The sequence below is a fragment of the Triticum aestivum genome, chromosome 4A, assembly GCF_018294505.1.
Source record: "Triticum aestivum cultivar Chinese Spring chromosome 4A, IWGSC CS RefSeq v2.1, whole genome shotgun sequence".
Lineage (NCBI taxonomy): Eukaryota > Viridiplantae > Streptophyta > Magnoliopsida > Poales > Poaceae > Triticum > Triticum aestivum.
The window spans coordinates 286,693,166-286,765,254 of record NC_057803.1 but is presented as its reverse complement, the minus strand read 5'-3'; positions in this window follow the sequence as shown (position 1 = coordinate 286,765,254).

Genomic DNA, 72,089 nt, shown 5'->3' with positions numbered 1-72,089 from the left:
AGCATAGCCAGACTATATGATTTTGTAGGGATAACTTTCTTTGGCCATGTTATTTTGAGAATACATGATTGCTTAGTTAGTACGCTTGAAGTATTATTATTTATATGTCAATATTAAACTTTTATCTTGAATCTTTGAGATCTGAACATTCATGTCACAATAAAGAAGAATTACATTGATAAATATGTTAGGAAGCTTGATACGTCTCCAACGTATCTATAATTTTTGATTGCTCCATTCTATTGTATTATCTATTTTGGATGTTAATGTGCTTATTTTTACACTTTTATACTATTTTTGGGACTAACCTATTAACCAGAGGCCCAGCCCAAATTGCTGTTTTTTTGCCTATTTTAGAGTTTCGCCAAAAAGGAATATCAAATGGAGTCCAAACGGAACGAAACCTTCGGGAGCGTTATTTTTGGAACGAACATGATCCAGGAGACTTGGAGTGGACGTCAAGCAATCAACGAGGCGTCCACGAGGCAGGGGGCGCGCCCACCCCCCTAGGCGCGCCCTCCACCCTCGTGGGCCCCTTGTTGCTCTACCAACGTACTTCTTCCTCCTATATATATCCACGTACCCCCCAAACATCCAGGAGCACCACGAAACCCTAATTCCACCGCCGCAACCTTCTGTACCAAAGAGATCCCATCTTGGGGCCGGGCATTGATCACGGAGGGCCTCTACATCAACTCCATGGCCCCTCCGACGATGTGTGAGTAGTTTACTTCATACCTTCGGGTCCATAGCTAGTAGCTATATGGCTTCTTCTCTCTCTTTGGATCTCAATACAAAGTTCTCCTCGATTCTTTTGGAGATCTATTCGACGTAATCTTCTTTGGCGGTGTGTTTGTCGAGATCCGATGAATTGGGGGTTTATGATCGAGTCTATCTATGAACAATATTTGAATCTTCTCTGAATTCTTTTATGTATGATTGGTTTATCTTTGCAAGTCTCTTCGAATTATCATTTTGATTTGGCCTACTAGATTGATCTTTCTTGCAATGGGAGAAGTGCTTAGCTTTGGGTTCAATCTTGCGGTGCTTGATCCCAGTGACAGAAAGGGAATCGACACGTATTGTATTGTTGCCATCAAGGATAAAAAGATGGGGTTTATATCATATTCCACGAGTTTATCCCTCTACATCATGTCATCTTGCTTAAGGCGTTACTCTGTTCTTATGAACTTAATACTCTAGATGCATGCTGGATAGCGGTCGATGTGTGGAGTAATAGTAGTAGATGCAGGCAGGAGTTGGTCTACTTGTCACAGACGTGATGCCTATATATATGATCATGCCTAGATATTCTCATAATTATTCGCTTTTTTATCAATTGCTTGACAGTAATTTGTTCACCCATCGTAATACTTATGCTATCTTGAGAGAAGCCACTAGTGAAACCTATGGCCCCCGGGTCTATTTTCTATCATATTAATCTCCCGTCAACAAGCTATTTCTGGCGCTGTTTATTTTGCTTTATTTACTTTCAATCTATATCATAAAAATACCAAAAATATTTATCTTATTATTACCATCTCTATCAGATCTCACTCTTGCAAGTGGTCGTGAAGGGATTGACAACCCCTTTATCGTGTTGGTTACTGTTGACACCAGATTTTTGCACGGCCAAGAACTTAATTAAGATGGCCTCAAATGGAGAAGTGCTCAAAGTGAGAAGGTTCCGTATTGTCAAAAGGAGATACTTTCATATTTGGGCCATAGCCATCTGGTCTCATCTGTAAAGCCGAAGTTGTGTTTGAAGTACTCAGATTTTATATTCAGAACACTATTCAGCTGATTACACCCCAAGATGGACTCATATGAGAAATGTTTCTACACGGATTGCCTTTGTCTCGTCGAAACGATCAATTTTGATATACGGATCGTCTCAATCCAAGGTCATATGCAAAAGTTAGATCCTGCACAGCGGGACCCTCCAGTGAGCAAAAATATGACGCCCGGAACCAGACACATATGTGGGTATGGTCTGATGTGGTGCGTGAATAATTAGCTGTCTTGCACGAGCGATTTGACCCTCAAGATGACCTCTGATGAAAAAACGTTCAACATGAAAGTTGTTCGTCTCGTCGAAACGGTCAAGATTGCTTTTAGGCTCATTTCCATCCGAGGTCGTTTACCACCACAAAAAAGACCCGCAAGGTGCAGCCAGTTTAAACCGAACAGTTTTGGAAAGTTTGGACAAAACCAATCCGAATTTGACTAGGGTTTTGAAAGTGAATCCAAATCTTTTCCTTGCACCGGAAGTCCAGCCGCCTCTTATATACACAAGGGGTGACGGCCGATTGAACAACACACCAATCGAATAAACACATCTACTACTTTTTCGTGTTCATCTACTTTTTATCTCTCCCTTGTATCTCTCTTCTCGTTCTTCGCTAGTTCTTCATGCCGGAGGGCCGCAGAATCACGAGGCTCTAGGGGCGAGCGAGTCGACTTGGAGCAGCCCATAGCCGCCGCGAGCCCTGACGGGGTCCCTCCCGGGTAAGCGGGGCTTCGGGTCTACAAAAGCATCTGCCGGCTGTCATGTGTATCGCGCTGCCGGTCGGACCTCCTTCGACGCGAGTTGCGGTGCATCACCCCCGGCGTCGAGGGTACATGGTGACGTGTTCGTGTGCGAACACATTTTTTGGCGACTCCGTTGGGGACGAAGCTTTGAACGGTCTCCGGCCCATTCTTGCTAGGAAGAGATCGTCATCTAGGGTTTGCAATCTACAAAGGTAACATGAATACCCAATTCGCTACTATAGATGCAAATAATGCATATGTTGTTGCTAGATCGTCTGATGAGCATATTGTATCGGCTAGCCCTAGTTTTATCAATCATGCATCTCATTATGTGCAACAGCCGATTCAGAATAATCTTCATGCTTCAACTTCATATAATTTTAGCAACATGCAACATATGTATCCCAACTCCCATGCATCGACAACCCCACAAATCTATATGCCGATGAACAACATGATGAGTTCGGTTAATCATGTTGAGACACCCCATGTAGGAACTTCCAATAGTATGCAACAAAGTGTTTTAACTTTTTATTCATTGGCAAATAACTTGCAGTATGTTAATCCAAACGTGTCGATGGATAGGGGAATTGGCCATGCTACTACTAGTTATTCGGCCAATTACCCTCAAACTCGTATGTTACAGCTCATGCTACTAATTTTTTGGCACCATATGCAACTATAGGTATTCATAATTCGGCTTCGCACCTTCACGCTAATAGCCGAATAAGTGAAAATTCTATAGGATCACATGTGTCTTCACCTAGTATCGTAGCATACAATGTTTTCCCTGCACAATTACAGAATTTCGGTGACATCTCGTTACCGAAAGAGTCTCAAAGTATTGGGGGGAAATCCGATGAAGATTGGGCTGAAATTGGGCGAAAAAGTCTTAAAGATAGCCTGGCTGCAATGTTTGTTGAATTTAGTCAAGAACAAGCAACCTTGCGAATCAAAGAAAGAAAGAGTGGTGATTCGGATAACAAAGTTAATTCAGTTATTGAAAACACCGAATCAAATATTATGTGTGCCGAATCTGTTCTAGAAAGAGAGAATGACAAGGTGTTGGGGAGCTATTCTAAAGAGGAACAAGATATCGTTCAAGTAAAGCAACTATCATGCACTCCCAATGTATTTGAAGAGGTATGTCTAGCAAGTGATTTACCTATTTTCAGATTTGGTCACAACTTTATTGTTGATGCATTTATTAGAAAAATCCTCATAAGTAATTTCGAAAGACCAATGATGAAGGTAATTTACTTGTTAGCAAAAAAATTGTTACAAAGCATATCGGTCAATACATTGTACCATTCAAAGAGACCGATAACAGTAAAATTGTTAAAAAGCATATCGGTCAATACATTGTACCATTCAAATGGACCGACAATGATTTGTTATTGAAGCCAAAGCTTTTCTCATTACTTTATTTAAGGTTCATATCTAATTGGGTAGCTTTGCTTACTTCATACTTGGCTTACGCATGGTCTCAATTGAGACATATATGTTCTAACTACTTTGATTTGAGAAGTTTAAACCCAAGGTTAAATTCTTTTGAGAAATCCGATGCTAATATTATATCATATCCAAAGACATCAGAGATAGAGTGCAAAACACAATGCATAGCCGAATGGGGAGATTCTAAATCTGAACCATTAGTTTGCTTACCTCCAAAGCCGTTCTTACACCAAGATCGGCTAGAAAACAAAACGTATACCTTCGATTCAAACATGTGTGACCAAATCTTCGATTTTTTGTTGAAAAATAATTACATTAGAATTCTTGATCACCATGTCAAGCCATCTTTCCAAGGACGAATTTATTGTAAGTTGCATGATTCGTTCAAGCATAGTATTGAGGATTGCAACATGTTTCGTCAAATAGTTAAATCGGCCATTGATAAAGGATGATTGAAATTTGTTGAGACACCAAGAGATGACGAGTCTATTCCAATTGGTCCCGATGGTATAAGGTTTTTGCATCGGCTGCTTCAAGCCGATCCATTTGAAGAGAAGGTAAAAATTGCAGGTGATGGGATCAAGCTTTCAAGTAAAGAAATTGTTGAAGAGCATAATGAACATAATCTTGAGGGCGAGAATTCCATCATAGCTACAATGGAGATGCCAAGGACTGCGGGGCAACAAGAAAATCCAAAGATCGGTGCAAGCACAACCAAAGAAAACAAAGGCCGATGTAAGCACAAAGGTAAAAAGCTGAAAGTCACTTTCATGCAACTATTGGGAAAATATCAGAAGATAAGTGAGGAGAACAGTGCTTATCGTCCAACTAGTGCAAAGGCATCAAGATCACCCCCTAGGCGCAAATCCAAGGATCGATATTGGCAAGAAGAGAATATGAATGCAACTTGTTCATATCCTTATTTTGTGTCGCCAATGCCAATGCCATGGATACCTTCCAATGATCATATAAATCCATATCCATTGTGGGACAAGTATGATACAAGGGCGTATTCTTTATCTTATTTTAAACCATCTCACAAACATTATGCAGCTCCAAGAAGACCAACGTTCAATGAGCAGTCATATGTTCAAGACCATTTCAATAAAAAGAATTGGTTCGGAGCACAGGGAAGAATAAGGAGGTGGTCAAGCAAGTCTACCGCGTCAAAAGAGATGGTTGTAAGAGTGCCACTTTGGATATAATCTCAAATGAAAAAGAGCCAATTAAAGTGTCAACATTGGCTACAAAAGGCAATGAGGCAAGTCAATCAAGTGCCAAATCTGAAGGGAAGAAGTTGAGAGTGCATAAGGTAAAACAAGAATTGCCATTACTTCAAACAAAATCGCAGCCGGAGTGCCCACTCAGCTTATCGTATTGGCAAAAGAACAAGTTGCAAAAGCTTAGTGCACAAGAACTTGAAAAGAGAAACATGGCATGTGTTCCCAAAGGTAGTATTCAAAATAAAAATTATGTGCAAGCTTCCTTTATAAGGAGTGCGTCAAATGTGAAGAAGGAAAAGAGTGAAAACTATGAAGGATCAAGCCGAAGGTTTCAACATCTTTGGTCCACACATTATCCATTTTCTTCAACAATGTCGTTGATGCCTATGACATGGAATTTCTCATCAGGTATGATTGGTTACCCTCAATGGGCTTATTTTAATCCATGGATGCAATATAATTTCTTACATCATGAAAGGGTATTACCAAATCATCATATGTTTGATTAGCTTCACTTTTGTTACTAATCTAAATGGCTGATATATACTTATCGTCCTAAGCATATAAAATGGCCGATGGAGTGTTGACATCGTCCTTAGAAAAAGCATGGGGCAAGTTATTTTTCGGCACACAAGTTTGCCGAAAAACAGGGGGCATGTGTTGACACCAGATTTTGGCATGGCCAAGAACTTAATTAAGATGGCCTCAAATGGAGAAGTGCTCAAAGTGATAAGGTTCCGTATCGTAAAAAGGATAAACTTTCATATTTGGGCCATAGCCGTCCGGTCTCATCTCTAAGGCCGAAGTTGTGTTTGAAGTACTCAGATTTTATATTCAGAACACTATTCAGCTGATTACGCCCCCAAGATGGACTCATATGAGAAATGTTTCTAAATGGATTGTCTTCGTCTCATCGAAACGATTGATTTTTATATAAAGATCGTCTCAATCCGAGGTCATATGCAAAAGTTAGAGCCCGACCCTCCAGTGAGCAAAAATATGACGCCCGGAACCAGACACATATGTGGGTATGTCTGATGTGGTGCGTGAATAATTAGCTGTCTTGCACGAGGGATTTGACCCTCGAGATGACCTCTGATGAAAAAAGTTTCAACATGAAAGTTGTTCGTATCATCGAAATGGTCAAGATTGCTTTTGGGCTCATTTCCATCCGAGGTCGTTTACCACCACAAAAAAGACCCGCAAGGTGCAGCCAGTTTAAACCGAACAGTTTTGGAAAGTTCGGACAAAACCAATCCGAAGTTGACTAGGATTTTGGACGTGAATCCAAACATTTTCCTTGCACGGGAAGTCCAGCTGCCTCTTATATACACAAGGGGTGACGGCCAATTGAACAACACACCAATCGAATAAACACATCTACTACTTTTTCGTGTTCATCTACTTTTTATCTCTCCCATGTATCTTTCTTCTTGTTCTTTTCTAGTTCTTCAAGCCGGAGGGCTGCGGAATCACGAGGCTCTAGGAGCGAGCAAGTCGACCTGCAGCAGCCCATAGCTGTCGCGAGCCCTGACGGGGTCCCTCCCGGGTAAGCGGGGCTTCGGGTCTAGAAAAGGGTCTGCCGGTTGTCCTGCGTATCGCGCTGCCGGTCGGACCTCCTTCGACGCGAGCTGCGGTGCATCACCCTCGGCATCGAGGGTACACGGTGACGTGTTCGTGTGCGAACAGTTGCGAGGTCATTACATCAACCAAGGTTTCATGTGTTTCTGATCTTTTTTTAATTTTTTGGAATTTAAATGCCATGGCACTCCGTGCTTAATTGTGTCATAGCCGTTAAACCAATATGTTTGAAAATTCCTTCAAACTTGCTACACATGTAACTAAATCACACACAAGTACACAAATATTATTTTTCAAACCGTTATGGTTACCCGTTGCATGTACAACTAGTTCTAATTTGAATTACGGTCATTAAATGGCTTGAAAATCACTTAAATGTCTTCAAAAGGTCAAATGACCCCTGGAATTTTCCAAAATTTGACATGACATTTGTATTAGTAAACGTTACACGTAGAAAAAACTTCAAGGCCGTAAGAGGAAGCTATCTGCCGTTCGTCATCAAACATGCATTGTTCCCTCTCGGAACCACGAGCCTTCTAGTGAGTTACTCCGGTTTGTGAGGGTGTGTCTCCAAACTTTTGTCAAACGTGCCAAAATTTTTACCACGTCATCTTGGTGGCATGACATTACATCAACCAAGGTTTCATGTGTTTCTGATCTTTTTATAATTTGGAATTTAAATGCCATGACACTCCATGCTTAATTGTGTGATAGCCGTTAGACCAATATGTTTGAAAATTCCTTCCAATTTAATGCACATGGAATTAAATCGCCCACAAGTACACAAAATATTACTTTTCAAACCATTATGGTTAGTTGTTGCATGTACATGTAGTTAAAATTTCAATTATGGTCATTAAATGGCTAGAAAATCACTTAATAAATGTCTTAAAAGGTCAAATGACCCCTGAAATTTTCATGGCGGTTGGATTAGTACTACAAATTTTCTCGTACATTTAAAACACCATCCATTGCCAGTGTACTCCAATTTCGTCTTTCACAGCTAATAAAAAATATCCACAAAATCACACACAATTTGTTTGTAGGAACCGTTTGCGTTGAAAATTTCTGGGTCTATTTAAGTCTTCCTCCTTAAGCTTCGCCGGCTCGTCTGCTCCAGTGCCGGCAATCCCCGAATCCACGAATCCCGATCCCCATTCCAGCAACCCCTTCTTGCAAATATGACATCATGGAAACGCTTCATGAAGGCTCGTACGATGGTCGCGTCCTCCTCGAGCGCCGCCGCCTGCGCCGGGAGCGCGACCACCTACGGCGAGAGTGCCGCCGCATCCGCATTGAGCGCGGCCACATGCGCTGAGAGGGTGTCTGCGGCAGCCGACAGGGTAGCTGCGGCAGCCAAGATGGCTGCAGTTGCTGCTGCGTCAGCAACTGCAAACGCCGAGAGCGCTCGAGCTGCCATCCGTGTTGCCGATGTCGCCCTGGCTCGGGTCGAGGCCAGCCACGCCAAGTTCGAGGACGCACACGCCAAGATATTCCAGGCCACCTCGGAATCCAGCATGCAACCCATGTACAAAAAGGTGGCGACGGCCCTGGAGCACCTGCTTCCTCATGAGATCGCTGAGCAGGAGCTCAAGATGTAGGAGGCGGTGGAGATCGGGAGCGTTGGGACGAGGAGTTGTGCATGGCCGAGGTCGAGGTAGAGAAGAGTCTGTCTGTCGAAGAATCGGCGGTGGAGTACCAACGCGAGCTCTGGCACAACCACTACTACGAGTACTGCAACCTTGAGGACGACGCTGAGGACGAGGATGAGGACGCGGTCAACTTTAGCAGGGGGGCGCGAAGTCCACCAACAGCGACATTTCGCCAGGACAAGTCATCGACATTTCATCTCACACCGACGATGCATAGGCCAGCGCGGCGTCGGATTTTTTAAAATTATGCGTACATAGGCTTTGTTTTTAATGTTGGTCTTTTGTTAGAGCAATGTTTAGGTCAACTGGCTCTGTTTAATTACTAAAATTGCTCAATTCAGTAAGTGTGGTCTGTCTGCTATACGCTCTTTTGTGTTCCCAAATTAGCAAGGGATGTTAACTTATGCAATGACATACCCGGGGAAATTTCCACCAAAATTTGAATTATCAAACTCATCCCATGCGCGTAAAATAGAAGAATTGTTTGCGATGCACACAATCGTTGAAAGTGAATGGTGTCCGACGGCACCGTGCGCAAAGTTCCCTCGACATTTCCAAATTTTTGGCCTACCGCCAAAATATCTACCCCCGCCCCCCGCCCCCCGCCCCCTCCCCCCTTCCCCACCCCTTTTTCTCCACGACCACAAGTCGCATTTCCCTGTTTCCTCATTCCTTCATAATCTATAGCTGCTTCCTCGCTTGCTTCCTCGCTCTCGTCGTCTCGCATCCTACCGCTGGGGGCGCCATGGTCTTCTTCAATGACCTCTCCAGCGGTTCCTCCTCCTCCGACGACTCCTTCACCACTGTAACGCCCTCGATGCGGCTATATCTCCAACGTGTCGAGGCACGACTTAGACGCATAATCGCATTGAAAGCAATGTCGCAAGTTAGGCAATCTTCACAACATCCCATGTAATATAGATAATAAAAGGGGAGATACATAGTTGGCTTACACTCGCCACGTCAAACAAAGTACATAAATAGCATTACAACATTCAAACCCTCATGACCCGACTATGGCGCCAAAATAAAAGATAAACCCAACATGCGACACGGTCCCGATCGCCCCAACTGGGCACCACTACTGATCATCAGGGAAAGACACATAGTAACAGCGTGAGTCCTCGTCGAACTCCCACTTGAGCTCAAGCACGTCATCTGGAACGGAGTCATCAGGCCCTGCATCTGGTTTGGAAGTAATCTGTGAGCCACAGGGACTCACCAATCTCGCACCCTCGCGATCAAGACTATTTAAGCTTATAGGTAAGGCAAGGTAAAATATGTGGAGCTGCAGCAAGCGACTAGCATATATGGTGGCTAACCTGTTCGCAAAAGAGAGCGAGAAGAGGAGGCGAAGCGCGAACAAATAACTAGAGAACAACCTGCGCAAGCATTACTCCAACACCGTGTTCACTTCCCGGACTCCGCCGAGAAGAGACCATCACGGTAACTCACACAGTTGATTCATTTTAATTAAGTTAAGGTTCAAGTTATCTACAACCGGACATTAACAAAATCCCATCTGCCCATAACCGCGGGTACGGCTTTCGAAAGTTCAAAACCCTGCAGGGGAGTCCCAACTTAGCCCATGACAAGCTCTCACGGTCAACGGAGGAATAGACCTTCTCCCGAGACATTCCGATCAGACTCGGTATCCCAGTTCTACAAGACACTTCGACAAGTTAAAACAAATCCAGCAACAACGCTCGAATGTGCCGAAAAATCCTGATAGGAGCTGCACATATCTCGTTCTCAGGGCACAATCGGATAAGCAATCCGTACAACTAAAACCAGCCCTCGAGTTTCCCCGAGGTGGCGCTGCAAGGGGCTCTAGGTTGGACCAACACTCAGAGGAGCACTGGCCCCGAGGGGTTTAAATAAGATGACCCTCGGGCTCCGGAAACCCAAGGGAAAAAGAGGCTAGGTGGAAAATGGTAAAACCAAGGTTGGGCATTGCTGGAAAAGCTTTAATCAAGGCGAACTATCAAGGGGTTCCCATTATCACCCAACCACGTAAGGAAGGCAAAATCCGGGAACATAACACCGATATGACAGAAACTAGGGCGGCAAGAGTGGAACAAAACACTAGGCGAGAGGCCGAGCCTTCCACCCTTTACCAAGTATATAGATGCATTAAGATAACAATATAATATAATGTTATCCCAACAAGTAAATAATGTTCCAACAAGGAACGGTCTCCAATCTTCACCTGCAACTAGCAACGCTAGAGGGGCTGAGCAAAGCGGTAACATAGCGAATCAACGGTTTGCTAGGACATGGTGGGTTAGAGGTTTGACATGGCAATTTGGGGGGCATGATAAGCAAGTGGTAGGCATCGTAGCATAGGCATAGCAAAAGAGCGAGCATCTAGCAAAGCGAAGATAGTAGTGATTTTGAGGGTATGATCATCTTGTCTGCAAAGTTGTTAGAGTTGACTGGATCCTCGAAAGAAAACTCAATGGGCTCCTCGTTAGCGAACTCGTCTCCCGGCTCTACCCAAACAAGACAAAACAAGCAAACGGAACACAATCAACCACCTGCAAACTCAAACAACATAATGCAAACATGGTATGCTATGCGGGATGCGATATGCGATGCATATGCAAGATTTGATAAGGAATGCATGAACCTGGCCTCAACTTGGAAATCCAAGTCTGCCACTGGAAAGGTGAGATGAAATCGCTTGAAAACGATATAAAGAACGTCGGAATCGGAGTCACGGTTTGGAAATGGCAAGCAATTCGAATATGGCACCGGTCTGCGATATACAGCAAGTAGCCATCTAAATGCAACAAGATGAACATGCTACAGCACTCAAACATGACAACGAAATACATGGCAGGTATCCATTCATGATGCTTAACAAAAGAGGAACACTGATCTACGGCCAATTCATCCATTAACAGGTTCAAACAAGCATGGCAAAAGAGCATTTGGTAAACAGATTTCAGACTTAGTGAAATTAACACTTGTCTGGAATTCAGATAAGGTAGCACACTTTAGAGCATGAAAACTATATGCTACAACACCTGAACATGGCAAAGTAAAGCATAGCATGGAGCTACTCAAAGAGCTTAACAAAAGTCCCTGAGTGACCTTGAGCCAAAAGGGATCAGAAAATACAATTGCAAGCATGTGAACATGGCAAAAACATAATTAGATCACAGACTTAGTGAAAAACTAGAGCATGCAAATCAGATATGAACTAGGCATGTTTACGAGCTCGATGCACTCACTATAGAGCATGTCATGACAATCTAAGCATACATCCATCAAGAATACACATTATACAAGCTAGACATGGCAAGAACAATAACATAGCATGCACGGATCAACTACAACATCCTCAGCAAAATCGCTAACAAGTAGACAATCTGCCCAGATTCACGAAATGACAAAAGTAGAGCTCGATTGACTCAAGCTAGGGTGCTCCATAATTGCAAACAAAGACATGGATGGATAGAGCACTACAAGATTAACAAAACATCCTTACTGATCATCCTCAAAAGAGGCACGGATCACTAGAAAACAACGTGAACATATGGCATATTGAAATAGACAGATCAAGGACTTAGTGGAAAAGCTAAATCCCTGGAATCAGCATTAACGATTGCACCACTTTGCAAGCTTGTGCTAGTCACCACACACATCACAAAAATACATGGTTGCCACCTTTGGATAGATGGCAAAACATATAATAAAACACATGTAGAGCTCAGGGGCATATCATGCACACAATAATCATGGCAAAAATGACAAATATCTAATTGGAGCAGCAGATCTGACAATTATCTCAAATGGCATTCTTCCAACAGCATTTCGGGCATCAAGATTAACTCAAATGAAAATAATGCAATGAGATGAAATGATGTACTCTCTGAGACAAACATTTTGATATGCTATATGCCCAAAATGGAGCTACAGATGCAAAGTTACGATGCGATGAACAAGGGCAAAATATTAGGGTTTCGGGGATAAAAAGTCAATCGATCCGAGATCCTGATCCAGATCTGGCCACATGGATAACGAGGTTCGCCGGGGACTTGAAGCTCGCCGGAGATGAAGTCGGCCGCCGGAGGAGAAGGTCGGCGCGGGGGCGGAGACGGAGATGGCCGGAGCTTCTCGGGCGTGCGGCGGCAAGGAGCGCGGGCGGGGCGGCGCGCCGGAGCGGGGCGGCTCGCCGGCGCGGCGACCGGTGACCGGGTGAGGCGGCGATGGGACTTGCCGGCGTCGGAGAAGGAGAAGGGCGCGGGCGGCGCCGGATCTGGCCCGCGGGAGGCGGAGGCTCGGGCCGGGGGGCCCCGCCTGGGCCCGGGCCTGCCGGCAAAGTGGGCGCGGTCGCTGGCCACTCCCAGAGCGACACGTGGCAGTGGTGGGACGAAGCGGACGCGTCCGGCCGGACAGAAAAATGTCCGCCGGCGCGTGGAGATGAAGGGGACTAGGGTTTCGAGGGGAGGAGAAGGGGAATTTCGGACGGGGTTCTTTATATAGGCATAGGAGGAGCTAGGAGAGTCCAAATGAGGTGCGGTTTTTGGCCACACGATCGTGACCGTACACTCTAGATGATGGAGAGGGTTTTGGTGGGTTTTGGGCCAAAATGGAGGGGTGTTGGGCTGCAACACACATGATGCCTTCTCGGTCCCTCGGTTAACCGTTGGAGCGTCAAACGAAGTCCTAATGGTACGAAACTTGCCAGGCGGTCTACCGGTAGTAAACCAAGGCCGCTTGGCATGTCTCGGTCCAATCCGGAAATGTTTAAACCCCACACATGAAAGAAAGGTAGAAATGACCACCGGAGGAGAACGGAGCGCCGAAATGCAAAACGGACAACGGGGAAAATGCTCGGATGCATGAGATGAACACGTATGCAAATGCAATGCACATGATGACATGATATGAGATGCATGACAACGACAACAACACACGGAGACAAAACCCGAACCCGAGAAAATAAAATAACTTAATGCCGGAAATGGCAAGAGTTCGAGTACATATTGGGTAAATCATATCCGAGGTGTTACAACACTCCACCACTATGAAAGGATCTCGTCCTGAGATCTAGGACTGAAAGAACACCGGGTATTCAGAACAGAGGTGATCCTCGCATTCCCAGGTAGCTTCACGGTCGGAATGGTGTGACCACTTGACTTTGAGGAATTTGATTGACTTGTTGCGAGTCTTGCGTTCAGTCCCTTCAAGAATAGCAACGGGGTGCTCACGATAAGAGAGATCTTCTTGGAGCTTAATGTCCTCGAAGTTGACGGTGCGGTCAGGAGTCTTGAAGCACTTTCTAAGCTGAGAGACATTGAACACATCATGAACATTTGCAAAGTTTGAAGGAAGCTCGAGTTGATAGGCGAGATCGCCTCTCTTGCTGACGATCTTGAAAGGTCTCACGTATCTGGGGGCAAGCTTCCCTTTGATACCGAAGCGACGAGTACCTTTCATTGGAGAGACGCGGAGGTAAACATGATCCCCAATCTCGAAAGCCAAATCACGGTGCTTACTATCATAGTAGCTCTTCTGGCGGGATTGGGCTGCTTTGAGGTTATCTCGAATGACTTTGCACATTTCCTCTGCCTCTGTGATTAAGTCATTTCCCAGAAGTTGACGTTCACCGGTTTCAGACCAGTTGAGAGGGGTACGGCACTTCCTGCCATACAGAATTTCAAATGGGGCCTTGCCCGAACTTGCTTGAAAACTGTTGTTGTAGGAGAATTCAGCATAAGGAAGACAATCCTCCCACTTCATGCCGAAAGAGATCACACAAGCCCTAAGCATATCTTCAAGAATCTGATTGACATGCTCGACTTGACCGCTAGTTTGAGGATGGAAAGCTGTGCTGAAGCGGATGTTGGTGCCCATGGCCTTCTGAAAAGAATCCCAAAACTTGGAGGTAAAGATGCTGCCACGGTCTGAAGAGATCACTTGTGGAATACCATGCAGAGAGACAATTCGAGAGGTATAGAGCTCCGCCAATTGAGCTGCAGTGATTGACTCTTTGATAGGCAGAAAGTGAGCCACTTTAGTGAGTTTGTCGATGACAACGAATATAGCATCATTGCCACGTTTGGACTTTGGAAACCCAGTCACGAAGTCCATCTCAATGTGGTCAAACTTCCATTCTGGAATGGCAAGAGGTTGGAGGAGACCAGCTGGCCTTTGGTGTTCCGCCTTCACTCTTCTGCAGACATCACATTCATTCACGAACTGAGCAATCTCGCGCTTCATTCGAGTCCACCAATAAGCCTGCTTGAGGTCCTGATACATCTTCGTGCTCCCAGGGTGGATGGAGAGGAGAGAATTGTGAGCCTCATTCATGATCACTTTTCGTAGGTCACCTTTGGGCACAACAATACGATCCTCGAAGAAGAGAGTATCCTTGTCATCAAGGCGGTAGCACTTGTACTTGGGTTGACTCTTGGCAATCCCAATCTTCACCTTTTTCACCATAGCATCAAGAAGCTGGGCTTGGCGAATCTGGTCTTCCAAGGTAGGAGAGACTTGAAGGTTGGCGAGGAAACCTTGAGGAACAACTTGCAGATTAAGTTTGCGGAAAGCTTCACAAAGCTCGGGTTGATAAGGCTTGAGAATCAGACTGTTGCAATAAGCCTTCCTGCTCAATGCGTCAGCAATCACATTGGCCTTGCCTGGAGTATACTCGATACTCGGATTATACTCTTGAATCATTTCGACCCATCGAGTTTGCCTGAGGTTGAGATTAGGCTGAGTGAAAATGTACTTGAGACTCTTGTGGTCAGTGAAAATGTCCACTTTTCTTCCCAATAAGAGATGTCTCCAAGTCAAAAGAGCATGCACAACTGCCGCCAACTCGAGGTCATGAGTGGGGTAGTTCTTCTCGTTGGGCTTCAACTGGCGAGAGGTATAAGCCACAACTTTCTTCTCTTGCATCAACACTGCACCGAGACCTTGGAGAGAGGCATCACAAAAGACCTCGTACGGTTTGGATTCATCAGGAGGAGTCAGAACTGGAGCAGTGACCAATTTCTCTTTGAAAGTGTTGAAAGCAATGTCACACTCCGGAAACCAAACGTACTTGACGTGCTTTTGGAGAAGATTTGAGAGAGGCTTCGCGATCTTAGAAAAGTTTTCAACGAATCTTCGATAGTAGCTTGCGAGACCGAGGAAGCTACAGAGTTGCTTCACGTTCTGAGGTGGTTCCCAATTCACAATTGCAGACACCTTCTCAGGATTCACCGCAATGCCCTTGGCAGAGATGATATGACCAAGATAAAGAACCTCATCGAGCCAAAATTCGCACTTGGAGAACTTGGCGTAGAACTTGTGTTCCCTGAGCTTATCGAGTACCAAACGCAAGTGCTTCGCATGATCTTCCTTGTTTTTCGAAAAGACCAGAATGTCGTCGAGATAGACCAAAACAAAGTCATTGGTGTAGGCATTGAAAATGAAGTTCATCATGCGAGAGAAAGTCGGAGGAGCGTTGACGAGGCCAAAAGACATGACAGTGTATTCATATGAACCAAAGCTTGTCCTGAAAGCCGTCTTGGGAATATCTTGCTCACGGATTCGAATATGATGATAACCCATACGGAGATCAAGCTTGGAGAATACTTGGGCACCTTTGAGTTGTTCGAACAGCTCGTTGATGTTGGGAAGTGGGTATTTGTTCTTGATAGTTTTCTTGTTCAATGGACGGTAATCGACACAAAGTCGGTCCGTTCCATCCTTCTTCTTCACAAAAAGAACACCACAACCCCACGGAGAAGAACTAGGTCGGGTGAGACCCATTCTCTCTTGAATATTGAGTTGCTTCTTCAGCTCCTTCAACTCTTCAGGTCCGAGCTTGTAAGGACGCTTGCACACAGGTTCCGTGCCAGGCTCGAGATCTATGACGAATTCAATAGGCCGGTGCAGAGGCATTCCTGGAAGCTCTTCTGGAAAGACGTCTTGATATTCGCAAATGACTAGAATTTGCGAGATGGCATCCAGTTCACCCTTCTCATTGAGAGAAAACAGACGGATGGTATCATCACGAGCGACAAAGACAATTACATCCTCAGACGAATGAGTCAATTGAATCTGCCTTGCAGCACAATCAAGATGCGCCTTGTGCTTAGAAAGCCAATCCACATCGAGAATAAGATCAATGTTCGAGTCACCAAGAACATTTGGAGAGGACAAGAACTTATAGTCACCCAAAGTGATTGTAACATCCGGAACGCATACTCGAGATGTCATTTGACGGGCCGGAGAGACAATAGCCAACGGTTTCGAAAACACTTGAGTAACAAAATCATGCTTAGATGCAAAAGGTCTCGACATGAAACAATGCGATGCACCAGTGTCAAAAAGAACTCTTGCAGGAATATCGTTAACAGGAAGGTTACCCATGATGACATCTGATGAGTCCTCTGCCTGAGCTGCATTCAGCATGTTGACCTTGGCGTGCTTGGGGTTATGCTTGACGACAGCTGTACTTGCCGATCTCACAGGAGGAGGAGGAGGGAGACGCCTCTGGTTGAAGCACTTGTTGGCATAGTGACCCTTCTGTTGGCACTTGTTGCACGTGACCTCTGAAAGCGGACGGTGATACGGAGCACTCGATCTTGGAGCTTGAGACGAAGTCTTGTTCTAAAAGCCAGGGTTGGGTGGGTGGGAAGATCCACTGCCACCTTTGCTCTTCTGTTGATACGGCTGACGGAACGGAGGAGGAGGAAGCCAATACTTCTGCTGCTTGGCCACTTGAGTAGAGGAAGAAGGAGTAGCATCTCTGACTCGCTTCTTGGAAGCATCACACCTCAGTTGAGCGGCCTCTTGCTTCAATGCCATGTTGTAGAACTCATCGTACCTCAAGGGCTCAAAGAGAACAAGAGCTAGCTGAATTTCTTCTCTGAGACCACCCCTGAACTGGTATATCATGCTCTTCTCGTCAGGGACATCCTGCTTAGCAAAGCGGGCGAGCTTCTGAAACAACTTGTTGTAGTCATAGACAGACAAAGAGCCTTACTTCAGGTTGCGGAATTCCTCACGCTTGCTTTTAACCACGCTTTGAGGAATATGATGAGCTTTGAAGTCTTGACGGAATTCATCCCAGGTAATCACACGGCCACCTCTGGAATCCTTGTACTGCTGGAACCATTCTGCAGCTTGGTCTTTGAGTTGGAAGGAAGCGAACTTGACGAAGTCCTCAGGCCTGATGTTACTGCACTCGAAATGCTTGCACAGATCCACGAGCCAATCATCAGCATCAGTTGCCTCAACACAATTGCTGAAAGTCTTTGGCCCGTTAGCAAGGAACTGGTTGAGTGTAGCAAAGTGATTCTGATTGTTTCCTTGGGTGCCTTGGTTCGCTTGATTGCGCTCTTGAAGAATTTGCATGATCAACTGTGTGTTTGCATTGGTTGCGGCCATCAAAGCTTGCCATGCCTCCGGAGGAGGTGGAGGTGGTGGCAGATCCTGATTCTGATTTTGATTTTGATTACTGCTCTTAGCGGGAGCCATCCTGAAGAGGGTGACAACCGTTAGCATATCGACAGATAAAATGAAGCTGAATCAAACGGGTTGAAATTGCAACATATAGTCTTCACATCCATACAAAATGAACGAATGCATTCCACTTGAGATGGTCACATATCCATAAATTGAGAAGCCACATAGAATTTAGGTAGAGGAATAAATCAACAAGGTACGGATCAAGAACGAATACTCGGTAAGAAATCCCAATCTCAAACCAAATATCCGTGGAAGAAGAACTAGAGCTACAAGAATTCCCACCTATGAAACTCCCGAACCTTTCCGGTTATGCAATCAGGTGTTGGGGATACAGGGGAAGCATAATATCTCACCCAAATCTAGCAAATCCTACATCCAGCTGTATCCATCCTTTAACACATAACCGAGAAAAATTTCGGAAACCATCTACCTCAACATTCGAAAAGCATCCGTTATACAAGTTATGGCAATACTCCCGAACTCCCGCCCCAGTACTGGGTGGCGTCGAGGTTATCTCACCAACAAACTTCATAAAAGAGATTCTCGATGTCGGTGTACTAAACTCAGGTATTCCAGTACTGCAACGATAAAATTGTGACGACAACACCTCAGAGCTCAACTCCCCGGGACACTGCCACAACCCCTAAAGACATGAGGCACCAAGAACAATGTTCTCGTCACAAAACCATCGGAACGATTCCAAGATACTCGCATGATCCTAATTTTTTTTAGTGAAATTTGAGAAGAGAATAGTCAAAACTCTACGTCAGGATGCCTTACCAGAGCGATGAGGAGACAGGGAGTAAAAAGAATTCCTAAACTCTCCAATATACAATTCCTAAATGACTCAAAAACATTTTTCTAGACACAACTCGGCCGCTAAAAACGATCAAGCAATGGGGGCTCCTAAGGTCAGAGAAAGCTCTGATTACCAACTTGTAACGCCCTCGATGCGGCTATATCTCCGACGTGTCGAGGCACGACTTAGAGGCATAACCACATTGAAAGCAATGTCGCAAGTTAGGCAATCTTCACAACATCCCACGTAATATAGATAATAAAAGGGGAGATACATAGTTGGCTTACACTCACCACGTCAAACAAAGTACATAAATAGAATCACAACATTCAAACACTCATGGCTCGACTACGGCACCAAAATAAAAGATAAACCCAACATGCGACACGGTCCCGATCGCCCCAACTGGGCACCACTACTGATCATCAGGGAAAGACACATAGTAACGGTGTGAGTCCTCGTCGAACTCCCACTTGAGCTCAAGCACGTCATCTGGAACGGAGTCATCAGGCCTTGCATCTGGTTTAGAAGTAATCTATGAGCCACAGGGACTCAGCAATCTCGCACCCTCGCGATCAAGATTATTTAAGCTTATAGGTAAGGCAAGGTAAAATATGTGGAGCTGCAGCAAGCGACTAGCATATATGGTGGCTAACCTGTTCGCAAAAGAGAGCGAGAAGAGGAGGCGAAGCGCGAACGAATAACTAGAGAACAACCTGCACAAGCATTACTCCAACACCGTGTTCACTTCCCGGACTCCGCCGAGAAGAGAACATCACGGTAACTCACACAGTTGATTCATTTTAATTAAGTTAAGGTTCAAGTTATCTACAACCGGACATTAACAAAATCCCATCTGCCCATAACCGCGGGCACGGCTTTCGAAAGTTCAAAACCCTGCAGGGGAGTCCCAACTTAGCCCATGACAAGCTCTCACGGTCAACGAAGGAATAGACCTTCTCCAGAGACATTCCGATCAGACTCGGTAGCCCGGTTCTATAGGACACTTCGAGAAGTTAAAAAAAATCCAGCAACACCGCCCAAATGTGCCAACAAATCCTGATAGGAGCTGCACATATCTCGTTCTCAGGGCACAATCGGATAAGCAATCCATACAACTAAAACCAGCCCTCGAGTTTCCTCGAGGTGGCGCTGCAAGGGGCTCTAGGTTGGACCAACACTCAGAGGAGCACTGGCCCCGAGGGGTTTAAATAAGATGACCCTCGGGCTCCGGAAACCCAAGGGAAAAAGAGGATAGGTGGCAAATGGTAAAACTAAGGTTGGGCATTGCTGGAAAAGCTTTAATCAAGGCGAACTATCAAGGGGTTCCCATTATCACCCAACCGCGTAAGGAACGCAAAATCCGAGAACATAACACCGATATGACGGAAACTAGGGCGGCAAGAGTGGAGCAAAACACTAGGCGAGAGGCCGAGCCTTCCACCCTTTACCAAGTATATAGATGCATTAAGATAACAAGATAATATAATGATATCCCAACAAGTAAATAATGTTCCAACAAGGAACAGTCTCCAATCTTCACCTGCAACTAGCAACGCTATAAGAGGGGCTGAGCAAAGCGGTAACATAGCGAATCAACAGTTTGCTAGGACATGGTGGGTTAGAGGTTTGACATGGCAATTTGGGGGGCATGATAAGCAAGTGGTAGGCATCGTAGCATAGGCATAGCAAAAGAGCGAGCATCTAGCAAAGAAAAGATAGTAGTGATTTCGAGGGTATGATCATCTTGCCTGCAAAGTTATCAGAGTTGACTGGATCCTCGAAAGCAAACTCAACGGGCTCCTTGTTAGCGAACTCGTCTCCCGGCTCTACCCAAACAAGACAAAACAAGCAAACAGAACACAATCAACCACGTGCAAACTCAAACAACATGATGCAAACATGGTATGCTATGCAGGATGCGATATGTGATGCATATGCAAGATTTGACAAGGAATGCATGAACCTGGCCTCAACTTGTAAATTCAAGTGTTCCACTGGAAAGGTGAGATGAAATCACTTGAAAACGATATAAAGAACGTCGGAATCGGAGTCACGGTTTGGAAATGGCAAGTAATTCGAATATGGCATCGGTCTGCGATATACAACAAGTAGCCATCTAAATGCAACAAGATGAACATGCTACAACACTCAAACATGACAACGAAATACATGGCAGGGATCCATTCATGATGCTTAACAAAAGAGGAACACTGAGCTACGGCCAATTCATCCATTAAGAGGTTCAAACAAGCATGGCAAAAGAGCATTTGGTAAACACATTTCAGACTTAGTGAAATTAACATTGTCTAGAATTCAGATCAGGTAGCACACTTTGGAGCATGAAAACTATATGCTACAGGACCTGAACATGGTAAAGTAAAGCATGGAATGGAGCTACTTAAAGAGCTTAACAAAAGTCCCTGAGTGACCTTGAGCCAAAAGGGATCAGAAAATACAATTGCAAGCATGTGAACATGGCAAAAACATAATCAGATCACAGACTTAGTGAAAAACTGGAGCATGCAAATCAGATATCAAGTAGGCATGTTTACGAGCTCGATGCACTCACCACAGAGCATGTCATGACAATCTAAGCATACACCCATCAAGAATACACATTATACAAGCTAGACATGGCAAGAACGATAACATAGCATGCACGGATCAACTACAACATCCTTGGCAAAATCGCTAACAAGTAGACAATCTGCCCAGACTCACGAAATGACAAAAGTAGAGCTCGATTGACTCAAGCTAGGGTGCTCCATAATTTCAAACAAAGACATGGATGGATAGAGCACTACAAGATTAACAAAACATCCTTACTGATCATCCTCAAAAGAGGCATGGATCACTAGGAAACATCATGAACATATGGCATATTGAAATAGACAGATCAAGGACTTAGTGGAAAAGCTAAGTCCTGAAATCAGCATTAACGATTGCTGCAAGCTTGTGCTAGTCACCACACACATCACAAAAATACATGGGTTGCACCTCTGGATAGATGGCAAAACATATAACAAAACACATGTAGAGCTCAGGGGCATATCATGCACACAATAATCATGGCAAAAATGACAAATATCTAATTGGAGCAGCATATCTGACAATTATCTCAAATGGTATTCTTCCAACAGCATTTCGGGCATCAAGATGAACTCAAATCAAAATGATGCAATGAGATGAAATGATGTACTCTCTGAGGCGAACATTTTGATATGCTATATGCCCAAAACGAAGCTACGGATGCAAAGTTATGATGCGATGAACAAGGGCAAAATATTAGGGTTTCAGGGATAAAAAGTCAACCGATCCGAGATCCGGATCGAGATCTGGCTGCATGGATAACGAGGTTTGCCGGGGACTTGAAGCTCACCGGAGATGAAGTCGGCCGCCAGAGGAGAAGGTCGGCGCGGGGGCGGAGACGGAGATGGCCGGAGCTTCCCGGGCGTGCGGCGACGAGTAGCGCGGGCGGGGCGGCGCGCCGGAGCGGGGCGGCTCGCCGGCGAGGCGGCCGGTGGCCGGGTGAGGCGGTGATGGGATTTGCCGGCGTCGGGGAAGGAGATGGGCGTGGGCGGTGCCGGGACTTGCCGGCGTCGGGGAAGGAGATGGGCGCGGGCGGCGCCGGATCTGGCTTGCGGGAGGCGGCGGCTCGGGCCGGGGGCCCCGCCTGGGCCCGGGCGGGCGGGCGAAGTGGGCGCGGGCGCTGGCCACTCCCGGAGCGACACGTGGCGGTGGTGGGACGAAGCGGACATGTCCGGCCGGACAGAAAAATGTCCGCCGGCGCGTGGAGACGAAGGGGACTAGGGTTTCGGGGGGGGGGGGGAGAGAAAGGGAATTTCAGAGGGAGTTCTTTATATAGGCATAGGAGGAGCTAGGAGAGTCCAAATGAGGTGCGGTTTTCGGCCACGCGATCATGATCGAATGCTCTAGATGATGGAGAGGGTTTTGGTGGGTTTTGGGCCAAAATGAAGGTGTGTTGGGATGCAACACACATGAGGCCTTCTCGGTCCCTCGGTTAACCGTTGGAGCGTCAAACAAAGTCCAAATGGTACGAAACTTGCCAGTCGGTCTACCGGTAGTAAACCAAGGCCGCTTGGAAAGTCTCGGTCCAATCCGGAAATGTTTAAACCCCACACACGAAAGAAAGGTAGAAATGACCACCAGAGGAGAACGGAGCGCCGAAATGCAAAACAGACAACGGGGAAAATGCTCGGATGCATGAGATGAACACGTATGCAAATGTAATGCACATGATGACATGATATGAGATGCATGACAATGACAACAATACATGGAGACAAAAACCCGAACCCGAGAAAATAAAATAACTTAACGTCGGAAATGGCAAGAGTTGGAGTACATATTGGGTAAATCATATCCGGGGTGTTACAACCACCCAGGCATGCCTCTCTTCTCTCTCTCGGGCTATGACTTGGAATGAAGGATTTTAACCCTGCGGTCGATTTGAGTCATTTCTTCCTCTTGTAGCTCCATAGGACCATCAGCTGCAACGAATGGAGCAGGGTGGCTGAAGATCTGTCTTCTCGTTGTCACCATCGATCTCCATGCATGAAGCTTGTTGAGTTTGAATCTGTGGATAGTGGGTGGAAGTTTCTGGCATGTGTAGAGAAGGTTAGATCCTCTTTCATTGTTATAAATAATTTTTTAGATGTGATTCATACACTGTCACGATCCCAACCCATTCATACCACACCTTCAACCAAACGCATCCTAAGACAGTGTCATAGTTTGTACTTAGTATCTAAAAATATTGCCATCTCATGAGCGGTGCCATTAGAAAATTATTTGGCACCGCTTCAGCAGTTTGTGCAGCCAACTTTGGTCCACACATCTGAGCAGCCAAGCAGTAAAATACTAAATCTTTATGGCACAAAGGAACTGGGCATCGGAGCAACTAGGTGCATCGAAGTCCGGGTCCCTGATTTTTTCCGCTGCATCAGCTCGCCAGTGCAGGGCACCGGTGCGAGATGTAGCAATAGTTTTATTTACACCAGTTTTGGCATACATAGTGGACAACCTTAGTTCTATTAGTTCTATATTACTAAATTAGTGCATGTACACACCTGTTAGTATCAATTTGCTGTCATCCAAACATTGTCGCTGTTGTAGTTATATTTACCTTCCTCATAAAATGTTCAATTTGTTATTTATAGTTACATGAGTAAAAACTTGTAGCGTTGTTGTAGTTAATTATATATTATGATGTTTCAGAATTTGGTTGTTATCTCAGTAGGAATTAATTCATTTGCACATTGATTTTTTGAGAAGATTTGTCATAATTAACCTGTTTATTCAGTTTTTCAAAATAATTATTGGTGATTTTCTATGTTGCTATAAATCTGTTTCCCCTACACTTGTTATTGATCTAGTTTTAAATATTATAGGATGAACAGAAGTGTTCTTACTTGGAGTGGGTTGATCAAGAGTGGCCACAGTCTATGAAGATGTGCCTAGCAAAGCTGTGGAGCATGTATGAGGAAGAGAACAGAGGTAGGCTTAGAGAAAGTGTTGTTAACGCTGAAGAATATTTGAAGATGCGGGATAAAAAGAGGAAGGTGGAGAATGAGCTCAGTTTTTTTTAAATCAGACTTTACGAAGATGGTGTTGGCGAAGGAGGAGGCACTTTCCCAGTTGGCCAGTGCAAAACAGGTTCTTACCAAACTGACAGCAGAGGTGGATAAGACGAGCCTGGATGATCTCTATTAGGGAAATGAATATATTGTTCTTATGAAGTTGAACTAGCTATATGTTGTACTGTGCTTTTTTCACGTAGCTATCATACTATGGTGTTAAAATATATTTATGTGCTTTATATGAAATTCGCAAACAGCTGTTCGATGTGAAATGTGAATTTGCGTAATACTGGAATTATTAATTGTAAACTAATAAACCTGCTAAATGTGTCTTGGAACTTTGCAAACGGTTCTAGCAGTAAAAGCGCTTGTGATGGATAGCCCAATGCCACACAGTTTTCTTCATCAAATCGTGTGTGATGTAGTTGATAAAAGAAAACGGTTAACCAAGGCAGAGCGTGTGTGATAGTTACAGCTATCACACACGAGCCTATAAATAAACCTATGTGGGATGTACATGCGAATGGAAACATTTTCCCTAGATTGACTATGTGGGATGTACATACGAATGGAAACGTTTTCCCTGGATTGACTGTGTGGGATGTACATACGAACGAAAACGTTTTCCCTAGATTGACTATGTGGGATATACATAAGAACGGAAACGTATTCCTTGGGTTGGTTGTGTGTCATCTACATACGAATGGAAATGTTTTTCTGGGATTCACCGTGTGGGATGTACATACGAACGGAAATGATTGGGTTTCGATGCCTCGCTCGATCGCACACGAGCTCATTTTGCCCCAGCTTGTGTCCCAGGAGGGCCTATCCCCGACGGTTTCTGGGTTGTGTGGGAAGGACCCCCTATCACCCACACTCACTTGGCGACGGTTCCAAATGCCATCGCGGAAAGGGGTTAAAAACCATTTGTATATCACCAACGCGTACCAGTGATTAGCTTCCTGTCTAGTTGGTGTAAGCATCACGGGAACGAATTTCTCTAATGTGCTATTTTCCAGTTCGAGAGAAGGTACAATTACCTCATGAAGTTCTACTTTCCTCCTACTCACTTCTTTCGAGAGAAACTCCTTCTTTAGAAAGGACCTATTCTTAGCAAAAAAGATCTTTCCTTCGGATCTGTGGTAGAAGGTGTACCCAATTGTTTCCTTAGGGTATCCTATGAAGACGCACTTCTCCGATTTAGGTTTGAGATTATCAGGCTGAAGCCTTTTGACATAAGCGTCCCATCCCCAAACTTTAAGAAATGACAGCTTAGGTTTCTGGCCAAACCACGGTTCATACGGTGTCGTCTCAACGGATTTAGACGGTGCCCTGTTTAAAGTGAATGCAACTGTTTCTAATACATAACCCCCAAACGATAGTGGTAAATTGATAAGAGACATCATAGATCACACCACATCTAATAAAGTAAGGTTACGACGTTTAGACACACAATTACGATGTGATGTTCCAGGTGGCGTGAGTTGTGAAACTATTCCGCATTGTTTTAAATGAAGGCCAAACTCGTAAATCAAATATTCGCCTTCGCGATCAGATCATAGAAACTTTATTTTCTTATTACAATGATTCTCCACTTCACTCTGAAATTATTTGAACTTTTCAAATGTTTCAGACTTGTGTTCCATCAAGTAGATATACCCATATCTGCTCAAATCATCTGTGAAGGTTAGAAAATAACGATACCCACCGCGTGCTTCAACACTCATCGAACCGCATACATAGGTATGTATTATTTCGAGTAAGTCATTAGCTCGCTCCATTGTTCCGGAGAACGGAGTTTTAGTCATGTTGCCCATGAGTCATGGTTTGCAAGTATCAAATGATTCATAATCAGGTGATTCCAAAAGTCCATCCGCATGGAGTTTCCTCATGCGCTTTACACCAATATGATCTAAACGGTAATGCTACAAGTATGTTGCACTATCGTTATCAACTTTGCATCTTTTGGCATCAATATTATGAATATGTGTATCACTACAATCTAGATTCAATAAACCGTTCACATTAGGTGTATGACCATAGAAGGTTTTATTCATGTACATAGAACAACTATTATTCTCGGACATAAACGAGTAACCGTGTTGCAATAAACATGATCAAATCATATTCATGCTCAACGCAAACACCAAATAACATTTATTTAGATTTAATACTAATCCAGAAGGTAGAGGGAGTTTGTGATGGTGATCGTACCAAATACCCAGGGGCTACTACGATACTAGTAAGGTACACATTAATAATGTAACATCCCAAAATTTCAATTTGGAATGTTATACACTAGATCATCAATGCATATCATATTTTATTTGCTTTTGGCCTGATCCGGAAATTCTATGCAACTCAAGGACCCATGGAGAGAGTTGGGGATTTCGTTATTTTCATATTTGGGTTCTCTCAAATTTTGAAAATAGGATCTTTGATTTTATTTATTTTATCTTCAATTATTTCTATAATAAAAATATGAGAGAGGGAATAAAATGAGTTTCCCAAAAGAAAGAAATATTGAAGGTTTAATAAAAAAATCAAGTAAGATTTTATCTCGAATTTTCTCGCTATTTTATTTGAATTTAGGAAAAATTGCACGATTTCAAAACTGCATTTTAGGGCCAGGAAAATGTTCATCCTATTCTAAATATTTTATTTAGACGGTGAAAATTTGTTTTGGCATTTTTAGATTTTTATTTATTTTTCTAGGATTTTCTTAGTTCGGGGGGATTATTTTTTCATTAAAAAAAGCTGCCGCGTGCCCGACTGGGCCGAAGCCCAGCCGAGCCAAGCCGGCCCAGCCGCCGCCGTTTCCCGCATCGGATCGGGACCGGAGTCCCGATCGCCGTCGCCGCCCGAGTCCGGGAGGAGCACGCTTCCCGAGGCGCCCCCTCCCCCAAGCCAGGACGCCCCCCTCCTTTTATAGCTGCCGCCACCCTGCCTCGCCTCACCCCACCCCGCCGCCACGCCTGCCGCACTTGCCTCGCCGACGCCGCCGCTAACCGCCGCCTGCCACACCACTTGCCGCCGCTTGCCGCGCCTGCCCTGCCGACGCTGCCGCACCCCGCCGCAGCCCGAAGCCCCACCGGAGCCGCCGGACTTCGCCGGAGCCCCGACGAGGTAGCCGCCCCGGTTTTCTAAGAGAAACCGATTCAAGTTTTTTTAGAAAACCCTAGGTTTTATTTTTTTTCTAGATCGGTTTTATCGGTTCTTTTATTTAGCAAGCGTTCGCTCGATCGTTCGTTTTGACGAACGCGTTCACCGTTTAGTTTCAGATAATGAACGTTTGTTCGTTAATCTGTTCGTCAGTTTTTTCTTTTTCTCGGGTTTTTCCACGATTATTTCTGATCGTGATTTCTGATCCGATTTTCGTTTTAGTTTTTCTTTTCGCTCGTTTATCGGAATCAGGCGATTCAAGCGCCTGGAGTTTTATCTCGAAACCCTCTTTTCGTTTAACCAACTCAAACAAGTTTTTGCATCTGTAAAATTTGACCTAGATCCAGATTAGTAAATGAAGCTTGTTTCTTTCGCCGTTTGACTTTCGTTGCTTCGTTTGATTTGATTCTTTTTGCAAACCAGAGTTCTTAAGTTGAACTTTCTGGTTAGATTTCTTATTTGAGTTTTACCCGTGCATTAGATGAGTACTTATTGTGTGCTTGTTTGTTTGCGATAGAGTACCCGGAGTGCGCTGCTTGCTACTTTGAATCTCTAGGTTTCACGGATCATCAGCAAGGCAAGTAACACTTTGATCATACCTCTTACTACCCAGTTTTATTGCATTTGATCAATCCTCTTGCATGATTAGGATCTAATTAAATTGTGGGTTTTGGGAAGTTGCTGAGGTAGTACCTATTACCTATTTTATTATCAAATCCTTGGGAGTTACTTCTACATTTGCTTATTATGCCATGCTATGCTAGTAGACGTGGATTGGGTGAGTGTATCCATGACAGATGTGAGATTGTTAATTAATGGTTTATTTAAGGTGGCAACTTTAATACACATCTGGGTGGATTGAGGCACCTGGGTATTCCAGCGATTGCCTGTTTTTCTTTATGGACCGTCACCCAGGCTCAAAGGGATCATGAGATTATTCATGCTAGAAACTTTCGTGTGCAGCCACAAGCTACTATGGGCTCTAGCATAGTTGATTAAGTCGTGCGAACTCTTACAGTGGTAGACTAGCAGTAGGGGAAAGTAGGTGTAACGGTCTACCCGATCGTAAGGTGCTAGCGCTTCTGAAAGACTATGTCTCAGTCATCCATTTATCAAACACCATGTAGTGCGAGAATCGCAACGGAGGAGATCGAGTCTTGTGGGGAAAAGTGCGCAAGCCTCTGCAGAGTGTATAAACTAATCATGATTAGCCGTGTCCCCGGTTATGGACGTTTTGAGTATCTAGTACTTGGATTATCATGTGAATCTCATCATGTTACTTTAATTAATTTTGTTGGGTTTTAATGATGATGTTTAATTGGGATTGAGAGGATGTCTATCTTCTCAATGTTTAACAACCACCATGATAGTTAAATAAAATTTATTCCTTTGCAGTAGGGAAAAACTGGCTTTATGCAAAACTGTAACCATAGAGCTTTCCACCAGCCATATATGCATGTAGTATAGCCTATTCTGTTCACTAGTCTCTATGTGTTACAATGCCAGCATATTCGATGTGCTGACCCGTTTTCGGGCTGCAACGTTCATGTTGCAGACTTTTCAGACGACGAGTAAGGTGCCTTTAGGTCGTGGTTCTATACTCAGTGATGCCGTTGGAGTTGATGGACTCACTTATCTTCCAAGCCTTCCGCTGTTATCGTTATTAGATGGCCTTAAGCCATATTTATTGTAGTAAGTTCTCTTTTGAGACATTCGATGTAATAAGTGTGTGATTGCTACTCTACTATAAACCCTTCAAGTACTGTGCATGTCAGCACTACTGATCCAGGGATGACACTAACGCACAGAGATCGGACTGTTTGAGGTCTGGTCGCTAAAAGATGGTATTAGAGCACACACTGACTGTAGGACATGACCACTAAGCTAAAAGCCCTAGATCACTACTCACTCTTCCCATTTCTGACTCCTCATCTTTTCTACTCTTTTAGGATGGCGGATGCAAGGAACATGTTCACACAACCGGATGAAGATACACCCTTTGGACGTCACTTGAAGGAAGTCACTAGATACCTGAACATCGGAGTACCAAGCTTCACCAGGACCTACAACGCCACTTTACCTGAAGAGGAATGCTGGATGATTCAACTTCAAGTTCCAAGAAGGACGTTCATGCCTGTCACTGAGCCCATAGAGTTTTCCTTTGATGCACCAACCTAGAGTCTAGGAAAGAGCATGGCAGCCCACATCACTATGGGGCGCATTGGAGAAGTTTACCACCAGGATCTCAAGGATACTATCTACCAGATTTGTGGGTGCCGAGATGAGCAATGGGAGATGACCAGCACCAGGAAGGATAGATCAATGGCAACTTTCACCCAGGAGTTAAACCAGCACATTCGACGCCAGGAGAACCAGATGTGCGTAGGCATGAGAGACCTGAAGAAGGTCATGACCAGGATCACGGAGATGGAGGAAGAACTCAAGTCTACATGCGATGGATATGAGGAGGAAATAGCAACACTAGTGGAGAAGAATGATGATCTAAAGAAGAAGCTAAAAGTGTTCATGGGATTTCCCGCAACTGGAGGAGAAGATGATTGCACTTGTCCAGAGAACTACATCATCATCAATGACACCGACTCGGACCCAGACGATAGCGATGATGACTATGTTGATGAAGCTGTAGCAGATATCATGGAGTCTTCATCGGAGCAGTTTTTCTAGTCGACCACCATATCAGTAGTAGTATTCTCCCATGTATCTAGTATAGCCCGAGCACTTTTGTAACGATAGATAGACCATTGTATGCCTTTGTTTGATTGAATGAAGTGATTTGTTTGCATTTGACTCATGTGCATATGGGTAGTGTTTTCTCTCTAGACCTCATTCTATCCTATAGTCTCATCTTTTCTAAACCCATCAGATGCCTCCGAGACGTGACAATGGATTTGCATTTCCACTGGAGCTCACTCAGTTGATCCAGCAGCAGAATACGTTGATGCAGTTGCTAGTCCAGAATCAGAATCAAGGGAACAACAACAACAACCCACCACCGCCTCCACCTGTTGATCACTTAACCCGTTTTCTTAGGCTGAATCCGCCGGTGTTCTCTAGTAGCACCGAGCCTATAGTAGTAGATGATTGGCTCCGCAAGATTGGAAGGGAGTTAACCACTATAGGATGTACTTATGGTGAGAAGGTGCGCTTTGCCGCACATCAGTTGGATGGACCAGCAGCATCATGGTGACAGAATTACACTGTCACCTACCCTATAGCCACAGTGACATGGGACCAATTTCAGCAGGCTTTCCGTACTGCCCATGTTTCAGAAGGAGCTATGGCCATGAAGAAGCATGAGTTTCGCAACTTGCGCCAAGGAGGACGGACCATTGGCCAGTATGTGGATGACTTTAGTAAGCTAGCACGTTATGCCCTAGATGACGTTGCTACAGATGCAGCTAGGCAGGAGAAGTTTCTGGAAGGACTGAATGATGAGCTGAGCATGCAGTTGATGGTAGCAACTTTCAACAACTACCAGGAGTTGGTAGATAGAGCTCTCATAATTGAAGGGAAGCAGCAGCATATTAAGAACCGCGAGAGGAAGTATGGACAAGGGAAGTACAATTCTGGAGCTCAGCAGAAGCCACGTTTTACCCCGAAATCGGGAGGACATTTCCAGCATACCCATGGAGGAGGTAGCTCGCACAATCATAATGGCCCCAAGAATGGTAAATGGGAATGGAGGAAGCAACGGCCAGAACCGTACCAACCCATCAACACCAGCCAAGAGAGACCTGAGCCAAGTCACTTGCTATAAGTGCCAGAAGACTGGACATTACGCCAATGAATGTCCTGAAGCCCAGAATGGAAATGGCAATGGAAGCTCAGGGAAGAAGCCGAACCCTTTCAACAGGGGACAGGTGAATCACGTTAACGTGGAGGAGGTTGAAGCCCAGCCAGATGCAGTAATAGGTAAGTTTTTGGTTAAGTCATTTACTGCAATCGTTCTTTTCGATACTGGTGCATCGCATTCATACATATCAAGGGGATTTGTGGATAAGTATAAACTGCCCACCAAAGTTCTTAGAACACCTATGTTAGTAAGCTCACCAGGAGCGGAGTATATGGCCAGTCGAGGATGTTTTCAAGTGCCATTGAGTATAGGTAGGCATGTTTTCCCCTCGGATTTAATCATTTTGGAATCACAAGGTTTGGATGTAATTCTGGGTATGGATTGGCTATCGATGTATGGAAGAAACATCGATTGCGCTAGTAAGTCGATTTTTCTTACCACCCCAGAAGGAAGAAGGATCAAGTATGTATCGCGGCATGTGCCGAATAGGACTCAAGTAAATTCCCTAACAGGAGTTGTACAGGAGGAAGTACCGGTGGTAGAGGATTTTCCGGATGTATTTCCAGAAGAGTTGCCAGGCATGCCACCGGATAGGGACATTGAGTTTTTGATTGAGCTTTTACCAGGCACAGGACCAATATCTAAGAGACCGTATAGAATGCCCGCAAAGGATTTGGAGGAGATTAAGAAGCAGATTAAGGAGTTACTGGATAAGGGATATATTCGCCCAAGTTCTTCACGTTGGGGATCGCCAGTACTTCTAGTGGAAAAGAAGGATGGATCGTTAAGGATGGTTGTTGATTATCGAGGATTGAATGAAGTGACGATCAAGAATAAGTACCCACTGCCGATGATCAATGATCTGTTTGACCAATTGCAAGGAGCAAAGGTATTTTCCAAGATAGATTTGCGATCAGGATACCACCAGTTGAAGATTCGAGAGCAGGATATACCTAAGACAACTTTTACCACCAGGTACGGGCTGTATGAGTATACCGTTATGTCCTTTGGTCTGACTAACGCACCTGCATATTCCATGAACATGATGAACAAAGTGTTTATGGAGTTTTTGGATAAGTTCATCATAGTGTTCATTGATGATATACTAGTTTACTCGAAGAATGAAGAAGAACATAAAGAACATTTGCGTTTGGTACTTGGTAAGCTCAGAGAACATCAGTTATACGCTAAGTTCAGCAAATGTGAGTTTTGGTTGAAAGAAGTTGGATTCCTCGGACATGTTATATCCAGAGAAGGAATAGCAGTAGATCCCACCAAGGTTGTCACTGTGACAAATTGGGAAGCTCCAACAACAGTTAGAGAGATCCGGAGTTTTCTTGGACTTGCAGGATACTACCGGAGATTCATAGAGAATTTCTCAAAAATTGCAAAACCTATGACGGAGTTGTTGAAGAAGGATACCAAGTTCAAATGGACTGAGGAATGTGAGGCCAGTTTCCAGGAGTTGAAGAAACGTTTGGTTACCTCTCCAGTGTTGATTCTGCCAGATCAGCGCAAGGATTACGAGGTGTATTGTGACGCTTCACGTCGAGGACTTGGAGCAGTGCTTATGCAGGAGGGAAGAGTTGTTTCATATGCTTCACGACAGCTTAATCCCCATGAGTTGAATTATGCTACACATGATTTGGAGTTAGCAGCCGTAGTGCATGCATTGAAGACTTGGAGACATTTTCTCATTGGAAACCATTGTGAGGTGTACATGGATCACAAGAGTTTGAAGTACATTTTCACGCAGAAGGAGCTGAATCTCAGGCAAAGGAGATGGTTGGAGCTCATCAAGGATTATGATATGAGATTGCATTATCACCCCGGAAAGCCTAACGTAGTAGCTGATGCGTTGAGCCGTAAGAGCCATGTCAACACACTAATGACAGGAGATTTACCGAAGGTGTTAGTCGAGGATCTTCGTGAACTATGTTTGGAGATAGTTCCGAGAGGCTACGTTGCAGCATTGGAGATTCAGTCTACTGTGATGGATAAGATCAGAGAAGCTCACAAGACCGACAAGGAGATTGCCTCTATAAAGGAGAAGTTGAGCAAAGGAAGAGCTAAAGGATTTCGTGAGGATGAGCACGATACCTTATGGTTTGAGGACCGCGTTTATGTGCCTAATGATCCGGAGATCAGGAAGTTGATTCTGCAAGAGGCCCATGATTCACCATACTCGATTCACCCAGGAAATACCAAGATGTATTTGGATTTGAAGGATACTTTCTGGTGGTCAGGAATGAAGAAGGATATTGCAGAGTATGTAGCAGTTTGTGATGTATGTCAGAGAGTAAAGGCAGAGCATCAGAAGCCAGAAGGATTGCTACAACCATTGCCGATACCCGAATTGAAGTGGGATAAGCTAGGCATGGATTTTATCATGGTATTACCCAGGACCCGTTCAGGCTATGAATCGATATGGGTTGTAGTCGATCGCTTGACGAAGGTAGCTCATTTCATCCCAGTAAAGGCCACTTACACCAGTGCTAAGTTGGCAAAGATATACATGACCAGGATCGTATGTCTGCATGGAGTTCCGAGGAGCATTGTATCCGATAGAGGAACCCAGTTTACCTCAAAGTTCTGGAATCAGTTGCATGAAACTTTGGGTACCAGGCTAGAGTTCAGTACAGCTTTTCAACCGCAGACAGATGGACAGACCAAGAGAGTCAATCAGATTTTGGAGGATATGCTGAGAGCTTGTGCGCTAGATTATGCATCTAGTTGGGATGACAATTTGCCATATGCAGAGTTCTCTTACAACAACAGTTATCAATCCAGTTTGAAGATGGCCCCTTTCGAAGCCTTGTACGGAAGGAGGTGCAGGACCCCATTGTTGTGGGATGAAGTTGGAGACCGCCAGTTGTTTGGACCGGATTTGATTAAGGAGTCTGAACAAAAAGTGAAATTGATTCACGATAGGCTCAAGGTAGCCCAGTCCAGGCAGATTCTAAACGCAAGGAGACAATTTACGAAGTCGGAGACCGAGTGTATCTTCGAGTATCTCCACTTCGGGGAGTTAAGCGCTTTGGAGTTAAGGGAAAGTTAGCGCCACATTTTGTGGGACCATTCAAAGTTTTGGAACGTATGGGAGAAGTTGCCTACAAGTTGGAGTTGCCCAAAGGATTGTCAAGAGTTCACGATGTGTTCCACATTTCCCAGTTGAAGAAGTGCCACATAGAGATGGCTGATATACCGCTCAGAGATACAGTGCCGCTGGAAGCTATTCTGTTGGATAGTGATTTCACCTGTGAGGAGAAACCAGTCAAGATTCTCGAGTATGCCAGCCGAGTCACCCGCAGCAAGGTTATCAAGTTTTGCAAAGTTCAGTGGAGCCACCACACCGAGGATGAAGCCACCTGGGAGCGAGAGGAAGAACTGTTGAAGGACCACCCTCACCTATTTTCTAGCCAACCTGAATCTCGAGGGCGAGATTCATCTTAAGGGGGGTAGGTTTGTAACATCCCAAATTTTCAATTTGGAATATTATACACTAGATCATCAATGCATATCATATTTTATTTGCTTTTGGCCTAATCCAGAAATTCTATGCAACTCAAGGACCCACAGAGAGAGTTGGGGATTTCGTTATTTTCATATTTGGGTTCTCTCAAATTTTGAAAATATGATCTTTGATTTTATTTATTTTATCTTCAATTATTTCTATAATAAAATATGAGAGAAGGAATAAAATGACTTTCCCAAAATAAAGAAATATTGAAGGTTTAATAAAAAGTCAAGTAAGATTTTATCTCGGATTTTCTCGCTATTTTATTTGAATTTAGGAAAAATTGCACGATTTTAAAACTGCATTTTAGGGCCAAGAAAATGTTCATCCTGTTCTAAATATTTTATTTAGACGGTGAAAATTTGTTTTGGCATTTTAAGATTTTTATTTATTTTTCTAGGATTTTCTTATTTCGGCGGGATTATTTAAACAAAAAAAAAGCTTCTGCGTGCCCGACTGGTCCGAAGCCCAGCCGAGCCAAGCCGGCCCAGCCGCCGCCTTCTCCCGCACCGGATCGGTGCCGGAGTCCCGATCGCCGCCGCTGCCGAGTCCTGGAGGAGCACGCCTCCCGAGGCGCCCCCTCCCCCAAGGGAGGACGCCCCCTCTTTTTATAGCCGCCGCCACCCCGCCTCGCCTCACCCCACCCCGCCGCCTCGCCTGCCGCGCCTGCCTCGTCGACGCCGCGCTCCTCGCCGCACGCCGCCGCCTGCCGCACCTGCCCCGCCGATGCCGCCGCACCCCGCCGCCACCCGATGCCCCGCCGGAGCCGCCGGACTTCGCCGGAGCCCCGACGAGGTAGCCGCCCGCCGCCGCCCCGATTTTCTAAGAGAAACCGATTCAGTTTTTTTCCAGAAAACCCTAGGTTTTATTTTTTTTCTAGATCGGTTTTATCGGTTCTTTTATTTAGCGAGCGTTCGCTCGATCGTTCGTTTTAATGAACGCGTTCACCGTTTAGTTTCAGATAACGAACGTTAGTTCGTTAATCTGTTTGTCAATTTTTTCTTTTTCTCGGGTTTTTCCACGATTATTTCTGATCGCGATTTCTGATCCGATTTTCGTTTTAGATTTTCTTTTCGCTCGTTTATCGGAATCAGGCGATTCAAGCGCCTGGAGTTTTGTTTCGAAACCCTCTTTCCGTTTAACCAACTCACACAAGTTTTTGCATGTGTAAAATTTCACCTAGATCTAGATTAGTAAACGAAGCTTGTTTCTTTTGCCATTTGACTTTCGTTGCTTCGTTTGATTTGATTCTTTTTGCAAACCGGAGTTCTTAAGTTGAACTTTCTGGTTAGATTTCTTATTTGAGTTTTACCCGTGCATTAGATGATTACTTATTGTTTGCTTGTTTGTTTGCGATAGAGTACCCGGAGTGCGCCGCTTGCTACTTTGAATCTCTAGGTTTCGCGGATCATCAGCAAGGCAAGTTACACTTTGATCATACCTCTTACTACCCAATTTTATTGCATTAGATCAATCCTCAAAACATTGCATGATTAGGATCTAATTAAATTGTGGGTTTTGGGAAGTAGATGAGGTTGTACCTATTACCTATGTTATTATCAAACCCTTGGGAGTTACTTCTACGTTTGCTTATTATGCCATGCTATGCTAGTAGACATGGATTGGGTGAGTGTATCCATGACAGATGTGAGATTTTTAATTAATGGTTTATTTAAGGTGACAACTTTAATACACATCTGGGTGGATTGAGGCACCTGGGTATTCCAGCGATTGCCTGTTTTTCTTTATGGACCGCCACCCAGGCTCAAAGGGATCATGAGATTATTCACGCTAGAAACTTCCGTGTGCAGCCACAAGCTACTATCGGCTCTAGCATAGTTGATTAAGTCATGCGAACTCTTAAAGTGGTAGACTAGCAGATGTAGGGGAATATAGGTGTAACAGTCTACCCGATCGTAAGGTGCTAGCGCTTCTGAAAGACTATTTCTCGGTCATCCGTTTCTCAAACACCATGTAGTGCGATAATCCCAACGGAGGAGATCGAGTCTTGTGGGGAAAAGTGTGCAAGTCTCTTCAGAGTGTATAAACTAATCATGATTAGCCATGTCCCGGTTATGGACTTTTTGAGTATCTAGTACTTGGATTATCATGTGAATCGCATCATGTTACTTTAATTAATTTTGTTGGTTTTTAATGATGATGTTTAATTGGGATTGAGAGGATGTCTATCTTATCAATGTTTAACAACCACCATGATAGTTAAATAAAATTTATTCCTTTGCAGTTGGGAAAAACTGGCTTTACGCAAAACTGTAACCATAGAGCTTTCCACCAGCCATATATGCATGTAGTATAGCCTATTCTGTTCACTACTCTCTACGTGTTACATTGCCAGCATATTCCATGTGCTGACCCGTTTTCGGGCTGCAACGTTCATGTTGCAGACTTTTCAGACGACGAGTAAGGTGCCTTTAGGTCGTGGTTCTATACTCAGTGATGCCGTTGGAGTTGATGGACTCACTTATCTTCCAAGCCTTCCACTGTTATCGTTATTAGATGGCCTTAAGCCATATTTATTGTAATAAGTTCTCTTTTGAGACATTCGATGTAATAAGTGTGTGATTGCTACTCTGTTATAAATCCTTCAAGTATTGTGCGTGTCAGCATTACTGATCCAGGGATGACACTAAAGCACAGAGATCGGACTGTTTGAGGTCTGGTAGCTACAAATAACATGTATATCAAATATACGTTTGTTAACTTTGTCATCCTTCTTATCCGCCATGTATTTGGGGCAGTTCTGCTTCTAGTGACCATTCCCTTTGCAGTAGAAGCACTCATTTCGGGCTTAGGTTCAGCTTTGGGCTTCTTCACGGGAGTGGCAACTTGCTTGCCATTCTTCTCGAAGTTCCCTTTCTTTCCCTTGCCCTTTTCTTGAAACTTGTGGTCTTGTTAACCATCAACACTGATGCTCTTTCTTGATTTCTACCTTTGCCGATTCAACATCATGAAGATCTTGGGAATCGTATTTGTCATCCCTTGCATATTATAGTCCATCACAGAGTTCTAGTAGCTTGGTGATAGTGACTAGAGAACTCCGTCAATCACTATCTTCTCTGGAAGATTAACTCCCACTTGATTCAAGTGATTGTAGTACCCAGACATTCTGAGCACATGCTCATTGGCTGGGCTATTATCCTCCATCTTGTAGGCAAAGTACTTGTCAGAGATCTCATACCTCTCGACACGGGCATGAGTCTAAAATACCAATTTTAGCTATTGGAACATCTCATATGCTCCATGGCGTTCAAAACATTTTGAAGTCCCGGTTCTAAGCTGTAAAGAATGGCGCACTAAACTATCAAGTAGTCATCATATAGAGCTTGCAAAACGTTCATAACGTCTGCATCTGCTCCTGCAACAAGTTTGTCACCTTAGCGGTGCATCAAGGACATAATTCTCTTGTGCGGCAATGAGGATAATCCTCAGATCACGGACCCAGTCCATACGATTGCTACTATCATCTTTCAATTTAGTTTTCTCTAGGAACATATCAAAAATATATGAGAGAATTCTTTATTTAACACTAGCTTAAACTTTTATTCCCTATTTAACACTGGAAAAATATTTATTCCCTATCTAACACAGCCTTTAAATTTTGTTCCCAATATAACACTTTCATCTTTTTTTATGCGAACAATGTTAAATGACATGTGAAATGACAATTCTACCCTCATACATCTATTCAGTTCTTTTATTTATTCTGCTGTCCAATTTAAGGGTGGAATCCATGGTTAGTGTAACAGAATGGTGTCATATTCCTGGAGATCACACATATGCTAACTCCCTACTGGATGGATTTTTTAAGCTAGCATGCACACAACACACGCACGTATAAAACAACATGCCCGCGGGGCTTGCTTGATTGACGGCTCGACTAGACGAAACATGCACACGACACACGCGAACAATACGAGGACACACCGAGTTGATTACAAAAGGACTGTGTCGTGCCTTTGGATTTATTTTTATTTTTTTGGACCGTGTCGTGCCTTGGGATTTTTCATTGCTAGTATTTCTGATTGGGGTCACGGTTCAGTGTACCTATATATCAGCTGCCAACACAAGCTAGCCTTTTTAGTGTACCAAACTCTATTTTATACGAAATCAATGCATACACATGTATGCGTACAAGACACGGACACAAACGAGTTGGATTTAATTCCAACATCGGTGTTCTTGTGCAAGCGGATTGTGGGCCGGGTGAAGCCAATGAGAATGACTTTGACCTGACTTAGGTCCTTCTAGTGCCAGGGGTAAACTTGTCATTTAACACCATTAGGTCAAAAAATGTACGGAAGTGTTATATTGGGAACAAAATTTAAAGTTGGTGTTATATAGGGAAGAAATATTTCTTCGATGTTAAATAGGGAAACGAAATTTAAAACAATGTCAAATAAGGAATTCTTTCAAAATATATAGGAGCTATATCGCGGGCTATTGATCTACAACATAGATATGCAAAACTATCAAGACTAAGTTCATGATAATTTAAGTTCAATTAGTCAAATTACGAATGAACTCGCACTTAAATAGACATCCCTCAAGTCATCTGAGTGATACGTGATCCAAATCAACTAACCCATGTCCGATCATCATGTGAGATGGGGTAGTCATCGATGGTGAACATCTCTATGTTGATGATATCTACTATATGACTCATGTTCGACCTTTCGGTCTCCAGTGTTCCGAGACCATGTCTGTACATGCTAGGCTCATCAAGTTTAACCCAAGTATTCTGCATGTGCAAAACTGTCTTACACCCATTGTATGTGAACGTAGATTCTATCACACCCGATCATCACCTGGTGTCTCAAAACGATGAACTGTAGCAATAGTGCATACTCAGGGAGAACACTTTTATCTTGAAATTAAGTGAAGGGATCATCTTATAATGCTACCACCGTTCTAAGCAAAATAATATGCAATCAAAATATGTGCCATGATATGGCCATCATCTTGTGCTTTTGATGTCCATCTCCAAAGCATTGTCATGATCTCCATCATCATCGGCTTGACACCTTGATCTCCATCGTAGCATCATTGCGTCAAGGTTGTCACGCCAACTATTGCTTCTACAACTATCGCTAACTCATAGTGATAAAGTAAAGCAATTACATGGCGCTTGCACTTCATACAATAAAGAGACAACCATAAGGATCCTGCCGGTTGTCAATATTAATATGATCATCTCATACATCAACATATATCACATCATGTCTTGACCATATCACATCACAACATGCCCTGCAAAAACAAGTTAGACGTCCTATACTTTGTTGTTGCAAGTTTTACATGGCTGCTATGGGCTTCTAGCAAGAACTGTTCTTACCTACGCATAAAACCACAACGGTGATTCATCAAGTTTGCTGTTTTAACCTTCTTCAAGGCCTAGTTGTAGTCAAATTCGATTCAACTAAAGTAGGAGAAACAGACACCAGCCAGCCACCTTTATGCAAAATTAGTTCCATGTCAGTCAGTGGAACCAGTCTCATGTGCATGGACATGTAAGGTTGGTCTGGGCCGCTCTCCCAGAATATCACCGAATCAAAATAAAACGTTGGTGGTAAGCAGTATGACTATCACCGCCCACAACTCTTTGTGTTCTACTCGTGCATATCATCTACGCATAGACCTGGCTCTGATGCCACTGTTGGGAATCATTGCATGGAAAACAAAAAATTTCTACGCACACGCAATGATCTATCCATGGAGATGCATAGCAACGAGAGGGGGAGAGTGTGGCCACGTACTCTCATAGACCGTAAGCGGAAGCATCTCACAATGCAGTTGATGTAGTCGAACTTTCATCGCGCTCTAACTGATCTAGTATCGAACACACGACACCTCCGTGTTCTGCACATGTTCGGCTCAGTGATGTCCTCCACCTTCTTGATCCACCAAGATGGCGAGGTAGTAGATGAGTTCTGGCAGCACGGCGATGTGGTGACGGTGATGTGATCTCCGCAGGGCTTCGCCTAAGCACTACGAAAATATGACCGAGGGAGTAAACGGTGGACAGGGGCGCCGCACATGGCTAAGATAATGTTGTGCTCTTGTGTGGCGCGGCTGGACTATTCTGTTACTAGTAACAAAATAATATTCTATTACCCCCCGGCCCTATAAGAGTGCGACGCGCCTACACCATAGAATCCCCCCGACCTAGCCCGAACCCAACCCACCTCCTTCCGCTGGAGGCAGCCATCGTGGGCAAGCGAGCGACGATGTCAGCCGGAGCGAGGGAGCCCACAACACCGTGACTGGCCATCGCCACCATCCCCTTCCTCGCTGGCAAAGGAATGACGGGGCCATGATCCTCGCCTCTTGCCTCCCTCCCTCCCTCACCGGGGCTCCTTCGCCGGGCCCGTGGTCCTCACCTCCCACCTCCCCCGCTCACTGGAGCTCCTTCAACAGGGCCGTGATCCCCGCCTCCCGCCTCCCCCCTCACCGGAGCTCCTTCGACGAGGCTGTGATCCCCGCCACCAGCCTTCCCCTCACCGGAGCTCCTTTGACGGATCCATGATCTCCGCGAACAGCCTCCCCCTCGGCGGAGCTCCTTTGACGGATCTATGATCTCCGCCACCAGCCTCCCCCTTGCCGGACCTCATCGCCGGAGCTCCACCACAAGCAGGAGCGCTGTCCTCTCCCCAAGCTCCTTGCCTGCATCAATGGCGCCACCTTCCAAGATTATGCCAGTACGCCACCCACGAGAGGAAGAAGAAGAAGTCCGATCCAAGAACATGCCACTGGAGGTGATGTCTACTCCCCACACTAATTTTCCTCGAAATTGAATATGCCTGATTGCTACTGAAGCACAAACGATGAGTTGAAAAATTGTTCTCATGTCTGGGTTTGCCTGAAGAACAATACCATGTTTGTGTCAGTTCACCAGTCATGCTATGCAGAAGATTCAATTAAAAAATTGCACACACTATGTTGTGCCTACATGTTACACTATTAGATTCATTAGTACTACATGTGCGCTGCATCAGTGACACATGTTCCTATGATGCAGAGGCTGATAGTACACTGCAAATGCTTGCATCACTTCATTACACCCCTGCCACTTGATGCACAATTTGGATGTCGAGATTGCTGTCAGTACCTCTAATATGCTACCTTCAGTTCAAGTAAAAAAACATAAACTTATGCATCAGTCCAAGTAGCTACTAGGCTTTATATAAGGTTGAGCTACCACCGCAAGTTGTATGTTGTTATTTCTAATAGTACATGTCATGTAGTTGCATCAGTTCGAACGAGTAAAAGAATGTTGTTAAAAAATACACTTGTTACACAGTAAGTTCAATGATACATAAACTAGGAGTACTTCTAGTGTAGTTGCATAAGTTCTAGATGAAAAAAGAGAAGACATGCATCAGTTTTCTATATATGCATATGCATACTGCTATGAAGTTCAATGTTTAGTTTATAAGCAGTCCACCAAAATGTTTATGCATCGGTTGTATGAAAAAAGATAAAAAAAACTTGCCATAATAGATGCATTAGTGCTAAAAATCAGTACATCAGTACCAAACATGTCCATTAATCAGTTCGACTGAAACTAAATCAGATACAAAATAGAGAACAAAGTTTAATAACGCCCAGCAATGCAAGTTCAACTTGTATATTACCTTCAGTGCATGACATGTTACCCATATCATGTATATGAGAAAATGCAGAAAAGTTAATCCCAAAACTGTTGAATGTCGTTGCAGAAACATGCAAGGCGGCACACGCAGCAAGGGTTTGATGAGCCAAGCAGATATGAGGCACCACCTGGTTCGGTAACACCAGAAATAGCACCTGGATACTTCAACAATACAGGCAGATTTCAAGCTACACCAGAATCATCAGAAGCACATACAGGTTCTTCTATGCAGCAAACACCTATATTTGGGAATACAAGCTTTGCCACTGCTGGGTTGCAACAAGGTCAACAATTTCCTTAACAACAAATGTTTTCCTTCCCTAACGCATGCAGAAAGGCAAGGACACACATGCTTCCACTAGTCGCTCCGTCAACATCAATCATCCGTCCTGCAAAAGCGATTGCGACGGGAAGACCAGGCAAAAGAGACAGAAATGTTCGCCACTCTAGCAAGGTGCAAAGTAGAAGATATGAGCCATATAGACAGGAGCAACCTCACAACGAATCTAATGGAAGACGGTCGTACAATGAGAGGAGAGCTTCATCAACATTGCTCCTTGCAAGAGATGCATTGCTGCATGTGCCGAGGGTGACACCACCCGTGCCCATACACCAGGGTGAACAGCAAACACCGGAGGCAGCACATAGCTATACACATGTAAGAATCCATTCAGAAAAAACATACAAGCACAGTCCATACCCTAGTACTGTGACCACCCCATCTAACATTTCATAACTGCATTTTTGTTTGCTCACTGTTGCATGCAACCACCTAACATTGAAGCTTATGTTCTGCCAAGGCTAGAGATGTGCTTTGAAACTTTAATAGAAGCAAAGAACTTCTACAACGTCTATGCAAAGCACGCGGGTTTTTCTTTCAGTGAATGCTCCAAAGTTAACACTAGAATCTTCCTTTATTGCATGTGCTATGGAGTCTATGAATCGAAGGTGTCAGAAGCAAATAGACAGCGGAACAAGATGACTGCCAGGACTAACTGCAGGGCTAAAATGAGGCCGAAGAGGTAAAAGGATGGAACACTTGTCGTAAAAGAGTTAGTCTGGGAACACAACAGCTCTCCCCCAAATGCTTGTCTTCTTGCACTCCCACAAAAACTTTGGCAAAAAAATCTTGGAGTACGTCAAGTACCTGCAGTTCAAAGGCATTGAACACGCGCAAATCATGAGCATACTGGGCGGTGATGACCCCGGTAGCTACTTCCTCGAAATAAATGCCAAAGACATGATTAACATGTAAGTAGAAATTTGTTCTCCTCCCATAAACCCCCTCCTTCTTTTTTCCTCTGTCAGTACAACATATTACACAACACATGACCTGATGCTAGTTCAACATGCATTTTTGAATGACTGTTCACTTTTAATATGAAGCAAAGCAAAGAATTAAAGGATGGATGATGTGGATGATGTCCTAAAGACTGTAAACTTCTTTAGGGAGATGAAAGCGATAAACAGGGAATTGTTCTATGACATACAACTTGATGAGTTCGACAGAGTGGAGAACATATTCTGGGCGAGCGCAAGCTGTCGAGGGGCGTATCAAGACTTTGGGGATTGCGTAACGTTTGACACCACATATAAGACCAACAAGTACCATATGCCACTTGGGGTGTTTGTGGGTACTAACAACCACTTACAGACTACATTCTTTGCTTTCTCCCTAATAAGAGACGAGGATGCAGATTCATTCAGATGGTTGTTCAAAACATTTTTAAGGTGCATGAGAGGGAAAGCTCCTACATGCATCCTCACAAGTACAACCGCCAAACCACCCCCTCCCCCCAAAGGAAAATAACATAGTAAAAAATGTTGTGGCAGTTCTATTTGTATATATGCACTACCATCTGCTGACCACTCCACGTCTCTTTTATCATTACCAGACCAGTTCCCTGCAATGGCTTTGGTGATCCCAAATGCTTTTGGGAACACAATACACAGGCTGTACCATTGGCACATTATGAAGAAGTATAGGGAACACCTCGCATACCTGTACAACCTCCACAAAACCTTTAAGGATGAATTCACAACAATCCTCAACTGGCCCCTCATGCCAACTGAGTTTGAGGCTGCCTGGAAAGCACCCATGGATAAGTACAACCTCCATGATGATGCAACAATGGTGGCAATGTGGAACGAGCACGAGAAATGGATATCAGCTTACTTCAAAGAAATTTTCTATGCCAAAATGACGTCCACACAACAGAGTGAGAGCATGAACTATGTGTTCAGGAAGAACTTCGTAAGTTAGAGACAAAACCTCCACTGGTTTGTCAGCCAGGTAAACTCCTGCGTCAAAACCAGGAGGCAGACAGAGAACCAGGAGACAATGGGTAACCGAGTATAGCTCTATCACCTGTTGTAAGAGAAAATAACATGCTTAGTAAAGTAAAACTTTATTAGTTGGACAAGTTTTTGCTGCGAGAAAACTAATAATTTGGTCATCACTCTTGCTTGTGCAGAAGAAACAAAACACGTTGACCTTCTATGGGTTTGACACTCAGATGGCAAAGCTTTACTCACGAGCTGTGTTCAGCTTGATCAGAAAAAGGCTAAAACTGAGTACACTCTTCACGGCGACAGAGACGGAACATCCCACAAAGTACCTCGTGCGCTACAACAAACCGCAAAAACTATTTGCATGGTCTCAGCACGCGTTCCAGGTGGTTGCAAACCCCGTGGGAGAAATATATGACTGTGAGTGCAAGCTATGGGACCACACAGGTGAGGACTAAAAAAATATGTTACATACTGTACTACTTATTTTTGCAAAGTTTTTGTTCGAATGAAATGACAAAAAACATGCACCTCTTCCAAAAAATATAGGTATTTCTGCATGCAGGTCTGGTGCATGATGTAGAAATTAAGGCTGCCAGCGTTCCAGAGAAATACATCCTCAGGAGATACACCAAACGCCCGAACATCCAGCCAACATTCAACAGAAATGACTTGAGGACAATAGCATCAAACAAGGCCTCCCAATACTGCATTGAAAGCGCACTGCTCTAGCTGAACATGAGGGTGCACAGAAAAAGCTTGAGAAGCCAGGACTAAATGGCAAGGTCACGGGTCATCATGGAAAGACTTGAACAAGAACTCAACACCATGCATTCTGCTGAAAACGGAGGTGTCGCTGACAATGAAGCCATTGAGCAGGATATTGCTACAATCTTATCCGAGATGAACCATCTGGGAGCTATTGACCCATTCGACAATGAGGAAGAGGAGTAATAGCAACCAGAGCTTGCCCATGTGCACACTCAAGAGCAGCAACATGCTCATGTGCAAGATCATGAGCTTGATGGTGCTGTAGGTGAACGACCTGACAACAGGACATCCTACCACCAGCAGCAACAATAGGAAAGGGTAATTAAACCACACATATTCTCAAACACAAAGGGGAGGAAGAGTAAGATGCAAGCAGCAAAAGTAGCAAAAGCAGTAGCCAAAAAAGCCGCCACGCCCCATCAGACGCGTGGAATTCGGCCCGGACGGCAAACCTCTCGGGATAAGGGCATGCGGATTCTGCAACGTGGTGACCAATCATAATTACCGCACATGCCCACTACGCACATATGCCATTGTCAACAAACAAAAGCTGCAGAAGCATATTGGAGCCGCCCAGGTTTCTACCAATGGAGACAACACACGTAACAGCTACACTTGCCGCAAGTGTGGGGGAACTGACGGACATATGCCCGCACATGCAAAGTGGGAAAGGAGGTCAGTGGGGCTGAACAGAAACAGGGCAAGGTCCAGAGTTCGAAAAAATCAAAAGAAGATGATGAAGAAGAAGAGTTTGACGAGAATGGCGACCAATCAGACGGAGACAATGAAGACGACAGTATTGGGGGAGAGGAAACTGAAACTGACGATGAAGTTGCGAAGGATCAACCAGGAAAGGGCACCGGCAAGGGACAACATTCAGGGCTAGTTAGGAGGAGCTCAAGACTGAAGAATCCACAATTGTTATGCTGCTGCGTCAATTCAAAAATAATCTTGTACTCTTGGTTGCCTTGGTACACAATGAGGAATCATATCAGAAAACACTGTCGTTACCAAAACTTATTTAGCTTTATCATCGATTTCTCTATCAGTACTGTAGTTAAGATATAATTTGTGATTTGTGACACTGGACCAGTGACATTATTATGTAAACCTTTTGAATGCAGTCACAAATATATTTGAAAAAACTGATCTAGATTTATGTAACGTCAATAGTACTGTCGACCAATAACTCAGCAAAAATATGTTAAGGAAAATTTAAACTCTTATAGTACATCAGTACTGATAATTCTCACTCATCGGTACAAGGCAGAGTAACCAAACACACCCGTGAACACCTCAAAAAACATCGTTTCAAAAAACAAGCTATGTTTGGTTATGCCAGTCCTAGTTCAGAAAGTCATCAGTAGATAAAAATAATTACCTCAAGCAAACAGAAAATAATGAAAGTGCCAATATAATACACCTATACTGATGACAAACTAATTTATCTGTAAAGATACTTTCAAAGATTATGTTGATATAAACAATCCTTTCAAAAAAACAAAAAATGTTTTAAAAAAGTGCCGCATGACACACATAGTCTGACTGGTATTCGGTAAGTTCAGTTACACACCAATCACCAAACCAGGTACCCACAGTAGAGGAGTACAAACCGCCATCATCACCAACCATGACATGTGCAAGTGGGATAAGCAGTTGATAAGTACAGCTTGACAAGACGGATTAGTGCGACAGTAAAATGCCATCATCACCGACCCTGAGACGAGCAACTGGGATAAGCAACTAATAAGTATAGCTTGACAAGACTAATCAGTACGACCAGATTAATACCCTAGAAAAGAAATTGGCTTGGACAGTTGGTTCTTCCAGGCCACCGCCCACGCCACCCACTGGGCGGTTGCCACGGCGGAGTGTAACTGTGGCCCACGACCACTACACCCACGTCCCTGACGAACCGCCTCCCACACATGCTTGTCCATCTCTGCCTCATTCCATTCCGAGAACCACCATTGTCGCTTCCATCTCCACTTCAAACAACCCAGAAACTTCTCTCTTCCAAGCCCATAGTCATCGAAGGAGGGCAATGTCGGAGGAACCGTCCGCCAAGCATCATCATGGCGAGACGTCCGACAAGAGCAGCAATCTCGACGACATTCACATCCCCGACAAGAAGCGCGAGTACACCAAAACCCTCATAGGGGTTGAGCTCCACGGCAAGGAGACACTGGAGATTGTCTACATAAGCGAACCAAACAAGGCCGACGAGATGATCACCAGGCTCTAGAAGAAGGTTGGTGGCATGTATCCTAGGTTCGTCGGGGTTGATGTGGAGTACACCAGGGAAGGCAAACCTCCCCAGATGGCAGCAGTCCTACAATTTTGCGTGGAGGAACTCTGCCTGGTGTACCACATCGCAGCGGCCACAAAATGGTAACCCATCCTACTCATTTGCCCTATTTGGTTCATCTATTTAATTAGTACTTTATCCTCAAAATTTCTTCAAACTTGTTTCCCAACTAGATGTACTAGTGTAGTTTGTGAAAAGTGGATGCACTACTCCACTTTCTCAAGTAGATGCACTATAAATGTATTTATGAACCTGATGCACATGATTACTATTTGAAAATCTTGTAGAAGATGAATTTCTAAAGTTGATGTACTAGTGTAGTTTCTGATCTTGATCCAATAGCGTAGTTTATGAACTCGATGTATTAAAAATATGTTTCTGAACTTGATGTACTAAAGTAGTTTCTAAACTTGGTCTGCTGTTATTTAATAAGCAAAAAGACTAAGAACTTGGTGAAGCAGTAGTATGTGTTGTTCTATTCAACAAAAGTAAACTAAACTAGTACTAAAGCAACACATACATCATTGACTCAAACTGTATATAATCCAAAAAGAAAAATAACATGGTGTACTTGAATTTAATTTCAGAACAAAACAACTAGTTTCTGAATTACATTCATCCATTAATTATACGATATAATAATCTTCATGGATTCATCGATTGTAAAACAAAACAAAAATGAAGAATTCAAACATCAAAATAATACTAATCTTCAAAATGTCTTTCCCCTTGCAGACCCAAGCCCCTCAACGAGATGCTGAAGCTTCACATTTACCGGTTTCAGCATTGAAGGGGACAAAGAGAAGCTGAAGACGTCTGGTTTGGAGATCAACCTTGACAAGTACATCGACATTCAGTTCAACTGGAGAGTTCCAGGCACTGGAAAAAAGACGACTCCTTCGTTGATTTTGTAGACAGCATCATCCACCCATTCTACAAAGGCATGAAGAAAAAGATCGACAAGAAGGAAGACCACAAACTGTGGGGGACCAGCCCGCTGCGCGAGAAGCTCATAGAGTACGCGGGAATAGATGTGTACGCCATGTACAAGTCATGGAAGATAATCGACAACATCACAACAGGTTGGGAAATCTCAAAAGAGTAGGAGGCTGACCCCTACTACCACTGCCACTATGAGGGATGAAGAGACATCAAAGTATGCCTTCGTGTTGCTTGTTCTCGTGCTTGCCTTTTATCTTGTTGTTTCAAATTTGTAGTTTGCTCTTTTTAGGTTAAACCACTTTGCTTATGTCTCGTGTGTCATGGTTGAACAAGTCTACTTATGTCGTGCTTGTCACAGTTGAACAAGTTTGCTTATCTCGTTATATAAGTTTGGTAGCTTCGTATTTTGTTAATGCATCATTTGAAATTCAAAGTAGCTTGTGAATGGAACTTTGTGGCTGCTCTTCAGCACTAGTTATGAAGCGACTAATCACACAAGGATGTTCCATGTGTAGTTTCGATTCAGTATTGTATGGAAAACTGAACGTTGAAAACAATCAGTACAATTTGAGTTTCTTAACAACGCTTCAAAAGTTGAAGCAAAAAAATCTTAGTACTTCATGTATTGTTCTCATTCATATGTAGCTGCTAGAAAATTAACAAGTACTACAACAGGAAAAGTTAAGAATGATAGTACAATACACTTGAGCAGACAGTACATACTAACTACAATAAAAAGTACAAAGAAGCATCAGTTCACAATCCCTCAAAAAAATGTCAGACTAAGCACATAAGTGCTACTATGAATGAACTCTCCGTACAACTTAGTTTAGATGCAAGTACTAGAATGCTAAAAATTATACCAGAAGACCCTTGAGAATAATCACAAAAACAAACACAAAAAGAAGGCAAAACACAATGAAAAGATAATATTTCCACAAAACTCACAAGAAGACATTTTAGTAGTTAGATACTTGAACTCAAGCCTGCGGCGGGAACCGTCAGTACACATTACTGGTGGAGTCAAGTACTAGATTCAAACTAAAAATAAATAAATAATTGACCGCCCGAAGACAGGCAGGCCCTGACGTAGCTAGATACTTGAACTCGAGCCTGTGGCGGGAACCGTTGGCGAATCCCTAGTAATCCGCACAATGCAGAGCCAGCCGACCAGGGCCCAGATGTCATGAGAGAGATCGAGCGTCGTGTATAAGCGCTCAGGTAAGTATTCAGAGGAGTTCGACCAGTAGGACTTGGCGGAGCTTATGAATGGTCGAGAGCCCCCTCCCTTAGCGAGGTGGGACTAAACCCAGAGCACACACACATCCAGCGGTACTCAAATCGCCCGCACGAGCCATTTGAGCCAGAAAAGGGCCTAATAGCCTCCATCGTCTCCAAACACCCCACCAATAAGGCCACTTGAATAAAGCAGAGCACGGAGCAAAGAAATATAAACTACAAAAAAATGTTCGAAAACTGAAAATAGAAAACTCCAAATACTAGTTCACAGGCAATAATTTTAAATATAAAAATAAAAATAATTTTAGCTCTGCACCATGGATGATACAAAAAGGGAAAAAATATGATACAAAAACAACGAAACTTAAAAAAGCGGAGAACTTAATAGGCTATCTGTTAAATGTACATAATTTAAACTAGTGAATTAAATATTACTTTCAAGTTCAACTACTAAAATGCAAGTAGTTCAAATAGTCATTGTTTGTCAATTCTGCTAAATTTCTTATCCTATATACCTAAGAGATTCATCCCCGCTATCTTATTTGTCTTGACATGCAAGCTATCCACATCATCAAGGAGGTCCACCATGTAAAAAATGTTTTCCCACTAACTCTTCATGCACATGCACCCACTAATTTTTCATGCGCATGCAATCTGCCACATATAACCATTTATTTTATTTTCGTTTACTCCCAAACAACCACTCATCGTAGGTTTCCTTAGCTCCTATATATCTAAGAGATTCATCCTCACTATCTTATTTATCTTGACATGCAAGCTATCCACATCATCAAGGAAATCCACCATGTAAAAATGTGTTCCCACTAACTCTTCATGCACATGCTCCCACTAATTTTTCAGGCACATGCAATCTGCCACATATAACCATTTATTTTGTTTTTGTGCACTCTCAAACAACCACGTCATCGTGGGTTTCTTTATCTATATGTATATTTCTTGACGTCATCTGATCCACTCCAAACGTACAACATGAGTCCCTGTCCAACTATTTGGTTAGACTTCATGTGTTGTTAATGCTTTCGTCTAATTCCGAAAGCACAAACAACCGTCTTTTCTCATTCTCAATCTCTTGCGCTTTCTATCCATGTCTCTTTTGCTCCCAATAGGTAAGTGAATTACATTAGATGCCTTCATTCCCTCGAACCTCCAGTGTTCAACCTTTTAGTCCGAGTTTAATTTCATTGCGTATAGTGAGGTAGTTCAACAATTTTTTTATAACCCACTATTCCCATGTAACCGTTTAATCCCAACTTTATTCCATTGCATACACGTGGATAGCTAATAAGATCTTTTTTATGACTAAACTAAGGTTCACCTAATAGGGAAGCACGCATGGTTGTCCACGTGAAAAAGAAAAACAAAAAGAATTATAGTAACCTGTGTATATTGTGGTGAATGAGCTACCTGGTTAAGTGAGCTTCTTCTTTTAATAGGAAATCAAATTATGTGTGAACTCATGTTTTTTCCATGCGAGCTATGTTTTTTTATGAATGCACATATGTAGGTTATATCGTTGTTTTAGGTTTAGCCAAGGGTTGAGATGTCTCCAATGTCTCTATGCAACACTGGTTATGTCTCATATCGCCTTCCTGATATATTGCCAAGGTAATAGATCAGAACAAAAATCACACCTTTTGTCTGTTTATCATCAAATTTGCTTGAAATGCTTACTCTAAACAATATTTTTTCCAAACAATATTCTTTACATCTACTTATACTATGTTTCGTAAAAAAATTCACGTATTTAAACATCAAATTATTTATTAAAAAATTCCCGCAACAACGTGCGGGGTATCATCTAGTTTATATAAAATCTGACTAGTTCAACTACTTAAATGCAAGAAGTTCAAATAGATATTGTTTGTCAATTCTGCTAAATTTCTTATTTATATAAAATCTGACTAGAGCTCAACAAACAATTTTGTCGTAAATAATCTCAATCCCAAAAAAATCTGTTCAAACATACATATGACATCAGTACTACAAAACAAGGAACGGTCACGCCAGTCACACCATAATGACACAAATTTTCAAAACCTTACGATGTATGCAATTACATTTAGTACACACAACACTAAACCATAAGTACATGATACGTCTCCAACGTATCTATAATTTATGAAGTATTCATGCTATTATATTATCAACCTTGGATGTTTTATGTGCATTTATATGCTATTTTATATGATTTTTGGGACTAACCTATTAACCTAGTGCCTAGTGCCAGTTTCTGTTTTTTCCTTGTTTTTGAGTTTTACAGAAAAGGAATATCAAACCGAGTCCAATTGACGTGCCAATTTTTGACGATTTTTTTGGACCAAAAGAAGACTCCGGAGTAAAAGAGTTGGGCCAGGAGAGTCCCAGGGCGTCCACGAGGGTGGGGGCGCGCCCACCCCCCCCCCCCCAGGCGTGTGGGCCTGCCTCGTGGACGCCTCGGGCACCTCCTTGATGTGAGACCGACGCCAAAAATTCCTATAAATACAGAAACCTTAGAAAATTAACCCAGATTGGGAGTTCCGCCGCGAGAAGCCTCCGTAGCCACAAAAAACCAATCTAGGCCGTCTCTGGCACCCTACCGGAGGGGGCCATCATCACCGGAGGGCATGGAGGAGGATCCCGGAGGGGCCATTATCGTCATGAAGGCCAAGGACCAGAGGGGGGACCTCTCCCCATCCAGGGGGGAGGCCATGAAGGAGGAAGCACAAGGGGGAGAACCTCTCCTCCTCTGTCTTGGTGGCATCAGAGTGCCATCGGGAGGGGAATCATCGCCGCGGTGATCGTCTTCACCAACATCACCATCATCATCACCATCCTCATCTCTTTTACGCGGTCCACTCTCCCGCACCCCGCTGTAATCCCTACTTGAACATGGTGCTTTATGCCACATATTATGATCCAATGATGTGTTGCCATCCTTGATGTTTTGTGTAGATATCTTTTGTCTTTGGGTTGATTGATGATCTAGGTTGGTATGAGTTGTATGTTTTACTTTGATGTTGTCCTATGGTGCCCTCCATGTCGCGCAAGCGTGAGGGGTTCCCTCTGTAGGGTGTTGCAATACATTCATGATTCGCTTATAGTGGGTTGGTGAGTGACTGAACCACAAACCCGAGTAAGAGGGTTGTTGCGTATGGGAATAAAGAGGAATTGATGCTTTAATGCTATGGTTGGGTTTTACCTTAATGATCTTTAGTAGTTGCGGATGCTTGCTAGAGTTTCAATCATAAGTGCAGATGATCCAAGTAGAGAAAGTATGTTAGCTTATGCCTCTCGCTCATATGAAACTATAATAGTGATTACATGTCTTGTTAACGATTGCCTAGGACAATTTCGCACACCGATCCACCATTATTCCACACTCGCTATTTATAATATTTAGTAATATATTATAACTTCATGATAACAGCACCTACTTTTATATTTTAGCTCTCCTATATCATACAAAGTTATCCTCTTCATACCCACAACATAGTTTTATTTCTCGTTGCTAGTTGGAAGCAAACGTTCGGTGTACGTAGAGTCGTATCAGTGGAAGATAGGGCTTGAGAGAATATTGATCTTACCTTTAGCTCCTTGTGGGTTCGACACTCCAACTTATCACTTCCACCTTTGGAAATTGCTATGATGATTCCTTGCACTTGGGGATTATCAAGCTCTTTTCTGGCGCCGTTGCCGGGGAGCACTAGCGTGGGGTTGATATTCTCGTGTATGCTTGTTTGCCTTCTTCACTAAGTAGATTTTGTTTTTCCTTTTTGTTTCTGTTTAGTTGTGGGTGAAACATACAAAAAAAATTAAAAGATTAAAAATACAAAAAGAATTACTTGCCTATCATGCCTAATTTTTTTTCAAAAAGAGAAGTGATTGGAAAGTTATGCATTAAAGAAGTGAGGGTCGACCTTGAGCACTCATGTTCATGATCAGGGAAATAATGTAGATTTTTTCATGGAAGTTTCTCTGTAAATAATTATCCCCTTATACATATCCATTGTATTATAAAAATAATGTGCCAATCTTTGGTTTTAGGATGATTAGATTCCTTGTTTACTATGTGCAGAACAAAAACAGAAACTTTGTCTGTAGCACGTGATTTTAATTTTTTTACTAGAAAGTCAAATGGGTCTGAAACTTTTTGAAAATTAATTCTACATATATTGTTCAAATTTTCAAATTTATTTCATAATTTTTGTATTTAAATAAGTTTACTAAACCTCTAGATTACTACAGACTGTCCTGTTTTAGACAGATTCTGTTTTCTATGTGTTGATCACGTATTTTGATGAATCTATGGGTAGTATCGGGGGGTATGAACCATGGTGAAGTTGGAATACTGTAGATATAGTTCTAATATGAAATTGGAATGGGTTTGCAATAGTACCTAAAGGTAGTGATTTGCTTTATTATACTAACGGATCTCACAAAGTTTTTGTTAAAGTTTTTTGTGGATGAAGTGTTCGAAGAACGAGGAATTACCGATGTGAGAAGAATAAAGAGAGGCAAGAGATCAAGCTTGGGGATGCCCATGGCACCCCAAGTAAATAATCTAAGGATACTCAAGCATCTAAGCTTGGGGATGCCACGGTTGGCATCCCATCTTTCTTTTTCAACAATTATCGGTATACCTCGGTTTTTGTTTTGTTCACATGATTTGTGTACTTTGTGTTTTTTGTTCTTCCTTTATGAAACATGATAGTATGAGATAGCCCTTAATTTATTTATAAAATGCTTCATCTGCTTCACTTATATCTTTTAATTATGATCTTATAGAATTGCTCTTTGTGCTTCACTTAAATCTTTTGAGTATGGTTTTATAGAATGCTTCGTGTGCTTCACTCATACATTTTGAGCTTGGACATTGGTTGGTTTATATTAATTGTAGAATGCTCCATGAAACTCACTTAGATCTTTTGGAGTATGAATAATACTATCATCTAAAGCAGGTTTGGAAGAGTGTCAACTTTAGGAACTAGTGATCCTGCCAGTCCGAATGAGGAGAATTTTGCTTATGTGGAGAGTAGTAAAATTTCTATGTTCGTAGATCATGAAAAGAATGCTTTATGTGATGGTAATATTGTTGAAATCATTCATCATGCTACTGAAAATTATTATGAGGGAGGAATACATGCTTGTAGGACTGCAATAATATCAAGTTTTCCTCTCTATGTGCTTAAAGTTTTGAAGTTATACTTGTTTTGCCTTCCTATGCTAGTTGATTCTTGTTCCCATAAATTGTGTGCTCAGAAAATCCCTAGGCATAGGAAGTGGGATAGGTTTAAATGTGCTAGTCATATTCTTCATGATGCTCTCTTTATGTTTCAATTCTTATCTTTTATATGAGCATCATTGAAATCATCATGCCTAGCTAAAAGGCATTAAAGAAAAGCGCTTGTTGGGAGACAACCCAATATTTAACCTTATTGTTTTTGTGTTTTTACATGATGAATATACTGTAGTAATCATGTTTTATAGCTTTTGTTTCAATAAAGTGCCAACTAAGACCTTTGGGAAGACTTGGGTGAAAGTTAATGTGATCTTGCTGTAAAAAAAACAGAAACTTTGCGCTACGAGATTAGCTGCCACTTTTTTTACAGAAGAGTGCTTTGGACCTGATTCTTTTTGCATAATATTAATAGACAAATTAATCACGTCCACCAATTTATTTAATAATTGTTTGAGTAGCAGAAGTATGGTTAGTGTTCAGATCATTACAGACTGTTCTGTTTCTGACAGATTCTGTTTTCATTGCATAGTTTGCTTGTTTTCTAGTTTCTATGGCTTATATTTCTCAAATATAAATTATAGAAATGATATGGTACAGTAGGAATTGTGTGAGAAAAATTATTAACCTTGTCTTTGACAGTACCAAAGTGAATGGTTTAATCTTTATCATACTAACCTATCTCACGAAGTTCCATTAAGTTTTGTGTGACGGAAGTTTTCAAGCTTTGGGTGAGATATCGATATGAGGAGAATAAGGAGTGGAAAGACCTTAAGCTTGGGGATGCCCAAGGAACCCCAAGGTAATATTCAAGGAATACTCAAGCGCCTAAGCTTGGGGATGCCCCGGAAGGCATCCCCTCTTTCGTCTTCAAAACTATCGGTATACCTTACTCGGAGCTATATTTTTATTCGTCACATGATATGTGTTTTTATTGTAGCGTATTTTCAATTTTACTTGCTGTTTGAATAAAATCATTGGATCTGAATTATTAAATAAAAAGAATCCTCCCATGGCTAGTTAATTATTTGACTACTCAGTGTCCTTCACTATTATCTTTTGGAGTAGTTTGTCATTTACTGACGTGCTTCACGCATATCCTATGAGTAAATGGTTGAATAATTGAATATCATAAATCTGAATTTATATATGTTTCATATGCTTATACCATGGGGAGTAATGACTTCACATAGAATAATTATAGGTAGTAAACTTATTGAAAGTTAGCAAACGTAGAATTGGTCACTTGAACAATTCATGAAAGAATATTGAAGGAAGAGAGATTTCACATATAAATATACTATCTTGGACATCTTTTGTAATTGTGAGCACTCATTAAAATATGACATGCTAAAAGGTTGATGTCGGACAAGGAAGACAACGTAATGGGTTATGTTTTCTTATATCCGAAATAAAGTATATTGTCTTGGACCATCCAACATGTTGAGCTTGCTTTTCCCCTCATGCTAGCCAAATTCTTTGCACCAAGTAGAGATAGTACTTATGCTTCCAAACATTACTTAAACCTGTTTTGCCATGAGAGTCCACCATACCTACCTATGAATTGAGTAAGATCCTTCAAGTAAGTTGTCATTGGTGCATGCAAAAAAATTGCCCTCTAAATATGTATGATCTATTAATGTGGAGAAAATAAGCTTTATATGATCTTGTGACATGGAAGAAATAAAAGCGACAGACTGAATAATAAAGGTCCATATCACAAGTGGCAATATAAATTGACGTTCTTCTGCATTAAGATTTTGTGCATCCAACCATAAAAGCGCATGACAACCTGTGCTTCCCTCTGTGAAGGGCCTATCTTCTACTTTTATCTTCTACCCTTATGCAAGAGTCATGGTGATCTTCACCTTTCCTTTTTACATTTTATCCTTTGGCAAGCACATTGTGTTGGAAAGATCCTGGTATATATATCCAATTGGATGTAAGTTATCATGAACTATTATTGTTGACATTACCCTTGAGGTAAAAGTCTGGGAGGCGAATCTATAAGGCCCTATCTTTCTCTGTGTCCGATTACAACTTTGAACCCATAAATATCACGTGAGTGTTAGCAATTGTGAAAGATTAAATGATAGTTGAGTATGTGTAGTTTGCTAAATCAAAGCTCTGACATAGACCCTTCCTGAAAATAAGATGAATTGCAATTGTTTGATGACTGAGAATATAGTTTGTTAGTTTCAAGAAAGTTTATGATCTATACTTTAACATGTGAATAGCTTGTTACTTGATCATGAAAAGTTTTATGAAGATGAGCTACTGTTATTATACATAATGATGCTAGAAAAAGTGATTGGAACTATCATTGATGAAACTTATGCACTTGCTAGCATTCACACTTCATAAACTATTTCTTTTATCATTTACCTACTCGAGGACGAGCAGGAATTAAGCTTGGGGATGATGATACGTCTCCAACGTATCTATAATTTATGAAGTATTCATGCTATTATATTATCAACCTTGGATGTTTTATGTGCATTTATATGCTATTTTATATGATTTTTGGGACTAACCTATTAACCTAGTGCCCAGTGCCAGTTTCTGTTTTTCCTTGTTTTTGAGTTCTACTTAAAAGGAATATCAAACCGAGTCCAATTGACGTGCCAATTTTTGACGATTTTTCATGGACCAAAAGAAGACCCCGAAGTAAAAGAGTTGGGCCAGGAGAGTCCCAGGGTGTCCACGAGGGTGGGGGCGCGCCCACCCCCCCCCCCCCCCAGGCGCGTGGGCCTGCCTCGTGGATGCCTCGGGAACCTCCTTGACGTGAGACCGACGCCAAAAATTCCTATACATACAGAAACCTTAGAAAATTAACCTAGATCGGGAGTTCCGCCGCGAGAAGCCTCCGTAGCCACCGAAAACCAATCTAGGCCCTCTCTGGCACCCTGTCGGAGGGGGCCATCATCACCGGAGGGCATGGAGGAGGATCCCGGAGGGACCATTATCATCATGAAGGCCATGGACCAGAGGGGGAACCTCTCCCCATCCTGGGGGGATGCCATGGAGGAGGAAGCACAAGGGGGAGAACCTCTCCTCCTCTCTCTTGGTGGCATCAGAGTGCCATCGGGAGGGGAATCATCGCCACGGTGATCGTCTTCACCAACATAACCATCATCATCACCATCCTCATCTCTTTTACGCGGTCCACTCTCCCGCACCCTGCTGTAATCCCTACTTGAACATGGTGCTTTATGCCACATATTATGATCCAATGATGTGTTGCCATCCTATGATGTTTTGAGTAGATATCTTTTGTCTTTGGGTTGATTGATGATCTAGGTTGGTATGAGTTGTATGTTTTACTTTGATGCTGTCCTATGGTGCCCTCCATGTCACGCAAGCGTGAGGGGTTCCCGCTGTAGGGTGTTGCAATGCATTCATGATTCGCTTATAGTGGGTTGGTGAGTGACTGAAACACAAACCCGAGTAAGGGGGTTGTTGCTTATGGGAATAAAGAGGACTTGATGCTTTAATGCTATGGTTGGGTTTTACCTTAATGATCCTTAGTAGTTGCAAATGCTTGCTAGAGTTCCAATCATAAGTGCATATGATCCAAGTAGAGAAAGTATGTTAGCTTATGCCTCTCCCTCATATGAAACTGCAATAGTGATTACCAATCTTGTTAATGATTGCCTAGGACAATTCCGCACACCGATCCACCATTACTCCACACTCGCTATTTATAATATTTAGTAATATATTCTAACTTCATGATAACAGCAGCTACTTTTATATTTTAGCTCTCCAATATCATACAAAGTTATCCTCTTCATACCCACCACATAGTTTTATTTCTCGTTGCTAGTTGCAAGCAAATGTTCGGTGTACGTAGAGTCGTATCAGTGGCAGATAGGGCTTGAGAGAACATTAATCTTACCTTAAGCTCCTTGTGGGTTCGAAACTCCATACTTATCACTTCCACCTTTGGAAATTGTTACGATGATTCCTTGCACTTGGGGATTATCAGTACACTAAAAGGAGAGTACAAAAACTATAAAGGCCTAAATTAGTCCCAGTTTTGAGCAACAATTCGCAAGGCACTGAGAAAAGTTTTGAGAACAACTGGTGTATAAGACTTCAGTGGAAAAACAAGACTTAACCTCCGCACTAAAAAAACATCACAAAGTATACGTCACCTAAACAGTGCAAAATGCCATGATCAAAGACCCTGAGACGTGCAAGTGGGACAAGTAGATGATAAGTACAGCTTGACAAGACTACTCAGTACGACCAGTAAAAAAACCTTGGCTTGGACGGTTGGTTCTTCCAGGCCACCGCCCGCGCCACCCACTGGGCGGTTGCCACAACGGACTGCAACTGTGGCCCACGACCACTACACCCACGTCCCCGACGAACCGCCTCCTACACATCCCCGTCCATGCACTGGAAATAACTCGTTGTCTTCCGTATCTGCCTCATTCCATTCTGAGAACCACCATTGCCACTTCCATCTCCACTACAAACAACCCAGAAACTTCTCTCTTCCAAGCCTACAGTCGCCGGAGGAGGGCAATGCCAGAGGAACCGTCCACCAAGCGTCATCATGGCGAGACGTCCGACAAGAGCAGCAACCTCGACGACGTTCACGTCCCCGGCGAGAAGCGTGAGCACACCAAAATCCTCACAGGGGTTGAGCTCCACGGCAAGGAGATGCTGGAGATCGTTTGCACCAGCGAACCAGACAAGGCCGACGAGATGATGAGCAGGCTCGAGATGAAGGGCGGCGGCTTGTACCCTAGCTTCATTGGAGTTGATGCGGAGTTTACCAAAAAATATGAACCTCCCCAGATGGCCGCAGTCCTGCAGTTGTGCATGGAAGAACTCTGCTTGGTGTACCACATCGTAGCGACCACAAAATGGTAACCCATACTACTCTTCATTCATCTCTTCTACTAGTACTACTACCTGAAAATTTCTTTAAACTTGTTTCCAAACTAGATAAAACTACTGTAGTTTGTGAAAGGGATTACATGAGTACATGTTTCTCAAGTAGATGCACTATAATATATTTTAAAAAATGATGCACTTGATTAGCATATGAAAGTGTTTCACCAGATTATTTTCTGAACTTGATGTACTAGCATAGTTTCAGATCTTGATGCACTAGTGTAGTTTATAGAGTTGATGTATTAAAAGATGTTTCTAAAACTTGGTGTACAAAAGTAGTTTATGAACCTTGTTTGATGTTATTTTCAGCAGCAAAAAATAAAGTAAGAACTTGGTGAAGCACTGGTATAGGTCTTTTATTCAATAAAAAAGAAAACTAAACTTGAAGTAAGCAGCACATATATCATTGACTCTGGTAAATAGGTTCTTGAAATTGGTGAAGCATTTGGTGAAGCACTAAAGATACCAAAAAAGAAAAATAACATGGTGTAGTTGAACTTAATTTCATGACTTTGTGTACTAGTTTTTGAACTACATTCATCCATGACTTGTACTATATAAGTATCTACCTCATGGATTATCACTTGTAAACCAAAAAACAGATGAATTAAATCTTCAAAAAAGAATACTAATCTTCAATATGTGTCTCCCACATTGCAGGCCCAAGCGCCTCAAAAATTTCCTGCAGGAGGAGAAATTGTACACATTTGCGGGTTTTTGCATTGAAGGTGACAAGCGGATGCTGAACAAGTCTGGTTTGGAGATCAGCCCCAAGAACATCACCGACATTCAGCAACTCTAGAGAGATCCAGGCACTAGAAAAGAGCATGACTCCTTGGCAGATGTCGCAGCCAGCGTCATCCACCAATTCTACAAAGGCATGAAGAAGAAGATCGACAGGGAGGAAGACCACAATCTATGGGGGATCAGCCCACTGCCAGACCAGCTCATCGAGTACACAGGAATAGATGTGTATGCCACGTACAAGTCATGGAAGATAATTGACAACATCGTAACAGGTTGGGAAATCCCAAAGCAGCAGGAGGCTGACCCCTACTACCACTCCCACTATGCCGGATGAATAGACATGATAGCATGCCTTCGTGTTGCTCGCGCTTCTGCTTGTCCTCAATCTTGTTGTTTCAGATTTGTAATTTTCTTTCGTTAAGTTGAACCAGCTTCCTTATGTTATGTGTGTCAGGGTTTGAACAAGTTTGCCTATGTCTATCAAGTACATCGTTTGCTTATGTCGTTAGACAAGTTTGCTAGCTTCCTATTTTGTTTATCCATCATTTGAAGTTAGAGTTGGTTGTGAATGAAACTTGATGGCTACTATGCAGCACTAGTCATGGAGCAACAAATCACAAATGGATATTTTCACAAAAAATAGTGGCAGATTAACTAAGGACAACAGCAAATAGTAGCCTTGGACGCTCAGCACAGCTTCGTCATGTACGGTAGTACTATCACACTAAAAATCAGTTTGTAGTTTCAGAAGAACACTAAAAAGACTAAGTTTCAGCCGAGGACAACATTTAGTACTAACAGCATCATGTTAATAGTAGTTAGAAAATTATTAAGTACTACAACAGGAAAAGCCAAGAACCATCGGTATGTATTTTCATAGTCACTAGCATACTAGGAGTGAAAAAGTACTAGTACACTTGAACACAGACTACATCCATTCTACAAAAATAAAAAGGAACGGGAAGCTTCAGTTCGCATTCCCTAAAACAGTGACACACTAAGAATAACAGTGCTAGTACAATTAAAATCTCAGTACAACTTACTTTATTCGGTAAGTACGATAATGATACCAATTAATCCCTTGAAAAAGAATGTCGAGACTCAACCAAATAGATTACAGTTCAACCAAGGACAAAATTCACAAGAACAAACAACAGAAGCATCATTCCACATTGACCAGTGAGGTACTAGTTTCAAACAACAACCAAAAAAATGATGATCACCCAAGGACAGGCTAGCCACGCACAGGGGGATACACTTGGACTCGAGCCCACGGCGTAACCATTGGCAAATCCATAGTAATCCAGACTGTGCAGGTGAGCCGTCAAGGGTTCATAGGCCATGGAACAGAGAACGAGTCTCGTGTATAAGTGCCCAGGTCAGTATATAGAGGAGTTCGACAGGCAATGCGCGACAACGCTTATAAACAGGTGGAGAGCCCCCTTGGCTAGCGAGGTGGGAGTAAACTCAGAGCGCACGCACAGCCAGCAGTCCACAGTCGCGCGAATGGGCCATTTGGGCCAGAAAAGGGCCAATACGACTGCTACTCCCTCCTGTACAAACTCTCTTCACCGCACACCATAAGGAGAGCAGAATAAACCAGAGCACGTGGCAAATGAAATATAAACTAGTACAATAAAGTTTGAAAACTGAATATAGAAACGTTCAAATACATGCATGTCTGCAGGCAAAATAACTCTAAATTCAAATATAAAAATAAAATAAATTTACCTCTTGAGCACAGATAAAAGGATTAAAAATATGCTACAAAAACAATGATGCTTTGAAGTTCAACTATATATGCTACAAAAATAATTATGAACTTAATAGGGCTATCTGTTAAATATAGCTAATTTAAATGAGTGCTTTAACTTTTACTATGAAGTTCAACTACTAAAATGAAAGAAGTTCAAGCAATTATTTGGCTCTCAATTTTGCTAATTTTTTTATATTTAAATAAAATCTGGCTAGAGATCACGTATCGTTTTTGTCGTAAATAATTTCAATCCCAAAAAAACATCAGTTCTAATGCATTATATGACATCAGTTCTACATAGATATCTACAAAATACTATTATGAAACCAATTTTTAAAAACCTTACGCTGAATGAAATTAAAATTCAGTACTCAGAAAACTATACCATAAGTATAAGAAAAGAGGGTACAGAAACTATGAAGGTCCAAGTTAGATTGGGACAGATGAAAATAAAATAAATCTCACTTTCTCAACAACAACTCGTAATGCACTTGAAAAAAAGTGTTTCAGTTCAACTAGTGTATAAGACTTCAGTGCAAAAAATAAAACTTAACCACAATGAATTCTCGATGAAACAGACACAAGTGAAACAGCTATTCAACCACACTATCATCATGGAAAAAAGTTCGTTAAACGATGTGCACACTTAAAAACATCACAAAATATAGCGGTTATTACATAGCTGACAAGACATCCAAACACTACAAACAAAGCCTACAATGCATTCAAGAGATAAATCAGACAAGTATCACATTCACTACGCAAATGATGACCATTTCTTCTATGCACCAGGAGCCAAAGCCTGAACCTCCTCGGGAAGCTCCACCACCATAACCTGGTTATTCCGGTTGAACACAACTGTATACAGATCCTCAGCGTTCCAATCAACAATATGAGGCTCCAAAACAATAAAACAAATTATCAAAAGTCATGACACATAAAAAAAGAATAGACAATCAGTCCAACACAGAAAAGTGAAAGCTCAACTAGAACCCACGTCATTATTTCGAATGTTCTCAACGATCTTTTCACCATCATAGGTTCTCGCATATTTTAGAGTATAATGGCCACATTCATTCGGCCCTTGAAGTGGAACCTTGACAAGCGTTGGTTTCTTTGCAAAAACCTCCCATTTGGGTTGCTTGCTCGCATTATACTGAGCATCACCATACACAGCCTTCATTACTTGGACCAATCTAGAGACCTGTGAAAAAAGAAAATAAACCACACATTTTTAGATCTCAGAAAAGCAAAAACAAAATGGCAGAAAAATTAATCTAGTACAGATAATAAATGTCACTCACAATCTTCTCGTGGTCTTTGTGATAGGTGTTCTTTGCAGGACGATGGTTCTTCTTATAAGGTAAAGGGTCAAGGATGTCAATGCTATTTCGGTACCGATTCATGACATATAAGTAAGAGTGGTTCACTTTCGAATCATTCAATAAAACCATAGGTTTGAATAGAGGCATCATGATCTAAAAAATGACCAAAAAAGAGATGTTAAATATTCAAAATAAAAACCAGCATCACAACAAACAAATAAAACCAAAATTCAGCTAGTAGATCTCACAAGGTCAGCCCTGATCAAGTCTTCCTCATATTTAACATAGCTCTCGAAATCTCTCGCTACGCTCTCCACATTAAACTCTTTATCTTCATCACTGTAAAATGTACAGTCAAGCACAACCTTTGAAAAGCCAAAAAGAAATAGACAGGGGAAAAGCATCAACAAGCAAAGTATTTTTAAAACTCATAAAACAATAGGCAGTCTGATTCATTGCCATGATGAAATATGGACTCAGCAAGATCCTTTTTCGAGATGTGAAATCAGCATTTCTCTCGGGGTCTCGCTTCCAATCATCAATGAGGAAGTCCATTACATCACCCTCCATCATTTTTCCAGGTGCAAAAACTTCCCATATGCATTTCCCAGTGAAGGTAGTTACACTATCATCGGGTTATGGTATCATAGAGAACGCAGTCCTGCAGCACACACAAGAACAAAAAGCAAGGGAAGCAAGATAAGGCATTCATAGCAGTTCAAGTTGTATAAAAAAGAGCAGTTCGGGTCATATTTATCTGGAAGTTAGAAACAACAGAAAGAAAAGAAGAGGAAACATAATGAGAGATACTCACTCGGCATACTTCTCATGTCCTTCATCACTAAGCAACAACTTATACAACTTGCGAGCCTTGTCCAATTGAGGGAATTTATGATGGTGAAGCTGCTGCACAGGGGAGCAAAACTTTATAGGAGCTCTGGGTGCACGCTTCGTGCTTGTAACATTGCCAGACTTCAAAGCAGGATCTTTCCTAGCAACACCAGCTCTACGGCCCACTATTCCAGAAAGGGGAGATACACCCTTGGCAGCAGAGCTCCTGGTGACTCTTCCCATGCCAGCGATCTTGTCAAACGCATCATCATCACTTTTTATCAATTGCACAATGGGATTCTTGGGTGTAGAGGGGCACTTTGCACACACAAGCGGCCATAGAACCTTTCATAACTCCCAACCACCCCTCATAACACCAGGTCTTGTCTTTTTGGGAGAATGCCCATGGCTCAAATCAATAGCTACACGTTGAAGCTCCGAGAACTGGCTGCCAAAGATCATGTAGTCCTGCTCACCAAGATCCAGCCACTCACCTGGAAATACAAAAAGAAGGAGCGCAACAAGGGTAAGTTCAAATACAAAATTCATGACAGTACTAGTCGAGAAGTACAAGCTAGAAAAAATTACAAAAGGTCATGCATACGTACTGGGTTTGATACCAAACAAACCTCGGAAGTCAACATCAAACACATCGCTAGTTGCGCAGGTATATAGCAAAGTCTTTCTAATGTCAAGAATGTCTCCATGGCTGTAATCCAACATTTCAATCACACCATCCTCCCAACAATGATAGGTCTTGTAGTTTTGTAGCATAAAGAAGCCACAATCATGCATGTTAACAAAAGAAAAAAAATAAAAGGGTACATTACAAATTCAAAATACATGAACACAACCAAAAATTGGAGAACTACGCATTCCAGCAACAAAAACAACTAATAAAAATCATTAAAACGTATACTCACGTGTTTTGTTGCTGCGACACACGCACAAACTCACAAGCGAAACCATCAATATGCGCTGGCAAGAACAGTTTGGCCTTGTCTACATTGCACTCCCTCCAAAGCTTCTTTATATTATCTGGCATAGTCCTTAAGAATATAACTGCATCACTCCAGGTTTCATCGCGGAGTGAATCAAGGCGCTCAAAACGACGGAACCTCAAATTCAGAACAATCAAGCACCAATGCCCAGATTCTTCAGTAGGCTTCATGGCAGCCGCAAATGACGGCGGATCAAAAGTATGGAAAAGAAGCTGACAAAATATCACAGAGGAAAAATGAATTTAACAAATCATAATGAAACAAAAAATTCAGCCTCCAAAATAATAAAATAAAAGAGGGAAATTGAAATTCAGAAGTGCAAACAAATCAAATAATCCTAATTTCTAATTCAGTAAGCAACCCAATACAAAAATAAATGCTTCTCAAGTTTATATCCACCGCCCAAACTTGCAACAAACATATCAGTGCAATTTCCTTACGACAATAAGTGCAGCTTCAAAAAAGAAGCACACATCATTCATAAGTACATGGGAAAAAGCAGGCTACTCAAGTTCATTCCCACATCCAAACTTGCAAGAAAACATGAGAGTTCTAGTTCATGTGTACAATAAGTTCAAGTTCACCTACTTGGTCAAAACCATCAGCCCTGATCTCGTGAACCACTGTAGCACATTGCCATCAATATTTCCATCAGGGATCTTGGTCTGCTATACAAAAAGAACAACATCAGTTCGAAAATTACCAAAATAACTTATCATCCTATATAGAAAGCAAAATACTGACTGTCACCCATCTGGGAACTATCAACTTCTCTGTGTCTCGGTACTTCTGACGTAGATAATATAAAACAATGTCAACAGTGTATGAGTTGAGCATGCCAGTGGGGACAAATGCTTGAGCAACAGAACCAACACTGGCATCACATTTGCTATTTTGAAACACCGGCTTTTCACTAGGAAAACACAAAAGATGACATGAATTAAAAGTACTACAATAACAACGATAGTCATATGAGAGAAAGAAAAAGAGACGAAAATGATACGGGTAAAATCCCAAACTAACTGTTTCCCATGGTTTGTGCGCAACCTCATAGCAGCGAAGAAAAACAAATCAACCTTAGCAACATTAGCACCTTCTGCTTGAAGAAAAAGAAGAAAAAGGAATATGTTCAAGCACTACAAGTGAACATGTCCAAAATGCCATAAATGAGAAGTACACCTCATTTACAAGTCCTTACCTGCACTATCAGTGTTTCACGATGGGAGTTCCTGTGATAACACCAATATGCCTCCAGTTTCAGGGTTTGACGATGGAAGATCTTGTGAGGACAGCACTATGGCTGCGCTTTCAGGTTCTGAAGAAAGAAAATCCTGGGACGACAGGAGCGCCTCCTGTGTCAAGGGGCCAGAAGAAATCGACAGAAGTAAAATCCTCAGATGGCACCTCCTCCATTCTAGACACGTCGGCATCTTGCAATGCATCACCGTAATCAAGCCCTCCAGGTAGCAAATTTTCCGGTGGCAAATCTTCACAATCAGAAAGATTTTCATTCTCAGCAATACCAACACTAGACGATTTGGCATCAAGTATGCTGGCAGCAGAAACATCCTCGTCAGCAACTTTGCTACCAACATCGCACCCACTGCTCAATGGAACACCACAAGCATCATCTCCAACACTAACGACAGCCTCACGCTCAACATTAGTCATCTTAAAAAAATAAAAAATTAGAAAGTGAATAATTTGAGAAAAACTAACAATCAAAAAAGCTAGCAAGAGGTGCATAGGCTAACTGTTACAGCTACAAAGAAACAGCAGCGAAAACTGCATATAAAATTAATGCAAGAACAGAAAAACAAACCTTAGTAGCATCCACAGCAACATCACCGATCTTGCTACTACTAACATTCAAAGGAACATCACCAATGGTCGAACAAGGCTCATCGCCAACAACAGGACCCTGATTCATAGTAATGAATCAAAAAACAATGCTATTATTAGCAACAATAAACACAAGGAATTAAATTACGCTAACAAAAGGTAGGTATCACCAACAAAACTCTTAACAGTGTGGGATAGAAAAATGAACATGTAAGGCACATTGGTGTGCATGAAAATTCAAGAATATATATAAACACAATAAAAACTAAAAATAACCTTGCTCTTATCAGTAGATGGATCATTAACTCCATAGTCAACAGCAGCCTCAACATCATGACTGTTCTCCTGCATGAAAGGAAAATTAATAAACAGATGAACATGAGAAAGTTCAACTACAATACTAATAGCAGAACAACATAGTAAAAAATGCAAACATCAAGGACTGACTCACATCAACAACAGGGGGCTCCAGGCCAACATCATTCGTATGGTGGTCAGAAACATTAGCCTCAGTACCACCACCAGCCCTGCTGTTGGTGGCAGCAGCCGCATCCTGCTCAATCTGCCTGATAACAACATTAGCACTTTCTTCATATGGCTTGCAGCGAGAGTCTTGCATAGTTTTGAAACGCTTCATGTTGTTCAATAGATGAACCGAGCTCTGAATTAGTTGAGCAGCACCATCACGCATATCACTAATTAAAATTCTCTCCATCTCAATATAGTCCGCTGCTTCCTCAGCATTAAATTGATGACATTCAGGAAGGATACCATTGATACAACTCAGATGCTCAACTGTAGTTGGGACCTTTTGCAGCTCAGAACACACATTACTAAAAATATGCTCAGCACGCTCCAACACAGAAACAACTACGTCAATACCAAAACCCTGCCCCTATGAAGTACTAGCCTTACTAGGGCCAGGGGAACATAACCAGCACCGTCAACACCACGTCCATCTCTCAACTCATCGTGCACAGATGAAATCTTGGGAACCTGAGATGGCATCTCCAGGACTGACCATTTATACCCTCGGAAATAGGCAACTTCCTCTTGAGTTTTCCACTACGAACAAGGAGAAAAGGAGTTAATTAATCAATGCAACACACAGGGAAAAATAAACATTATATTAACAGATTTAAATCCACAGTACTAATGATCTTTCACTATCAGTGCCAATTTGTTAGTATTTACAAACAGACCAGTTAAATAAGAGATTCAGTTCAACAACACATGACACAACAGTACTAAAAATCGTACCTAAAACCTCACGAAGCTTAAGAAATGACAAAATATAAACAGGTAACTGTGCAGTACACATGTTCACTCCAGCAAAAATAGCTATACCTAAAAAAGGTCTGCAAGACACGACAGAAATAAACTCACCGGAAGCTTCCTAAACACACAAGTCTTTGGATCTGCATTGCCTTTTCTTATCAAATCTGCATCAGCCAGATCGGAAAGCTTGTTAGGATCCATGAAACATATGCGAGGGACTCGCATGTCAGGATCCGGAGTTTTGCCAAGGATAAGGCAGTCAAGGTATATTAGTACAGCCTCTATAGCATAGCCTGTGATTGCCTTCCCACAGGTAACACCATCTTGGTACCTGACAACAACCCTTCTAAGCTCATCAACCATCAGCTGGCAATAATCCATATTAGCCATGTCCTCAATGACGAGATCCTCAAACATTGCTGCCTCTCTAGAAACATGAGGGGCGGCCCAGGCAACACAACCTTCATAAACACAATAATGAAGAACACTTTGAGAGCAAGGTCATCTTTGCTAGGATCCTTGACAAGCACCTTGAGCCTATCCCTGAAATCCTTTGTCTTGATATCTCTGTTCCTGCTAATGTCAAGCTTTGATCTTTACTTCATCAGAGTGTCATCATATCCTTCCTCTGACGGCCTTGGTGCAGAACAACCACCATGACGGAACCCAAATAGTTGATGTATACCATCGCTAGTAATGCGAAGCTTGTTATTAGCCTCACCCATGTCAAGAGTCATCATATCAGAATCTATCTTCAGGTACAAAACTCCCATCAGAGGGCGGGAAATGTTAGACTTCACCTTCCACTTGAAGATAGAACCAAAACCAGTTGCATGAACCCTAGCCACATGGCGACTCTCAAGAAATTTAGCGCAAGCATCAATCTCTCTCAACAAACATCGCACAGTTATGTTCAATCGTTGTAGGTTACCTTCATCCAAAACTTTTCCGGCATTGCCTCTCACTGGCTTAACCGGACCCATAACGCTAACAGGCTGTAAAATGAAAATAAAGAAGGCACAACTAATTAATTGAGTATAGAAAACAAAACAAACATATGAAGGCAAGAAGAAAAAAGAAAGATTGCACAAGTTCAACTCTTAAAACAACATCAGCACCACGCTCAATTGATGCAAACAATGACCAACCCTCACCTGGCCAGCATACCAACCCAGACACAATTAAATCATTGCAAGTACGACTAGTAAGTCACATACAGTACAAACATGTACCACTGCATATTCATCTTCAGAATAAACTTCGATATCATCTTCTTCAGATGCAGGATCTTCAGCTTCGACACGAGCACGCTTCTTCACACCTTTGTTCACCTTCACATGAGCAACTTTACGCTTCTTATTTTCCTTCAACAAAGAGCGCTTTGGAAGAGGAGACGAAGAAGGCTTCTTATTTGACAAACCTCGTGGACTCCGACGAATAGGGGAGCCACCAAGTGTGCTTGGACCAATCTTCACAGCAACACTATCTCCATCAGCTTCGCTATTACCACATTGGGAACCAACTTTTACAGGTGGGCTACGCCTCTGTGTGCCATCATGATTTCGATTTGACATCTTCCTCTTCAAAACAACTTTCTTTTCCTTAACTACATCACGAGTAAACACTTGCGTCAAGCGAGTCTGCAACAGGTTTGTCTTGACAGGCATGTCAGTTCCATGAGATCCAGCATCAATAGTTGAAAACACCACATCGCCACCTTCATCACCCACACCTTTAGCAGCTTGAGCAACATCCTCATTGCTTCATTGCACGCAAGCAGCCTTTTGACGTCGTTCCAACTCCTTTCTCCTCTGGAAATCACACTTCTTCTTTCTTTTCCTTTCATCCTCAAGCTGTAACTACATAGGAACATCCTCAGCCTGAGTAACAGGCTCAGTGCCATCAACACTCTATGACAGAGTAACAGACAACTACAAGCTCCCATCACCATCACCAAAATTAAGAGAATAAACTCCATCATTAATATCTTTCACAACATCAGCAATGTCCTCGCCAGCAGCATGGCTATCATTAACTACACAAACCAATAACATGAGCACACACATATACCAATAACATGAGCACACACACATGCAGAATTAAAACACAATTAACATTGCAGAGACAAGTAAAATAAGGCTCATAGCATCAGACACAAAAAAATGAACAACTGATGTAATTAAACACATTTATGTATGCAAGGATGTTAAAAAAAGAGCAAATATAAGGGAAACACCAGCAACACTCGCAAGTTCTTCTAGAGGATTTGGTATCTCAAAAATAACATTCACGAGATCTTGAAAGCATTCTGGTTTGTCAGAATCAGGAGGCACCGACACTCCAACATCTGCAACAACATCATAATCAGCAAAAAAGTAAAAAAAAGAAAAGTGCATGAACAAGCAATCAGTTCAACTATATCAAAACTACAAGTGCAACCAATAAAACAATATCATCCCACCACTCGCACACCAAACTTCAAAATAACAGCTCTTTCAACATCATAGTAGTTCTTCTCAGACTGCTACAAACTATTCAAATGCCAGAACAACAATTCAAACTACACATGGTGATCAGTACTCCAATCTGTTTACCGGTCACAGCAACCTAAAAACTAGACATACCACACATTCCAGGGCAAAATTTAACAACTATCAAAATCCATACGACTTGTAAAGTCCATACAACAACACCTATACAACTAAAAACCTATTAAGCACCAGATCTGATAAAACATCATCTGAATTACAGGAAAAATTACCTGCATTCAACTTATCTGGACTGGATGATGTACCCATTGAGACCTACAGACCTAAAATCTGCCGAACCAGAACTGCAAGACACATGAACAACAATTAGGGTTCTTACCTATTTCAGAAATGAAGGACGCCAAACAAAGCAAAACTCTTACCAGCAAACACAAACTCCACCACTGAATCCAAGTATCACTCACGCGAACCGCTCACTCAAGAGAAAAGGAACCCTAGCAAATCCAGTCTGAGACAGCACAAGAGCAATAACTTTGAAATACAAGAAAAATATGTACATAAGGGGACACGAGGGGAGTCGAGGGCAGAGCAAATAGAGCACCCAGACCTCCACCCTGGAGCTCAACCCGCCGGCCGATGCTCCCAC